Below are 72089 nucleotides of genomic sequence, written 5' to 3'. Positions count from 1 at the left end.
CTTCATTTTGGTTTGACTGCCCTAACTATAGCGGAATATTTCTGAGATGTTAATGAACAAGACGTACTTCTATTTATTGACAATATATTTCGTTTCGTCCAACCAGGATCCCTATTATCGGCCTTTGTCACGACCCAAAATCTAACCGTCGTGATGGCGCCTATCGTGGAACTAGGTAAGCCACAACTCAATATCTCAACACAAAAAAAATAATCTTTGAACATAAAGATGGAAGTAATTTAATAATTTAGGAAAGCCTTTCTGAAAACATAAATATCCAAAATACGATAAAATCTATCCCAAAATCGGGGTGTCACTGAGTACATGAGCGTCTAAATCAGAATATAGTCCACTACAGTGTCTAGAGAAATAAACTGAAAATACAACTAGTGATATAGAAGGAGAGTCAAGGCCTGGGAATGTCGTGCAGTTACCTTGGTAGTCTCCGAACTCTGAAGTTTCAATCAGCAATTGTCGCTGTGACCAAAAACACCTGGATCTGCACACGAGGTGCAGGGAATAACGTGAGTACATCCAACTCAGTAAGTAACAAGTCCAAACTTTGGACTGAAAGGTAGTGACGGACTCAACCGGTACAGATAAAATATAAATAAATATACAGAAACGTAGGCATGCTTTCAAATTAAATAGGCAACTCAAAACAATAAAGTGAAGCAGATCCGAACAGTGTAAAGAATATAACTCTGCTATCTCTACATGCCAATGCACATGTTATGTGTGATGCACCATGATGTCAGCCTCATGTGCTCACACTCTCGAATGCTCAACCACTCGGTACTGTATATGGCCCATACGGCCCAGGGAAGATCTACCCCGGAACATATACATCACTGACTATAAGTCACCCAGTACCGAGGAAGGCCAATCCAGCCCTATGGAGAAGATCCATCTCCAGGTATCAAGTACTTCGGACAAGATCCATGTCCAGAGAAGATCTATCCCTCAATAATATCAACCGCGCTCACTGGGGGTGTGTTACAGACTCCAAAGGGGCTCCTACAGCCCAAGCGCTATCATAAAATCAGTATAACCATTGCGGCGTGCAGCCCGATCCCATAACTATCACTCATAATCAGGCTCTCAGCCTCACTCAGTCATCAATCTCTCCAGTCTCACTCACGGGCTCACAATATCATGAAAACTAGCCCGAAACAATGATATGATGTATCAATAAATAACAACTGAGACGGAGATATGATATGAAATGCATGAACATGACTGAGTACATAATATCAATGAAATCAGTGAGATGACAGCAAGAAACGACCACTAGGGGTCCCAACAGTACCGGCATAAAGCCTAAACATGATATCTAGCATGATTGACAGCTCAATTACTTTATTACAAGATGAAAACACGGATATCAACAAAATAGAATCACTATACAGTGCCACAGAATCAACCAAGCCATATTTTTTCATGGTGCACGCTCGCACGCCGTCACTTGGCATGTGCGTCACCTCAATACCAATCGTATAGCATATAGTTCGAGGTTCCAAACCCTCAGAACCAAATTTGAAAGCGTTACTTACCTCAAACCAAGCAAATCCTACTCTAAAATTCCTTTGCCCCTCGAATCAGTCACCAAACGCCCCGAATCTAGCCACAAGCAGTACAGTATAATTAATATAGGCTAAAGGAATCAATTCCACAAGAAAAACATAAAATTATAAGCCAAAATCCGAAATAGGCTCGACCCGGCCCCCGGGCCCACGCCTAGAAATCTGACAAAAGTCACAAAACCCGAAAGCCCATTCACTCACGAGTCTAACCATACCAAATTTATCAGAATCCGACACCATTTGGTCATCCAAATCCCCAAAATCCACTCTCCAATTCTCAAGCCCTAAACCCCCAAATTTCACTTCAAAATCTTACTAATTAGGTGGGGAAATCAGTGGGGAAACAAGTTTTATGATCCAAAAGAGTACAAGAAGCTTACCTCAATAATCACCTCAAAAATCCTCTATAAAATCGCCTAAGTCCGAGTCCAAAATATTAAAATAAGACTAAAATCGCAAACCCTTGCTTTTAAACCTTCTGCCCAGACTTTTTGCATCTGCGGACCTATTGTCGCACCTGCGACACCGCATCTGCTATGAAAATGCTGCTTCTACAGAAGCCACTTGCACCTCCAGGGCCTGCACTTGCGCTCCAGGTTCCGCACCTGCGAACGCGCATCTGCGGCCCTGGCCTCGCTTCTGCGGAGTCACTCTCTCTTAGCTGCCCCCGCACCTGTGCCCACTTGTCTACATTTGCGCTACCGCAGGTGCAGGAAATTCTTCACACCTGTGACCCTTGTCCTTCATGGCCTTGCCTGCATCTGCGATTCATGCCACGTTTCTGCGTGCTCGCACCTGTGGTGCCCACTTCGTAGGTGCGGCTACACTAGTAGCAGCAGCTCTTCAGCTGTTTCATCAACTCAAAAATCAACTCCGTTAACCACCTGAAATCTACCCGAGACCCTCGTGACCTCAACCAAACATGCCAATAAGTCATATAATCCAATACAAACTTAGTCGAACCTTCGAATCACTCAAAACAACACTAAACACCGATTACACTCGGATTCAAGCCTAAAGAACTTCTAAACTTTCAAATTCTACAAACGATGTCGAATCATACCAAACCAAGCCCAATTGACCTCAAATTTTGCACACAAGTCATATTCAACATTACGGACCTACTTCAACTTCCGAAATCGGAATCCGACCCCGATATCAAAAAGTTAACCCCCCGATTAAACTTTCAAAAATTCGAATTTTACCATTTCAAGCCTAAATCAGCTACAGACCTCAAATTCACAGTTCGGGCACACTCCTAAGTCCAAAATCACCCAACGGAGCAAACGGAACCGACAGAACTCCATTCCGGAGTAGTCTTCACACCATTCCAACTACGGTAAAAATCCTAAGACTTAAGCTTCCGTTAGGGACTAAGTATCCCAAAACACTCCGAAACCAAAATAAGGCCTCCCGGCAAGTCACATAAGCAGAAACAGATACGGGGAATGCAATAAATAGAGGATCGGGTCTAATACGCTCAAAACGACCGGCCGGGTTGTTACATCCTCCCCAATTTAAACATATGTTCATCCTCGAACGTGCCAAGAGTTGTTTCCAAGCCACCAAATCACTATTCCATCTTACCACGCACGTACCCGGGGGTGATCGCACGCCACCCTATCCCATATAGGTCTGATAACACCACATAACTGAAATTTCTTCATTCTACCTAGCCCACAAGCCTTAGAATCCAATTTCCAACATCCGAAATTTATTAAAAGGTCAGAATCCCGCAACCTACATACTGTATAAGTCTGAACAAGCTGTACCAAAAGCCGTAACCATAACTCAAATTCTCAAAACTTAAAATACCACATAGCTCAAATGCTCAAAATAATGATTTCTAATCACCGTAGCTGTTAAAACCTTCGTACACCACCGATGATGAAAGAAACACGCCCTAACTATGGCGGAATATTTCTGAGATGTTAATGAACAAGATGTACTTCTATTTATTGACAATATCTTCCATTTCGTCCAAGAAGGATCCCAAGTATCGGCCTTTGTCACGACCCAAAATCTAACCGTCGTGATGGCACCTAACGTGGAACTAGGCAAGCCACAACTCAACATCTCAACACAAAAAAAATATCTTTGAACATAAAGACGGAAGTAATTTAATAATTTAAGAAAGCCTTTCTGAAAACATAAATATCCAAAATACGATACAATCTATCCCAAAACCGAGGTGTCACTGAGTACATGAGCGTCTAAATCAGAATATAGTCCACTACAGTGTCTAGAGAAATAAACTGAAAATACAACTAGTGATATAGAAGGAGAGTCAAGGCCTGGGAATGCCGTGCAGTTACCTTGGTAGTCTCCGAACTCTGAAGTTTCAATCAGCAACTGTCGTTGTGACCAAAAACACCTGGATCTGCACACGAGGTGCAGGGAATAACGTGAGTACATCCAACTCAGTAAGTAACAAGTCCAAACTTTGGACTGAAAGGTAGTGACGGACTCAACCGGTACAGATAAAATATAAATAAATGTACAGAAACGTAGGCATGCTTTCAAATTAAATAGGCAACTCAAAACAATACAGTGAAGCAGATTCGAACAGTGTAAAGAATATAACTCTACTATCTCTACATGCCAATGCACATGCTGTGTGTGTTGCACCATGTTGTCAGCCCCATGTGCTCACACTCTTGAATGTTCAATTACTCGGTACTGTATATGGACCATACGGCCCAGGGAAGATCCATCCCGGAACATATACATCACTGACTATAAGTCAACCAGTACCGAGGAAGGCCAATCTAGCCCTGTGGAGAAGATCCATCTCCAGGTATTATTTACTTCGGACAAGATCCATGTCTAGGGAAGATCCATCCCTCAATAATATCAACCGCGCTCATTGGGGGTGTGTTACAAAGTCCGGATGGGCTCCTACAGCCCAAGCGCTATCAGGGTTTTCATAATTCCCGTTGCGGCGTGTAGCCCGATCCCATAACTGTCACTCATAATCAGGCTCTCAGCCTCACTCAGTCATCAATCTCTCCAGTCTCACTCACGGGCTCACAATATCATGAAAACTAGCCCGAAACAATGATATGATGTATCAATAAATAACAACTGAGACAGAGATATGATATGAAATGCATGAACATGACTCAATACATAATATCAATGAAATCAGTGAGATGACAGCAAGAAACGACAACTAGGGGTCCCAACAGTACCGACATAAATCCTAAACATGATATCTAGCATGATTGACAACTCAATTACTTTATCACAAGATGAAAACACGGATATCAGCAAAATAGAGTCACTATACAGTGCCATGAAATCAACCAGGACACAACTCTCACGGTGCATGCTCGCACGCCCGTCACTTGGCATGTGCGTCACCTTAATACTAATCGTATAGCACATAGTTCGGGGTTTCAAACCCTCATAACCAAGTTTGAAAGCGTTACCTAGCTCAAACCGAGCAAATCCTACTCTGAAATGCCTTTGCCCCTCGAATCAATCTCCAAATGCTCCGAATCTAGCTACAAGCAGTACGGTATAATTAATATTGGCTAAAAGAATCAATTCTACAAGAAAAATATGAAATTATAAGCCAAAATCCGAAATATGCTCGACCCGGCCCCTGGGCCCACGCCTCGAAACCCGAAAAAAGTTAGCAAACCTGAAAGCCCATTCACTCACGAGTCTAACCATACCAAATTTATCAAAATCAGACACCATTTGGTCATCCAAATCCCCAAAATCCACTCTCCAATTCTCAAGCCCTAAACCCCCAAATTGCACTTCAAAATCTCACTAATTAGGTGCGGAAATCAGTGGGGAAACAAGTTTTATGATCCAAAACGAGTACAAGAAGCTTACCTCAATAATCACCTCGAAAATCTTCTCCAAAATCGCCTAAGTCCGAGTTCAAAATGTTGAAATAAGACTAAAATCATAAACCCTTGCTTTTAAACTTTCTGCCTAGACTTTTCGCATCTGCGGACCTATTGTCGCACTTGCGATGCCGCATTTGCGGTGAAAATATCGCTTCTGCAGAAGTCATTTGCACCTCTAGGGCCCGCACCTGCGCTCCAGGTTCCGCACCTGCGAACGCGCATCTGCGGCCCTGGCCTCGCTTCTACGGAGTCACTCTCTCCCAGCTGCCCCCGCACCTGCGCCCACTTGTCCACATCTGCGCCACCGCAGGTGCGGGAAATTCTTCGCACCTGTGACCCCTGTCCTTCATGTCCTTGCCCGCATCTACGATTCATGCCAGGCTTCTACGTGCTCACACCTGCGATGCCCACTCCACAGGTGTGGTTACACCAGTAGCAGCAGCTCTTCAGCTGCTTCATCAACTCAAAAATCAAGTCCGTTAACCACCCGAAATCTACCTGAGGCCCCCGGGACCTCAACCTAACATTCCAACAAGTCATATAACCTAATACAAACTTAGTCGAATCTTTGAATGACTCAAAACAACACCAAAACCCCGATTACACCCGGATTCAAGCCTAAAGAACTTCTAAACTTTTGAATTCTACAAACGATGTCGAATCATACCAAACCACGCCCGATTGACCTCAAATTTTGCACACAAGTCATATTTAACATTACGGACCTACTCCAATTTCCGAAATTAAAATCCGAACCCGATATCAAAAAGTCAACCCCCCAGTCAAACTTTCGAAAATTTGACTTTTGCCACTTCAAGCCTAAATCTGCTACAGACCTCAAATTCACAGTCCGGACACGCTCCTAAGTCCAAAATCACCCAACGGAGCTAACGAAACCGACGAAACTCTATCCGGAGTCATCTTCACACCATTCCGACTACGGTCAAAATCCTAAGACTTAATCTTCCGTTTTAGGGACTAAGTATCCCAAAACACTCTGAAACCACAACAAGACCTCCCGGAAAGTCACATAAGCAGAAATAGATACGGGGAATGCAGTAAATAGGGGATCGGGGCTAATATGCTCAAAATGAGGGTCGTTACAACCTTATTGGGTAGAAATGTAGTTCACGAATCATAAAATATTAAGACAGCTTTTGGTAGCTCAATCCTCACGGTAATAATTATGCCAATTTTGCCTAAAAATTCTCATACGGCTCGGGCCGAAGACCGGGGGAAGTTTAGAAGAGATGGAGAAACCTAGCAGCTACCGGTCGGGGCAGGGCCTTCATCTTTCTGAACCGAGACCCGGCCCAGCTCGTCCATGTCGGAGGCAGCGGGGTAGTCATTACACGTATGCCCGGAATTTCATTTGGATATTTCTAGAAGGTTTCAACACCAATCATCGAAAGTTAGAAATTTGAAGGTTTGAATGTTTGTATGTTTGACCGGAAGTTGACTTAACTTTAGATATCGAGTCCGTATTGTGATTCCAGAAATTTTAGCTTTGTTATGTCATTTATGACTTGTACGCAAAATTTGAGTTCATTCCGGATTGATTTGATATGTTTCGGCACGAGATTTGGAAGTTAAAAATTTAAAGTTCATTAAGTTTGAATTATGGTACGATTCGTCATTTCGATGCTATTATGTGTGATTTGAGGCCTCGAATAGGTCCATGTGATGTTATGGAACTTGTTGGTATATTCGGACGGGGTCCCGAGTGACTCGGGTAAGTTTTGGATGAGGTTCAGATAAGTTTTGGACTAAGTTAAATTTTGGTTGGGCCGTTGATTCTGGTGTTTCGCACGTGCGACTGGTATTGCATAGGTGCGATGGTCGCAGAAGCGAGCCAATTGAGCACATAAGCAAGAATGCACTGCTGGGCAAGAGTCCGCAAATACGGAGTATTTTGTGCAGAGGCGCAACCGCAGATGGGGTTCTGGGCATCGCAGAAGTGACCACTGCTGGGTCGAGGCTGTCTCGCATATACAGGCTTTTTCTGCATACTTGTCCGCAAATGCGAAAACACTGGACAGGATGCCTTATATTCGAGGGGTTCAACATTTTTACCCATTTTCGGATTTTCGAGCTCGATTTGAATTTCACCACACAACTGACTCACTTGTGATTATATTTCATGGATTAATCTTCGTTTTTGGCGTAAGATTATTGAAATCTCAAGAGAAATCGGAGGAATTTTCTATAATTCCACAAAATAAATTTTCAAGTTTTGAATACCGATTCAGAGTCAAATTTGAATGAAATTAGTATGGTTGGACTCGTAATTGAATGGGTTATCGCATTTTGTGAGTTTCGTCGGGTTCCGAGACGTAGGCCCCACTGACGACTTTTCGAGCAGAGTTAAAATTTTTTATAAATTGTTAAATTATAAGTATTGGAGTATATTTTAATTAATTTGCACGTTGTTTGACTAGTTTCAAATCGTTTGGCTTGGAATTGAGGAGATAGGAAGGCGTTCGAAAGTTGATACGCGTAGAGGAGAATTTCTGGAGCATTATTTAGCTTGCTCGGTATTGGATTCGGCTTGTTCGAGGTAAGTAACATTTCTAAACTTGGAGCTGAGGGAATGAACCCTGAATATACGTGTTATGTGATTTTTTTGGAAGTGACGCACATGCTAGGTGACGGGCATGTGGGCGTGCACCGAAGAAACTGTGACGTAATTGATTCCGTGGAATTTTGTAGTCAACAAAATCTTGGCATTATCCACATATCCTCTACGTGTTAGAGAAATTGAGCTGAGACTCGTATTAAAGATCATGTTTAGGCTACGTGTCGATATTTTGAGACCCATAAGGGTCATATTGTTATTGAATTAATTATTTTAAAAATATAAATTTCATACTCAGTCATGTTTATCCAGTTGTGAGGATATTTATGGGATCGAGCTGCATATATATATATATAATGGATCGGGGATGCACGTCGCAGCAGGCCTTATAGGCTTTATTATTATGGGATCGGGCTGCACGTCGCAGCAGGCCAGATTGGCTTACATTAGCGCTTGGGTAGGATCCGCCCCTCCGAAGTCTGACATACCAGCAGTGAGCGGAGGCACGATAGCATGCATATATATACACGTGCTTTGGTGAGGGGCTTATGAGCCAAGCACCCGTACAATGCTGAGTGATTTTTTGTGTGTGTGTGTGTGTGTGTGTGATGAAGTGGGCAGTTGAGGCAGACAGCTTGAGTATGTCGAGGGCGAGAGTGCCTGAGAATATCATCGTGAAATCATTTATTTGACATGCATACTTGGCATGTAGGCATAGAGATGTAGTCCTAATGCCATTTGTTAATGAAATTCTTTATTGTGGAAGAAAGCTTTTGGGGAAAAATCATAGTTTTCAAATTCACTCATATTTTGGTGATTTGGTGAAAAGAACTGAGTTTTACTGTCATCTTTGAAAAACAATGTCTATTTTTCCGAAAATTGTGAACGAACAAAGTATCATATCTTGAGTTATTACTTGTATTATTTTATTTATGTTGTTATAAACTGTTTCCTGACTGTTGATGATGGACTCTGACTTTTGTCCAATCTCGTCATTACTTTCAACCTAAGGTTATGTTTGTTACTTATTGAGTACATGGGGTCGGTAGTACTCATACTACACTTCTGCACCTTGCGTGCAGATTTCTGATACTGATGTTGCTGTGTATGGCGGGAGCTGGCATGAAAGATGTACCTGCAATCCGGTTATAGCTGCCTCTTGTTCATGGTAGCTTTAGAATTTTTAATCTGTTCATGTATATTTCAAACAGATGTTGTATTTTATTTTATACTAGCTTTGTAAATATTAATCTTAAAAGCTCATGATTTGTACTATCAGTCCTTGCAAAATGTATTAAAGTCGGTTATTTCGTCACTTATTTTATCAGTAAATTTCATTTGAATTGGATTCTCGTAAATTGGCTTACCTAACGGGTCAGGTTAGGTGTCATCATGATTAGTTGAATTTTGGATCGTGACAGACTATTAGATTTTAATAGTACATAGTGTTTGATCTAGAAATACAGGTAGTGTGTCTAAAACTGAGCAATATTATAAAAGTATTTAGCATAGTTAACCCTCAAATTAATAATATTTGTGTGCATGCGTATGACGAAATTAGTTGTGCAATACATGTGCATTCCGTATCAATTTTTAAAAAACTCTTCGCACGAAACAGCGGATTTATAAATGCTACAAATTTTGAAAATATTTTTAAGTAAAATGAAAATTGAAGTGAAAAGAATGAACAATTTCCTTAAACAATAAAGAGAGAGAGAGAGAGCATCCGTTGCTATCAACATTTCAGATTTTGCACATGCAACGAATTTAGAAATAGGAGACGGCTTGGTGTAATCCCAATATCTAGATCGCCCCTAATAATTATACCCTTCTCATAATTGGATTCTTTTCGAAACCCCATGTTTTGGCATAACCCCAAGAAGTTATAAGTAGGGGTGCAGGAAGAAAAAACTGATAAATCGTACTAAATCGATAATTTAAGTCAAATCAAAAAAAAAATTCGATGTGGTTTAATATTGGAAAATAAAATCCGATCATAATTGGTTGGTTTGGTTTGGTTTTAACTAAAAAAGTCAAACCGAAACCAAACTAACCTGATAGTACATTTATATAATTTTTAAAAATATTTTATACATATAAATATTTATTGTAATGTAATTTATAAATACTTCTTAAACTTTTTCACAATTTTATCTTTTAACGTATTATTTCAAGTTTAGACTTAACATTCTTGAATGGTAAATAAATTTTAAAGCCTATAAATGTAGTAACTCAAACAAAGTTCAATAAATACTAATGCTAAGAAGAAAAAAATTCAATTCAATACTAGGAATGACGATAGTGTTGGATAATTATTTTAGTTTTACATTAGTTTATAATGAAAATGCATAACTTAGTTTATTTTTTTCTTTAGTGCTTAGTTATGTAATTAATATTAGTACTTATTAGCTATACATATTTTAGCATGACCTATTAGTATTTTTAGATTATATTAATTTTTATTGTGGCTTATTAATTAGCAATATTTATTTTATATAATTTTATTATTTTATCTTTGTTATTGAATATTTTAGTATAATACTAAGACTTATCTCATATTATTGTATTAGTTTCTTGAAAATACATTATATAGTTGTATTTTATTAGGATTTAAGAAATATTTGGAGTACAAGTTGCATATTTTATGCTATGAAGACTTCACCAGGAAAAAAAATCGTAAAACCCGAAAAAAACCGAGATTGAGAAAACCGACTTTATTAGTTTGATTTAGTTTATAAATTTAAAAATTCGACACCATTAATTTGGTTTGATAATTAAAAAATTCGAATCAATCCGACTTATGTACACCCCTAGTTATAAGAGGATGTATTCTATGCAAAGCCAAAATCTTTTATAGCATTGCTAAGAGACAAATTCATCCTTCTTCTCCGGTTCTTTTACTTCCTCAGCTGGCAATTTGGTTGCAAAACCTGCTATAGCCACGTGATGATATGAGTGAATAATGTGTAATGGCTTAACCCTAGTGGCAACTTTTGGTTAAAAAAAAAAAAAGACTAGCTCAAAATGAAAATTTTATTTACCTATATTAATTTTGAAACTTATTTACCCTCACTATTGAGGTTTTAACTTAATTACAAGTTCATATATAAATTATCAATTTTATACAAAATAATGTATTAGACTCTAATCTTTCATTCTTTCTCTCCCTCTTTCACCCCAAAACTAAATTATAAATTAACATAAGAATGTTTGACCTCTTTCTCCTCAACTTCAGCCATACCTTTACGAGAACAAGGAGATTTGGCATCAAGCAATTCTATTATGTTTTCTTTTTTTTTTATTATTTTCTGTTTTTTATATATGTTAAACAATGAACGAATTATCACTTTTGAACGAGGGAAGATCGTTAGTTTCTTTTAGCTTTTTGGAATTAATAAGCAAAATAGTATTAATCAGAAGTGAGTAGATTGAATTGGAAACTATGGTAACTCATTAGAAAGCTTAGAAGCTTTGAATTAGAAAATCAAAATTTGCAAAATTATTTTTTGTTTGAATTGGGTGTTGTTGCAAATGATTGGGAATATCATTTGGAGTTTATATCTCAATTTTGATAGAATTTGGTGAAGATTCGAGGTGGTTTTGGCAGAAATTTCAGATTGAAATTCGAAAAAGGACAAATAAATTGTATATATTTTGTATGCCGAGTGTAGAAATGGTATATAAAATATCTACAACTGACATAATTGTATACAAGTTGTATATAAATTATATGTTAATGGTATTTTTTGACCGAATTCTGTACAAAAAATATGTATATAATTTGTAGATAAATTGTAGATTTTGACCAAATTTGTATATATTTTGTAAAAAAACTTTAGTTACTTTCTATAAATATGAAAACTTAGACAAAACCGAGTATATAAGTTTAAAATCTCATATATATATATATATATATATATATATATATATATATATATATATATATATATATATATATATATATATACACACACACACACACACACACACACACAGGCAGTAGGCACCTTTGTAAATGCCGTTATGCAAGTCATCTTAGGCATTTTCATTACTATAAACCTCTATAAGAATAAAAATATTCATAATTTGGATTTATGAGCCCGTGATTTATGAAATAGCAGTAAGTGACCCAGTGCTCTAATCCATTGGTCTGGTGAGCATATGTAAACCTTTTAGACGAAAGAAAGAAAAGAGAAACTTTGTGGCTCATAACTTTCTTTCTTCAATCACAAAGAAGAATTAACTCAGATAGCCGCTCACTTAATCTCTCAAACTAAAAATAATCGACAAATATAGTCGCAATATATATATATATATATATATATATATATAAAAATTTATTGTTGTTGATATTGATACGGTGAAATAAACGAGGATTCTGTATTTTTGTATAAAAAACGTCAATCAACTTTGTCAAATATCACTAAAAAACTATTTTTGATATGAAATATAGTTCAAAGTAAAAATATAGAACAAGAAAAACCAAGCTAAGAGATATAGAGAGAAAGATAAGAGGTTTTATTTCTTCTTCAGTTGTGTGTTCTTTCCATCTATTACAATGTCTTTATATAGGCATGAAAAATGAAGAAATATGTCATTGAATATGTTATTAAGCATTTGAGAGGAAGATCATGGAGGAAGATAGACATCCACCAAAATTTCTTATAACACTCCCCCGTGGATGTCCATAGATAATGTGCCTCGTTAAAACCTTATTAGAAAAAAAATTCTAGTGAAGGAAAAAGAGTACACATGTTTAGAAATATGCTTTTTGGTTGTCTCGTTAAAAACCTTGCAAGGAAAACCCAGTGGGACAAAACCTTGTAAGGAAAAAAGAGTACACCGTATATTAATTCCCCCTGATGAGAGTATCAATTCACATCTTTGAGCCTTCGCATCCCAATCTTGTACACTAGTTTCTTGAAGGTTGACGTCGGTAAACATTTGGTGAACAAATCAGCCATATTATCACTTGAACGGATCTGTTGCACTTTGATATCACCATTCTTTTGAAGATCATGTGTAAAAAATAACTTTGGTGAACTGTGCTTTGTCCCGTTTCCTTTTATGATTCATCCCTTCAATTGGGCTATGCATGCTGCATTATTTTCATACAAAATTGTGGGTAGTTTGTCACACTTCAAATCACATTTGTCTCGAATAAGGTGTATTATAGACCTCAACCATACACATTCTCGACTTGCTTCATGAATAGCAATTATTTCATCATGATTAGATGAAGTAGCCATGATTGATTGCTTAGTCGATCGCCAAGATATTGCAGTGCCTCTACATGTAAGCACATAGCCAGTTTGAGATCGAGCCTTATGTGGGTCAGATAAATATCCAGTATCGGCATAACCAACAAGATCGGAACTGCAATCATTGCCATAAAATAACTCCATATCGGTAATCCCTTTTAGATACCGCAATATATGTTTAATTCCATTCCAATGTCTCCTTATAGGAGCAGAGCTATATCTTGCTAAGACATTAACTAAAAAAGTTATGCCAGGCCTTGTAGTGTTAGCAAGATACATTAGTGCACTAATTGCATTAAGATATGGTACTTCATGACCAAGAAGTTCTTCATTCTTTTCTTGAGGTCGGAATGGGTCCTTATTCACATCAAGTGATCGAACAATCATCGGAGTACTTAATGGATGTACTTCATCCATGTAAAATCGTTTCAATACCTTTTCTATGTAGGCAGATTGATGAACAAAAGTCCCGTTTGCCAAATGTTCAATTTGCAAACCAAGACATAATTTTGTCTTTCCAAGATCTTTCATCTCTAATTCCTTCTTTAAATAACCAATTGCCTTTTGGAGTTCTGTAGGAGTTCCAATAAGGTTTATGTCATCAACATATATAACAAGTACAACAAACTCCGATGTTTTTTTTATTTATAAAAATACATGGACAAATGGCATCATTTATATACCTTCCTTTAATAAATACTCATTAAGGCTGTTATACCACATTCTTCGTGATTGCTTTAGACCATACAAAGATCTTTGCAATTTGATTGAAAATATTTTCCGGGACTTTGAATTATGTATTTTAGGCATTTTAATATAATAACTCAATCGGTCGTTTTGAGCATTGGCACTTCGCTCGGTAGTTTACGGGTATGAGTAGTTTCGTATGATGTATTGTGACTTATGTGAATCGTCTATTTTGGTTTTTAGGTTATTCGGAATCGAATTGGAAGAATGAATTTCATGGTTGAAGCTTTAAATTGGGAAAGTTGACCAAGTTTGACTTTTTATGAATTTGAACCCGGAATGGAGTTTTGATGGTTCCGTTAGCTCCGTTGGATGATTTTGGACTTAGAAGCGCGTCCGGATTGTGATTCGGAGGTCCGTAGTTGAATTAGGCTTGGAATGATTTGCTATGTTTCGGCACGAGTTATTGAATTTGAAAGTTTAAAGTTCATAGATTTCGATTTAAGATGCGATTCGTTATTGCGATGTTGTTATGCGTGATTTGAGGCCTTGAGTAGGTCCGTGTTATGTTATTGGACTTGTTGGTATATTCGTACGGGGTCCCGAGTGGCTCGGATGAGTTTTGGACGAGGTTCGGTTCATTTTCATTTCATGTTGCATTGCTGAAGATTTCTGATTCTGGTGTGATTGCACCTGCAGCTGGTTTTGCACAGTGTGATGGTCGCAGAAGAGACAAAGGTGTCGCAGGAGCGAAGGTGTTGTTGGGAGCAGGAGTCCGCAGAAGCGGAGGATCGCATCTGCGAAGGCGCAGATGCGGTGCGAGAGGCGCAAGAGCGAACTTAAGCGCAGGAGCGCAAATTGGACTCGCACCTGCGTGTGCGCAGCAGTTGAGTTTTTACCGCAGGTGCGAAGGCAGACCTCCAGTGCTTCACTGCAGAAGCGTATTTTTGGTCGCAAATGCGATGCCGCAGAAGCGGCTAATGTGCGGCAGGTGCGAAAGTGCTGGGCAGAATGATAAATACAAGGGTTTATGATTTTGGCTTCATTTTAACATTTCCAAGCTCGGATTGAGATGATTCTTGGAGCAATTTATATCTTGTGGACAGGGGTAAGTGTTCTCTACTCATTTTTTATCTTATATCACGAATCTACCTTCGTTTTTGGTAATTGGATTGTGAATTTTATAGAGGAAATTGGAGGTTTTGGCCTAAAATTTCATAATATGAATTTTTGACTTTTGAACATCGAATTGGAGTCGGATTTGAGTGAAACTAGTATGGTTGGACTCGTAATTGAATGGGTTGTTGGATTTTGTAAATTTTGTCGGGTTCTGAGGTGCGGGCCTAGGTTGGGATTTTGGCCGATTTTGGGCTTTTGATTCAAGATTTGATCTTTTTCGATCAGGATTGATTCCTTTAGCATTGTTTGATGTACTTGAGTTGTTTTTTGGTTAGTTTCGAGCTGTTCGGAGGTCGGAACGCGTGTGATGGCATCTTTGGAGCATCACTTGGCTTGCTCGGCATTGGTATTGGCTTGTTCGAGGTAAGTAACACTTCTAATCTTGGAGCTGAGGGTATGAACCCTGAATATACGTGTTATGTGTTTGGTTTTGAGGTAACGCACATGCTAGGTGACTGGCGTGTGGGCGAGCACCGTGTGAACTGTGATTTTCATTATTTATGTAGTACTGTGTAGTTACCTGAACTTTTCTGAAATCATGAAATCTCTATGTACTAGAGTTATCGAGCTGTGATTATGTTAGAAACCATGTCTTGGCTACATGCTTATCTTGTTGGGACCCACTGAGGTTATTTCTGTTGTTGAGTAATCTGCTTTCATTGCATTACATACTCAGTCATACGCATTAACATGCATATCATATCTCAGTCTCTGTTGTTATTTATTGATGCATCATATAATTATTTTCGGGCTGGTATCATGACATTGTGAGCCCAAGAGACTGGAGAGATTAATGACTGAGTGAGGCTGGGGGCCTGATTAGGAGGATGATTATGGGATCGGGCTGCACGCCGCAACGGGTCAGATCGGCTTAATATAGCATGTGAGTTGTCCGTGTAACACGTGAGTTGTTTGTGCAGCACGTGAGTTGTCCATACGATTCCAGATATTGATATTATGACACGTGAGTTATCCGTGCGGATTATAGCGCTTGGGCTGTAGGAGCCCTTCCGGAGTCTGCACACCCCCAGTGAGCGCAGGTACCTACTGAGTGTGAGTGCTGAGTGCCGAGTACCTAGTGCCGAGTGATGAGTGACTGGGAGGACTGAGTGGATTGATACTCTGAGAGTATGCATATGGTCTTTATCATTGATTTGCATTGCATTTGGAATGCATATTTGACATACAGGCATATAGATGCATTTTTCCTCATGCTGTATAGTATCACGTCATTTATGACTTCTCAGACATCTTGACATATGGTCATAGAGAGACATTTTACATTTGCTAGCTGAAAGGAAAAATGAAACATCTTATTTATTGTTGAAAGGATTTTTGGGAAAAATCACAGTTTTCAAACTTACTCATATTTTGGCTTTTTCGATAAAAGATTTGGTTTTTCACTGAGATACTTAAAAAGCATGCCAATTTTCTGGAACTGTGAACGAGCTGAGCATTTTAATTCTGAGATAATTCTTTTGTTACTTGTACTATGCTGTTATAAACTGTTGTGGAATATTGGTGTTAGACCCGACCTTTGTGTTAGCTCGTCACTACTTTCAACCTAAGGTTAGGTTGGTTACTTATTGAGTATATTGGGGTCGGTTGTACTCATACTACACTTTTACACCTTGCGTGCAGATGTTTGCTGCTGATGTTGCTGTGTTCGATGGGAGCTGGATTTGAAGATGTACCTGTGTCCGTTGTAGCTGCCTCTTATTCATGGTAGCCTTAGATCTATAAAACTCTGTTAATGTATTTTTCAAATAGATGATGTATTTACTTTATTTCAGCTTTGTAAACTCTATTCTTAGAAGCTCATGATTTGTACTACCAGTGTTTGGGGAATGTATAAGATTCAGATATTTCTTTATTTAATCGCTTTATTAATTATTATTTGAATTGGTTAGTGGTTAATTAGCTTACCTAGCGGGTTGGGTTAGGTGCCATCACGACTAGTGGATTTGGAGTCGTGACAAGGTGGTATCAGAGTTTTAGGTTCATAGGTTCTACCAGTCATGAGCAAGTGTCTGGTAGAGTCTTGCGGATCGGTATGATGACGTCCATACCTATCTTCGAGAGGCTACAGGGAATTTACGATAACCTTCCCATCTTTCTTTCCTTATCGTGCGACATTGATTCAACTTAAAGCGTAACGCTTTGAATTCCTTCCATGTATTCGTATGCGCACATGAGCGCTCAGTATCGGTTGTGCGTCGGCGACTTGTGATTCCATGGTTGAGGTGCGATATGTGACTTTGGCATGCTGATGATGGGCCAGTATGGAAGACTTGAGGCCATGTTTTGATGGTAGCTTGAGCACGGAGATTTCGATTTTGTGAGCACATGCTTTTCGAACTTATAAGTCTATTGGTGTCCCTATTAGTGGAATTTGTGATTGGATGACTATGTGGTGAGTATGATGAGACTGCGAGATGTGTTCAGATTGTTCGAATGTGACGAGAAGAGTTTACTTGAGATGTAGCAAGGACTATGAGGTGTCTAATTTCTGTCTTGATTTGGCGTATGGTCTCGAGTTATGGGTATGTTGAGGGATCTCTCATGTTGTTTAGTTGTGGAATGAAGTATATTCTCATGTCTTGTTGATGAGTTCAGAATCGAGAAGATTAAGTGATTACGTAGTAGTCGTGATTGTAGAAGGGTATAGAGAGATGTCAGTTTGAGGCAAAGCATGTGGGTTATCTCCTGCGAGGTGTCCTGAGGTTGTGTGATCCCTATTGTAGAGAGTTATCTTTTACCAGTGAATGATATATATTGCAATTTGAGTTTGGATCGCCTGTGGAAGTTGGCTTAACCATCACGAGGATGAACGCGAGATTTGCAGATGATTTGAGGTACTAGATGTTTTTGTGTTGCTTGAGCGGATAAAGGATTTAGTAAAATCTCACTATGGTATTATGGTAGTAATGGGGTATGGTTATTGTAAGTAGTCAGATGTTTTATTCCATGGCTTTGAGCCAAGTGGGAGAGTCTGCTATCGACGAGTTAATTGCACAGTTATGTGTTATATTGGTTTCGGTTCGGGGTATACTGGTGAATCAGTTATGACTTGGAGAGGTCGAGATCGAGGATGACTCGGGCAAAGATATTTCTAGATATAGGTTGTATTACACTCTATGGGTATATAGGAACCATAAAATAATTGAGCGGTTATTCGCGAAAGATGTAGTGTACACGGAGTAGGAATTTGCTCGGTTGCTTAGGAGTGTGGGTTACTCCTTTGGGTATTGGTGTGGTAATGGGGCACAGGTCGTTTGGTCCGTTTGGTCAGTTTAATTGAGATTTGAGTAGAGTGGATGACTCTCGAGAATGGTTCTAATGGATTCAAGATTTATATGTAGCGATTTGGGATTTTCAAGATTTGTATATAACTAGAAACTGAGAGTTACATTAGATGGTTTCGATACTTGTGGCATCTTTATACCATTGTGGATTATGCATTTCAGCATCAAGAAGGTGAAGAAAATAGTTTTAGGTTCACATAAGGCCTCTTTAGAGTGGGTGTCGTGGTTGTGGTACTTTGGGGGTGCTTAAGAGGGAAGTCAGCGGCTTATGGGCCTTAGGTCATTGTGGTTTTATACGAGGGTCTCTTGTGTGGTGAATTTGGGTTAAGGATCATGGTGTTCCAGCAAGGAGAAGTATCAATTTGAAGGCAATTCAGAAGAAACTCGGAGAAATAGGATAGTTTGATAGTAGGTTGGATCAGCACATTAATGGATATAATCAGTTCTTTGGGTACTTATGATGTGGCTAGTCTCCACAGGTGTTTCGTGGCAATGCTCTTGGATTTATTTGCATCATCTATTCTGCTTGTGACTCATTGTTGATTATGAGATTCTCGTACTTTTCATATGATGGCATGATCGATGTAGTATGTTGTGTGAGATCGAGATTTGCTTGTGCAAGGTCACGGGTCAGTTTTGAAGGGAAGAACATGAATTCTTAGGCAGCATGGACAGTTTCAGATGACTAGGTGAATGATATTACTACTTGGTATTGCTTGAGAATGGTGCGCATTTCAGAAGGTGTCTTGTGTTTTGACTTACGGATGCTTCATTGGTATTGCGATGCTCGCTGGGTTGATCTATTGTGGATATTCAAATTTTGCTATGTGGCACGGAAGAATTATAGAGGTATTCCTCGTGGGGTGATCATGTATGAGAGATGTGTTAGACATTCGGGCAGTGGAGTTGGGATCAGATATGGTGATTCGTGTGTTCTATGAATTTGAAGACCGGGAATTTTTAGAAGCAGATTGTTTTGTGGTTGTGGACTGTGAAGATGTGGCCAAAGCTATCCATATGATAGTATATGTTATGATTCAGTCATTGTGGACCTTCGGAGGGTTATTTATCTATTTGTGGATGACCCCAGAGTTGATTCGGGGACCATTGATATGCCCAATGAGGATGTGTGTTCTACACCGGGTCAGATTGGTTGACTCTGTACTGCTACTGTTGAGGGATGTGTTATTCTATTAGAGTTGAGCTCGTTCGTGTTTTGATATGTTCTATGAGTTACTCCTCTATGCCACGAAGAGTTGTGATCTGTTGGTCATATGCACACATGGTGCGGTTCCATTAGGGCTTTATAGCGGAATTTAAGTGAGATGGGTATTTGGGTGTTGCATGATTGATTGCGCATCGGTTATGTCCCTTCGGGCTTGTGTTGCATGTCAAATTGCGCGTGGTTATTGATTTTTAAGCATGGTGGCCTGAAGTATCTCATATGGACCAGTGTTTGGATGGGTTCACGTATTGAGGCATAGTTATGTTGAGATATGATCCTTTGTGTTAAATTCTTGTGTTATGGTTCTACGGTGTGTGATGGGCTTTTAGCATTGCGTTGTGGCAGTATTTGTTGAGCTTGTAGGACGATTCTCCCATTTGAGTCATTTTTCATATATGAGTACATTTGAATTATTGCGTATGGGTGCATGGATTGCACGGTTTGTGGCTCTGGGTAGTATTGGTGTGTCATGTCAGTAGAGTAGTTGGTATTTGATAAGATGAAGTCGTCAGATCTAGGATGGGTGCTATCGGATTTATTGGAAGTCGGCTTAGAAATTGCTATGGTCCTTGTCGATGGAGAGGGAGCTCCATGACTTGTTGACTTGATGAATGGTTATGAGTTCCTACGTGTTCTTTCATTATCGGCAGTGTACAAGGGTTTTAGGATGAGGTTTTGTCGATATGAGGTTCATTACCGCTGTCGAGTTGGTTATCGAGCAGCTATTACGTTCAGAAGTTACTGCTATGAGTATTTGAGTCATGTGGTATATCACGTGATTGCATCTTGGGCTATGGTTATGACTTGAAACAACTTGTTCAGACTTATACAGTGTGTGGATGCGAGATTTGGGTCTTATAGGAACTTCTGAATGTTGGAAAATTGGATTCTAAGGTCTATGAGCCAAGATTGAATTAATGATCTTCAATATGTTGTGTTGTCGGGCCTATATAGAATAGGGTGACGTGGGATCACCCCCGATTATGTGCATGGTAAGGTTACATGGTGATCTGACAGCTTAAGAACAACTATGGGCACATTCGAGGACGAACGTATGTTTAAGTGGGGGAGGATATAACGACCCAACCGGTCGTTTTGAGCATTTGCACTTCGCTCGGAAGTTTACGGGCATGAGTAGCTTTGTATGATGTATTATGACTTATGTGAATCGTCGGTTTTGGTTTTCAGGTTATTCTGAATCGAATTGGAAGAATGGATTTCATGGTTGAAGCTTTAAATTGGGAGTTTGACCAAGTTTGACTTTTATGAATTTGAACCCGGAATGGAGTTTTGATGGTTCCGTTAGCTCTGTTGGGTGATTTGGACTTAGGAGCACGTCTGGATTGTGATTCGGAGGTCCGTAGTTGAATTAGGCTTGAAATGGCAAAAATTGGGGTTTAGGAAGTTTGACCGGGAGTGGACTTTTGATATCGGATTCGGATTGTGATTCCGGGAATTGGAATAGCTTCGTTATGTTATTTGGGACTTGTGCGCAAAATTTGAAGTCATTCCGGATTGATTTGCTATGTTTCGACACGAGTTATTGAATTTGAAAGTTCAAAGTTCATAGATTTCGATTTGAGGTGTGATTCGTTATTTCGATGTTGTTATGCATTATTTGAGGCCTCGAGTAGGTCCGTGTTATGTTATTGGACTTGTTGGTATATTCGGACGGGGTCCCGAGTGGCTCGGATGAGTTTTGGACGAAGTTCGGATCATTTTCACTTCATGTTGCATTGCTGAAGATTTCTGGTTCTGGTGTGATCACACCTGCGCTATTTTTGCGCAAGTGCGATGGTCGCAGAAGCGACAAAGGTGTCGCAAGAGAGAAGGTGTTTCTGGGAGAAGGAGTCCGCAGAAGCGGAGGATTTATTTGCATCTGTGAAGGTGCAAATGCAGTGCAAGAGGTGCAGGAGCGAACTTAAGCGCAAGAGCGCAAATTGGACTCGCACCTATGTGTGCGCAGCAGCTGAGTTTTTACCACAGGTGCAAAGGCAGACCTCCAATGCTTCTCCGCAGAAGCGTGTTTTTGGTCGCAAATGTGACGCCGCAGAAGCGGCTAATGTGCCGCAGGTGCGAAAGTGCTGGGTAGAATGATAAATACAAGGGTTCACGATTTTGGCTTCATTTTAACATTTCCAAGCTCGGATTGAGGCGATTCTTGAAGCAATTTTCATCTTGTGGACTGGGGTAAGTGTTCTCTACTCATTTTTTTTTTATCTTATATCACGAATCTACCTTCGTTTTTGGTAATTGGATTGTGAATTTTATAGAGAAAATTGGAGGTTTTGGCCTAAAGTTTCATAATAAGAATTTTTGAGTTTTGAACATCGAATTGGAGTCGGATTTGAGTGAAACTAGTATGGTTGGACTCGTAATTGAATGGGTTGTTGGATTTTGTAAATTTTGTCGGGTTCCGAGGTGCGGGCCTGGGTTGGGCTTTTGGCCGATTTTGGGCTTTTGATTCAAGATTTAATCTTTTTCGATCGGGATTGGTTACTTTAGCATTGTTTGATGTACTTGAGTTATTTTTGGTTAGTTTCGAGCCGTTCGGAGGTCGGAACGGCGCGTGATGGCATCTTTGGAGCATCACTTGGCTTGCTTAGCATTGTTATTGACTTGTTCAAGGTAAGTAACTCCTCTAATCTTCGAGCTGAGGGTATGAACCCTGAATATACGTGTTATGTGTTTGGTTTTGAGGTGACACACATGCTAGGTGACGGGCGTGTGGGCGTGCACCGTGTGAACTGTGATTTTCGTTATTTATGTGGTATTGTGTAGTTACCTGAACTTGTCTGAAATCATGAAATCTCTACGTACTAGAGTTATCGAGCTGTGATTTTGTTAGAAACCATGTCTAGGCTACATGTTTTATCCTGTTTGGACCCACTGAGGTCATTTCTGTTGTTGAGTAATCTGTTTTCATTGCATTACATACTCACTCATACGCATTCACATGCACATCATATCTCGGTGTCTGTTATTATTTATTAATGCATCATATCATTTTTTCGGACTGGTATCATGACATTATGAGCCCGAGAGACTGGAGAGATTGATGACTGAGTAAGGCCGAGGGCCTGATTGGGAGGATGATTATGTGATCTGGTTGCACGCTGCAGCAGGTCAGATTGGCTTACTATAGCACGTGAGTTGTCCGTGCGATTCCAGATATTGATATTATGGCACGTGAGTTGTCCATGCAACACGTGAGTTATCCGTGCGGATTATAGCACTTGGGTTGTAGGAGCCCATCCGGAGTCTGCACACCCCCAATGAGCGCAAGTACCTATTGAGTGCGAGTGTCGAGTGCTGAGTGCCGAGTGCTGAGCGACTGGGAGGACTGAGTGGATTGATACTATGAGAGTATGCATATGGTCTTTATCACTGATTTGCATCGCATTTGGCATGCACACTTGACATACAGGCATAGAGATGTATTTTTCCTTATGTTGTATAGTATCACGTCATTTATGACTTCTCATACATCTTGACATATGGGCATAGAGAGACATTTTACATTTTCTATCTGAAAGGAAAAATGAAACATCTTATTTATTGTTGAAAGGATTTTTGGAAAATATCACAGTTTTCAAACTTACTCGTATTTTGGCTTTTTCGATAAAAGATTTGGTTTTTCATTGAGATACTTGAAAAGCATGCCTATTTTCTGGAGCTGTGAACGAGCTGAGTATTTTAATTTGGAGATAATTCTTTTATTACTTGTACTAGGCTATTATGAACTGTTATAGAATATTGGTGTTGGATCCGACCTTTGTGTTAGCTCGTCACTACTTTCAACCTAAGGTTAGGTTGGTTACTTATTGAGTACATGGGGTTGGTTGTACTCATACTACACTTCTACACCTTGCGTGCAGATGTTGGCTGCTGATGTTGCTGTGTTCGATGGGAGCTGGATTTGAAGATGTACCAGCATCCCGGTTGTAGCTGCCTCTTGTTCATGGTAGCCTTAGATCTATAAAACTCTGTTAATGTATTTTTCAAACAGATAATGTATTTACTTCATTTCAGCTTTGTAAACTCTATTCTTAGAAGCTCATGATTTATACTACCAATTCTTGGGGAATGTATAAGATTCAGATATTTCTTTAGTTAATCGCTTTATTAATTTTTATTGGAATTGGTTAGTGGTTAATTGGCTTACCTAGCGGATTGGGTTAGGTGTCATCACGACTAGTGGATTTGGGGTTGTGACATTTAAATCCCTCAGAAATTTTCATGTATATCTCATTATCAAGTGAGCCGTAAAAGTAGATTGTAACCACATCCATTAAATGCATGTCAAGCATTTCATGGACAACAAGACTAATGAGATAACAGAACGTTATAGCATCCATAACATGAGAATACGTCTCTTCATAATCGACATTAGGCCTTTGTGAAAATCCTTGTGCAACAAGGCGTGCCTTATATCTTTGTACCTCATTTTTCTCATTCCTTTTATGTACAAATACCCATTTATAACTAACAGGTTTAACACCATTAGGTGTTTGGACTACAAACCCAAAAACTTCACGTTTCGCAAGTGAATCCAACTCAGATTGGATTGCTTCTTGCCATTTTGGCCAATCATGTCTTTGTCAATATTCTCCAACGGATTGAGGTTCAAGATCCTCATTATCTTGCATAATGCTAGATGCAACATTGTATGCAAAGACATAATCCACAACTATATTCAATCGATTCAAATTTGTCTCAATATAAGACACCGTGAAATTTTTCCTAAAAACCAGGATTTCGTGATGCCGGGGTAGGCGTAGAGGTTAATAATAGTAGATCATTTGCCACTTCAAGGGTAGCTGGGATGATCATTTGCCACTCATAGAGTTTGCTTATAACAACAACTTTCACGCTAGTATTCAAATGGCACAATTTGAGGCATTATATGGTAGGAGATGTAGATCTCCCATTGGGTGGTTCGAGATTGGGGAAGCAGAGTTGATAGGGCCAGACCTCGTGCATCAGGCTATGGAAAAATTTAAGATAATTAAGGAGCGGTTGAAGACTGCTCAGAGTCATCAGAAGTCCTATTCAGATGTTCGTCGTAGGGATTTGGAGTTCAAAGAAGATGCTTGAGTATTCTTGAAAATTTCCCCCATGAAAGGGGTAATGCGATTCGGTAAGAAAGAAAAATTGATTTTGAGGTATGTCGGACCGTACAAAATCATTCAGAGGATCGGTGAGGTGGCGTACAAGCTTGAGCTACTACCTGAGATGTCATTAGTGCACCCGGTATTCCATGTGTCTATGTTGAAAAAGGTAGTTGGAGATCTGTTAGCTATTGTGCCGGTTGAGACCATTTAGGTTAATGAAGAATTGTCATATGAAGAAATTTCAGTTGTCATTCTTGATAGGCAAGTACGAAAGTTGAGGAATAAAGAAATTGCCTCTGTGAAGGTGTTGTGACGAAACCAGCAAGTTGAAGAGGCTACTTGGGAGGCCGAGGAAGAGATGAAAAGAAGTATCCTTACTTGTTTGTATAAACTATGTGACCTTTTTATAAAACTGTCGCCTATGGATTCTTGTATCACTTGTTCAGTTAATGTAAAGGTGCTTCTTTCTAAATATATTGTATGTGAGGCCACAGTTGGTTGTTATGAGTTATGTTACGTCATTGGTTTATGTATATGTTTTAAGGATGTGTTTTTGGGGCTCTCTGGCATGTGGATAGGCCTAGTTACAGGGAAAACTATGGTAAATATTTTGGTAATTTAGGGAGTAGTGGTGTACATGGACCAAGTTGGTTCGGTTTTTATCAAAACAAAACCAAATCAACTATATCGGTTTGGATTGGTTCGGTTTTGTCGGGTTTTTTTGTTACATGAATATTATTCGAATCTTACTTTGCTTAAGTTACAGATAAAGTTTTGATAAGTGAATATATGTTTAGTAAATATTGAAAAAATTGACAAACATATGATCTATTAAAATATTTCAATGGGAGAATTTTGTTAGTAACATATGATAGTTATTTTCTTAGTCGTCTATCAATCATTTTCCGTCAATGTACGCTTTCAAGGTTAACACATGAGAGGATCCCAAATATTTCTATATTTTTTAAATAAAATTCAATATGAAGTCTTAGAAATATATATAAAAATTATATATTTATATGTCGGTTTGATTCAATTTCTTTTTACTCAATACCAAACCAAGTCAAACCAAACCTAGTCGGGTTTCTTAATCGGTTTGGTTTGATTTTTCGGTTTGGTGCGATTTTTCGGTTCGGTTTGAACACCCCTATTAGGGAGTTAGTCAAATTTGGGGCTGATGGTGTGTGGTATGAAAACCAAGTTGCATAAGATGCTAATAGTGAACCTTGACCCTCATTCGAGGACGAATGGTCTTAAGTGGGGGAGGATGTAAGGCCCCGTGAAATATTTTCTAAAATTCGGGGTTCCGTGATGTCGGGGTAGGCGTAGAGGTTAATAATAGTAGAAATTCTTGTTCGGACTTTATGGATTGAACAGTGCGCTGGGGAGTTGAAGAAAAATATTTTGCAGGGTTGGGCATTTCTGCGGCCCATTATGCGGCCGCATAATCACTCTGCGGGCCACATAGTGAAGCAGCTGTTTGGGCCATTTTTTATGTCAATTTCGCGGCCAGTTATGCGACCGCACAACCATTTCGCCGGCCGCACTTTTGTCGCACAATCAGCCTTAGAGTTTTTGCAGAGGGAGATTCTGCGGCGCATTATGCGACCGCAGAACAGGTTTGCGAGCCGCATAGTACCCGGGCAATTTTTTTCCAGTTTTTGGCACCAAATTGTGCGGCCGATATGCGGACCGCATATCCATTCTTCGGTCGCATATGCGACCGTAGATCCTGTCCCGGGGCTTCAGTTTTGGGGTTTTTAAACCCGACCCTATTTCGTTACAACAACAACAACAACAACAACAACCTAGTATAATCCCACTAGTGGGGTCTGGGGAGGGTAGTGTGTACGCAGACCTTACCCCTACCCTGGGGTAGAGAGGCTGTTTCCGATAGACCCTCGGCTCCATCCCTCCAAGAACTCCCAACCTTGCTCTTGGGATGACTCGAACTCACAACCTCTTAGTTGGAAGTGAAGGGTGCTTGCCACTAGATCAACCCATTCTTATCCCTATTTCGTTAAAACATATGCCATAATCCATTTTTGAGTATATTTCTGATATTTTTAGAGTGAGAAAGAGTTCTTAGAGTGAGGAAGTAACCTTCAACCTAATATCCAACAATTCTTTCTCAATCCTTGAAGATTATCAAGAAAGTCCTCATCTTAAAGGTAAGAAACTATGCCCTAGCTCTTAATTTCAAAAATCTACTAGAAAGTGGATCATTAGAAAGACAATTATCGGGTGTGGGGGTTGTTATCTTGCATGCATGTGTTATCAAAGAATGTTGAAAGGTTGTGAGCTAAAAATGGTAGAGAATGGGTTGGGGAATGATGGAATCCTCCACAAAAGGGCCTTAAAATATTAATACACACCTAGTGTTTGATAATGTGCTCAAATGAGCTAGAATCATGACCATCTTTCTAATTTTGGTCCAACTTGTTATATTTCTAAAATAGATCAAAGTGCTAAGAATTCCGGAACGTTTTAAAATTTAAAGGAAGCTCAATTGAGGTATGTTGGCTAAACTCTTCTTTAAGAATTGGAACCCCAATATCCTTGTAAGTTCCAAGATATTTATTACAAGTAGAGTATTCCGAATACGTTTTGTGACAAAGACATATGTTTAATTTGTGTTTCAAATGCTCTCATAATATTGTATTATAAATTGAGAATGTGTTCCAAACTATGGATTGTGTATCTACGTGTTATGATTCCAAGTCATGATTTATGTGGAAAACTATTATGCCAAATTGTGTAGAGATTGTGATTGGGGTTACACCTCCACCTGCATATATTAGGGTGAGGCGGCAGGGCCGCTTTGTGTATGATTTTGGTATTGTTGTTGCACCACCACCCACCAATATATATTGGGGTGAGGTGGCATGGCCGCTTTGTGTAGGTATTGGTATCATTGATGCATTTCCACATATAAATATTGGGGTGAGGCGGCATGGCTGGTTTGTGTAGGTATTGGCATCGTTGATGCACATGCACCAGCATATATTGGGGTGAGCCGGCGGGGCCGCTTTGTATGAAAATGGGTATTGTGTTTACACCTCCACCCGCACACATTGGGGTGAGGCGGCAGGGAAGCTTGAGTAGTGTTTTGGTATTGTGCTTACACCTCCGCCCACATACATTGGGGTGAGGCGGTGGGGCCTCTTTGTGTGGAAATGGTTACAGAGGATCTCATCTTGAATTCTATAAATGTTAATGACTTCTCTTGATAAGCTTGATTTGGTTTAACCGGCTACCTATGCTATTCTATTGTCGCCCTGGTTCATCATGTTCATATTGTATTTCTGAGTTCTTAAATTGGTGTTTGGTTTTCATACTAGTACTATTCGACATATACTAACGTTCATTTTGGCGGGGGCATTGCATCTTTAATGGATGCAGGTGGATCCACATCGGAGGATACTGACCAGTGATAGCAGTGCTCATTCTTCCCAGCTGACTTGGTGAACCCCATCTCATTCCAGGGTTGTGCATTTTTTATTTCGTATGAGTTATCGCGTTTTGAGGTATAGTCGGAGCCTTGTTGTCAACACTATCATTGTACTCTTTGGTATTTCTAGAGGCTCCGTAGACTAAGTGTGGGTTGTATATGGGTATTGGGAATGTTAAACAAGTTGTGATGTTATTAAATCACTCGTTCCACCTTGAACCATGAAGGTGTGTTTTTTTTTTTTTTTTGAGAATTATTAAATAAGGTAACTAATGAAATGATTTAGTATTATGTACATGATCTTCCTACTGTTTAATTAACGAAAATATGTATTATCCTTCTTTAGGGATGAGTTTGGGTAGAAGAAAATCTAATAGGCTTGCTCGGCCGGGTTCACTCAGTTGAGCACCGGTCGCGCTCTCCGAGTTTGGGGCGTGACACTCAATATCGATTGGGTTTATTGATAGTTCCTTATTTTCTTGAGTCTCAGTGTCATTGATTTCCTCATGAATCTCAGGATTGGTTAAATCATGGGTTTTTTTATGAGACTCGTTCGTAGTGTCATCTTGATCATTTATTTTTCTTTTTTTAGGATTTCAATCCTTAAAACCCAATGGTATGCCACACTTTAGGCGTGCTTTTGACTCATTAGCTATGACACTAGAAGATTGTTCAGCAAGGACATCAATACAGATTGAAACTTTCTCTGCAGGGATATGTGATTTCATTATCCTTTTCAAATCCGTAAATGCGTCTGGCATTTGATTTGCTATTTTCTGCAAATAAATAATCTTTTGCACCTCTTTTTCACAAATAGAGGCACGTGGATCAAGATGAGACAATGATGGATTTTTTCATGAAATTTTCCGTTTGATTTCACCAATTTCTCCCCTTAATTTTGGGGAAAATGCCTCATCGAATCGACAATTTGCAAATCGAGCAGTGAAAAAATCTCTCGTTAATGTTTCGAGGAAGCGTATAATGGAGGGCGATTCAAACCCAACATATATTCCTAACCTTCTTTGGAGACCCATCTTGGTGCGATATGGCTGTGCTATAAGCACATATACTGCGCACCCAAAAATTCTTAAACGGGATATATTAGGTTCATGACCCAAAACTAATTGCAACGGGGATTATTTATGATAATTTGTCGGTCTACGACGAACTAGCGTTGCAGCATGCAAAATGGCATGACCCCAAACAGAAGTGGATAATCTTATTTTCATGAGTAACGGTCTTGCTATCAATTGCAGACGTTTAATCAAAGATTATGCAAGGCCATTTTGAGTGTGATCATGAGCTACATGATGTTCCACTTTTATCCCAATTGATAAACAATAATCATTAAATGCTTGGGATGAAAACTCAACAGCATTATCAAGTCGAATAGACTTAATTGGATTATCGGAAAACTGTGCCCGTAATCGAATTATTTGTGCCATTAATTTTGCAAACGCCAGGTTGCGATATGACAATAGGCACACATAAGACCATCTAGAAGAAGCATCTATTAAGACCATAAAATATTTAAACGACCCACTAGGTGGGTGAATAGGACCATAAATATCCCATTGTATACGTTTCAAAAATGCGGGGGACTCAATCCCAACCTTTGTTGGTGATGGTCTAATAATTAACTTACATTGATAACAAGAAGTGCAAGAAAATTTATAATTTAAAAGAATATTTAAATTCTTTAATGGATGCTCATTTGAGTTTTCTATAATTCGTCTCATCATAATTGATCCAGGATGTCCCAATCGACCATGCCAAAGTACAAAAGTACTTGAATCAGTAACCTTTTGGTTTACGATAGAATGTGCCTCAATTGCACTAATTCTTATCCAATACAGGCCACAAGATAAAGATGAAAACTTCTCAATAACCCTTTTCTGGCCAGAGACATTCTTGGTAATGATGAGATATTCGAAATTATTCTCATCTATTGTCTCAATATGAAATACATTTCGACGGATATCTTTAAAACTCAACAAGTTCCTCTTGGACTTGGAGGAGAACATTGCATTCTCTATGATAAGTATTGTTCCCTTAGGCAGAGTTATATTAGCTCTTTCAGAGCTTTCAATTAGATTACTACTACCAGAAATTGTAGTAACATCTACCTTACACATACTTAAATGAGAGAAAAATTTCTTCTCTTTGAATATTGTATGTGTCGTACATGAATCAATTAAGCAAATATTTTTTACAATTGAACTTTGATCCAAGTTTGCTTTGAGAGATATCCATATTTGCTTCCCATGGTTTGACATACAAAAAGAAGTATATGAATAAATATTAGTATTTTCAGAGAAAAAATAAATAAATAAAGTTAAACCAATGATTCAATAGTGACCTTTTAATGCAATTTCGAGCAAATTCTAATTATGATACAAATAATTACGTAGCAAAAATAATACAATTATAAGTACATTACACATATGACTAATACAACTACAACAAAATTATTTACATATATACGTTATTCACATTTTCCTACACATTGCATGAAAAATAATTGATCTGTGTAAGAAAAGAACATACTTAGTTGCTTCTCTTTTCCTTATTCCTAATATTTTATCCATGTACATGAAAAAATTGAGGTCCCGATGTACTAGATTTTTTTTCCAAAGGAAGATAGGAATTGAGGGTCAAGTAACAAAAGTTGTTCCAGGGTACTTGTAAACTTTTTCTTAAAGAGAATTAAAGTAACGAAAAGAAAAATAAAAAACGTTAAAAGATCATTTAGACTAGGATACTAATTAATTAGATATTACCCCTCGTTTGTAAGATTTATGAAACATTGAATCTTCATTTAATTATTTTTTTTGGAAATATATATATTTTTAAGAACTACATAAGCAGTATTATTAAGCGCAATAAAAATTACATGATGTTTATTCATTAACTACTACGAATGGGCAAAAATAAAAATCAAACTGCTCAATCATCTTTAACTACATATCCATCACCGATCAAGTGATTTATTTTTTTTCCATCAGGGTGCTCAAAGAAATCTGCCACATCCAAATGGGTGATGTCAAATTCATTGTCATAGACAAAATTAGCTTCATGGCCTTTATTCTTTAGAGATGCTTGATAAAGCTCAACCAAATATTTTGGTATGCGACAAATATTTGCCCAATGCCTTTTTCCACCGCAACGATAACATTCAGTTTTTGAACCCTTTGCCTTTGGCTTCTCATCTTTCCCTTTCCACTTTTGGAAGTTATTTTTCTTTGGGGAATGATTAACACTGGAAAAATTTCTTCCTTGGCCACGGCCACGAACAGGGCCACGACCTTTTCCACGCTTAGCATAATGTGAGTACACTTCATCCACTTTAGGCAATAATGTAGACCCAGTGGGTCGATTTTTGTGATTTCTCATAAGCAAGTCGTTGTTTCGTTCAGCCACAAGGAGAAGAGAAATCAACTCAGAGTACTTCTTAAAACCTTTCTCTCGGTACTGCTGTTGCAAGATCATATTGGAGGCATGAAACGTTGTGAACATTTTTTCAAGTATATCATAGTCACTGATACTATCTCTATAGAGTTTCAATTTATAAGTAATTCTGAACATCGCAGAATTATATTCAGAAACAGTCTTAAAGTCTTGGAGCCTCAGATGAGCCCAATCATATCGTGCTTGTAGAAGAGTGACCAACTTTAAGTTGCCATATATTTCCTTTAAGCCATTCCACAAAACAATTGGATCTTTGACTGTGAGATATTCTATTTTCAACCCTTCATCAAGGTGATGGCGCAATAAAATCAAGGTCTTAGCACAATCTTGGGTAGATGCTTTAATTCTATCTTTAATGGCGTCTCCAAGACCCATTGCATCTAAATGGATTTCAGCATCCAACACTCATGTCATATAGTTCTTACCCGAAATTTCAAGGGCAACGAACTTTTTTTTCATAATACCAGTCATAATTAAAAGAGGAGAAGAATTATATCTTAGTCTTCTCAAAGAACTTCTTGAGACGGTAGAGTCTCGTGCTGATAACATGTAATAAAATATAGCTCAAAGTAACAATATAGAACAAGGAAAACAAGCTAAGAGATATAGAGAGAAAGAGATGAGATTTTATTTCTTTTTCAATTGCGTGTTCTTTCCATCTATTATAATATCTTTATATATGCACGAAAAATGAAACAATATGTCATTGAATATGTCATTAAGCATTTGAGAAGAAGATCAGGGAGGAAGACAGACATCCACTATAATATCTTATAATAATTTTTTCTTTTTGACTTTGGTGCAATATTGATAAGTGTTAGGCTAAGCCTTTAGTTAGGTGATTGTTTGGATCACTTCTAGTAATGGTTAGGTAAGCCTACATCACTTCGCTTCCCTACGTGCGTGTTAAAAGTTTTCTATACCTATAAATTTCCAAGAAATGGAAAATTGCGAAATGTTGTAATAAGATCCTATTGATGTAATAAATAATTTTTGCACACAATAGGTGTTAGGAAGACTTACCTTAACCCAAATAATATTGTACGTGTTGCAATTAAGAGTTCACGCAAAACTACTTCGGATTCATATGAACTCAATAAGGTAGGTAATATGCCAAATTTAGTACTACGAAAAATTATGAATTTTGAAATAATTATTTATAATTGCATTGTGAAGTAGCTTCCATTAAGTAGTTGGATACTTACCATAATTTTTATAATCAGGATTCAAGAAAATTTCCTCCTAAACTCGTCTTCCTCCTAATCTACGTGAATGAATTTTAACCACTTAACGGGATCGTTTCGTATTAGTGATAATTAAGGTCTTCTTGACTTACAAATGTATTTTTAAATAAAAATTCAAAATGATTTTATTTTCAAATTAAGTCAAACGATCTCAAAATAAGGCTTGCCACAATTATTTTTAGATGATCTTCTATTGTTATGAATTATGTCTCTATAAATAATGAAATCAGAGTTTGAGTTATACGTACTAACCACGTTTGTCAATACAAATTATTCAGTTAATATTGATTATTAATATTTAACTTATATACTTGACTACTGCTTCTCACTTTTTTGGTTTCGAAAAACTTTTTAATTTGTCTATAGGTAAGTCAATAACATAAATTAAAATGAAAAATATCATTATATCAAAGAATAAAAATAAGAGATAAAAATTATAGAGGGTAAAATAAGCATTTTAAGAAGTCACATTTGATACGAGAATCAGAAGGATAATTGTTCGAAATTGAAGGATGAGTTTGATTTTTAAAGTAAATTTGGGTATATAAATGATTTTCACCTATATAAAAATATGTAACAATGTAAAATATAGTATTTGCGGAATTAGTCGCACTTTTATAATCTTAACTTTCCTTAATTATTGAGGAAACGTATTCCCTCCTTTTGGAAGTAGTAAACCCCATGTGGTTAATATAGTCACTGTTACTTATTTGAGGAATACAAATGGCGCGACTTTCAATCACATTCAGACAAATAAAAATCTACGTATAGTACGTGCGCGTGTTTTATACACAAGCTAGTTCGCAAAATTGCTATAAATAAATAACAAACGGTAAAGTCCAAGATTTGACTATCTGATTTTGTGAAAGGGGAGAAAAAATGGAGAGATTTGCAGAGCTGAAAAAAGCAGTAGAGACAGTGGAAATAGTAGATGCTCATGCCCATAACATTGTGGCACTGGACTCCACCTTCCCTTTTCTCAACTGCTTCTCTGAAGCCTCCGGCGACGCCTTATCCGACGTACCCCATACCATCAACTTCAAGGTCAACTCTTCTCCTACCCCCTTTAATTTCCTTACTTGCTTCACTCCACCCCCACCCCCCACCCCACCCAAAAAAAGAAAAAGAAATTATTTTTACAATCTATAGATACGGCTATACAAGAAATACATGTATGTGCTTTACTTGCGAGTTTGGGTGTGTGCACGCTGTCAAAAGATGGTATAAGCGAGAGTTATCCTGTACGTGTGTTGGTGGGAGTTCACTAATACCCATTGAAATAGTCGAGGCCCGATAGCTGCGCTGGTGGGAGATTGCAGGTACCCAGTGCGCTGGTGGGAGATTGCAGGTACCCAGTGAAACCGCGAAAGAGTAGTTGTGCTGGTGGGAGATAGTAGGTAACCAATGAAATAGTAGGTTAGGTGGCCTGGATACCAGCACCATAAAAAAGAAAAAGAAGAAGAAAAAGGGAAAAGGGGGTTCTACTTCATCTGTTTCACTTTCACAGATTATGAGAGGGAAAGGGACATCTGATAGTTAAAGCCAAATATGTACTATAACATACCAAAAGTACCCTGAGTAACTAGTAGTGACTGTCTTTATATGCTAAATATTACAGTTAAAGATCTGGAGGGAAGAATTCGTGTTGTGTAGAAAAGACTTAAACTTTCTTGTGTGAAGGCTTTCTTAAAAGCTTTCAACTCTTTTGAAAGGCACAAAATTTGAAACATGTTGTAAAGCATCAATGTATAATTTGAGACTTCTCAAACATAAGCCGTGCAATCAAGCATCACCAATTTATTAGAACCACAGATCATGAAGATAATATGTAGTGCTGGTGTATTGAATGCTTCTGGAAGTAGCATTCATTGGTTTTCTGAGGCAATGAGAGATAATTTGCCTTGTTCTCCATAACTGAGATGGGGTCATGCTCTTCAAGTTATGGTCATCTTATTTATTGTGATATGTTTGTACTGCAGTAAACTTTGTGGACCAAAGTTGCTCAGATTTGTTGCCATAAAGGGGGGATGGCGTAAAGGTAGAAACATATTTAGGAATTTGCTTATAAAATTTTCTATTTGGCCAATGAATTGAGCAGTGCAGCATATATCTAGACTCGCTTAAATTACTGTTGCAAAGCAACTTCAAATTTTTAAAGCTATAAGTAAAAAAAGACAACTGCACAAAGCATCCCGCATTCACGCAGGGTCCGGGGAAGGGCCGCACCCCTAGGGGTGTGATGTAGACAACCTACCCTAATGCAAGCATTAATGGCATTAGAAAGCTATAAGTAGTCTGTTATAATTAGAAAATCTTAATTTTCAACTAACTTCAGGATTCCAGAAGATTACCAAGACTATCCGTGGTACTGGAAAATTCCAGAAACCTATTAATTAACTGAAAACTATAAGCTAATAGAATAAGAGTGAAAGCCATAAATAAACTCGATTTTCTGATTACAAATCAAAATAAGCAAGTCTCCAAATTTAGCAGATTCTTTAAAGTTGTTTTTTCTTTGAGTATTTTACAGACTGCATAAAGATCATTCTGCGCTTGGGTAGGACAGAAATGCTCCATGGATGTTATTTTTCTTAATTCAGATTGTACAAGATAGTTATAACACAATGCTGCTAAGACCAATAAATGTGATATAAGTCTTGGCTTCCTGCCGTAATTTTGTTTTTATGTCCTTTCTTGGCAGCATGTTTGTGTCCCCATCCATTACGCTCAATGATTTGTCTCACTTTAGTACATTTGGGGTGAAAAGGTCTTACTTGAAAGTGTCAACTTAACAGTCGCTAATTATTTTGATATTGGAATTACTTCCTTTGTTTCTGGCCTAGAACATGCGCAAAAATGTTCCTGCCATTGCCTTTTTGTTTATTTATGTGGAGTCATGTTAGCTTTGTCATTCATGAATCTAGTTCCAGACATTTATCTTTTTTCTCTTTGCAATTCTTCTTAAATCATTGTATCTTCATTTAGAGAAGCCTAAAGGAAATTGCTCAACTGTATGGCACAAGCTTATCCTTACATGCTGTTCAAGAATCTCGGCAGCGCTTTGGGTTGGAGTCGAGCTCTGCTATTTGCTTCAAAGCTGCAAAAATCTCTGTATTACTTATTGATGATGGAATTGAGTTGGACAAAAAGCTTGACATCAAATGGCATGAAAGTTTTGTACCAACAGTTGGTAGAATACTACGAGTTGAGCGTGTTGCTGAAAAGATTCTTGAGAAGGTAATGACTAATAATTATTTTGCAGCATACTGCATTTATTGAATGTGTTTGTGGAATCATGCTGATGAACTAGAAGGGACTATAAATGTAGTGGAGGGACTAGGAGTTCTTGAATCATTCTGCATTGGTTTTTCTAAATGTTGATATCTCTGGCACAAAGGGAGTGTGCTCATTTTGTTGACATATTATCATCTGTAGAACACTCTTTCTTTGTTAACTCTTTCTACACCTGTTAGTTTTGTTAATGTCTTTCTCCTCTCCTGTGCTATTATATTCCAGGGTTCAAATGGAACAACATGGACTCTGGGATCATTCTTGGAGATTTTCACTGAGGAGTTGAAGTCATATCCTTTGATTATCTGTCAATATATTCCAGAATAGTGCGAAAACATTTTTTTTCTTGTTGCTAAGGAATTATGGTTCCAAAAGTTTTTCCTATTTTTATACAGTAGCATATAAAGTTCTTGCATTTAAAAGTATAGTAGCATATCGCAGCGGTCTTGCAATTAATACAGAAGTCACTGAAAAGGAGGCTGAGGAGGGCCTGAGTGCTGTTTTATCTGGTGAGTGTTGTGAGTTGTGGGGTTGTATTGGACCACAATTGAGCAGGTCATTCTGATAAATTCTGTGTTTCCAGCTGGGAATCCAGTCCGAATCTCAAACAAGAGCTTCATTGATTATATCTTCATGCATGCTTTGAAGGTTGCTCAAAGTTATGACTTGCCAATGCAAATACACACAGGGTAATGAAAAGATTGTCTTTGAAATATATAGCTTGGTCTCATTTTCCTTTCTGGATTTTCTAGATTTGATCAAGTCAACAGTTTTTGAGCCTTTTGTTGCTTGCATGATATTCGTCTTAGTTAAAATTACAAATCAAATGTGAGACGTATGCAGTTTGTTTTTCTTTTTGTAGTATCCTCCTAGTCCTTATCGACGACATTTTTTCATTTCTTGAGTTCAGTTTCGGGGACAAGGATTTGGATCTGAGGCTAGCTAATCCCCTTCATCTTCGAAATCTTCTTGAGGATAAGAGATTCTTGAAGAGTCGGTTAGTGCTTTTGCATGCGTCCTACCCGTTCTCAAAGGAAGCTTCATATCTGGCTTCTGTGTATCCCCAAGTGAGATTTTTTGTCCTCCATCTGAAGTTATCAACATGAAGATCTTGTGTATTAACACAGCTTTTACTTGGAATTTTTTATTACCTGCCGCGTAGGAGACATTTCAACATCTATTAATGACAATAAAGATTGTATTTTTTCCCTTGGTTCTCTCTAACAGGTCAATGTATGTTACAGGTCTATCTTGATTTTGGGTTGGCAATTCCTAAACTTAGCTTCCACGGGATGATATCCTCAGTGAAAGAACTACTGGAGCTTGCTCCAATGAATAAGGTTGTCCACGTACTTAAAGATACACTTGAATAGTACCTTACCTTACCAAATTATATACTAAAGTACCTAATAACGTATCTTTCTAGTTCAGGCTTTCTATATTTTTAGGCTGACTACTCTTTCAGAGCCTTAATAATTGCTCCGTATAAAGAGCGAACAATTTCCTATGTAATGTTTGGATATCAACAGGTTATGTTCAGCACTGATGGCATCGCATTTGCTGAAACCTTTTATTTAGGTTTGTCCTGGATTCTTTTTTTCATCTCGTATCATTAGAGCGTGACATGACAAGGAAATAATTGCTTCAGAAGCTGTAAGGAAAAAAATATTATTAAACAAATTATTGAATAGATTTAAAAGAAATGAGAATCTTGCTTGATGAGGTGCGGCAAAAGAAAAAAAAAACTTAGATGCACATGTATCACTTTGATCAATGAATAATTACTTCAAAAGCTGTAAGGGAAAAAAAAAGTTATTGTCAGACAATAATATCCAACTTGGGTAGCAAGTTAGCTAAGTGAGTTATTCCTATTTTATCTTCTTTCTAATCTGCAATTGGTGCAATCTGGACTCAATTACTTCTGCAGGTGCAAAGAAAGCACGTGAAGTAGTATTCTCTGTTCTACGTGATGCATGTGTTGATGGTGATCTCTCAATTCCAGAAGCTGTTGCAGCCGTTAAAGATCTTTTTGCAGAGAACGCAAAGCAATACTACAAGCTTGATATTTCTTCAAAGTATTCCGATGTAAAACCTCCTTTATCATCTGCCTTCCAGGAGGAAGAGTTAAATGGCTCATTGAAGGATGTCACCTTTGTTCGTATTATTTGGATTGATGCTTCTGGCCAGCATAGATGCCGTGTAAGCTTTGCCTTGTCCATTGATGTTACTGCTTTTCCCTTAAGATTATGAATTATTTAATGATGTGCTTTTCGATGCTTGCAACCACCCAAATCTTTGTCCCACTTTGAGAAAATGCAAGGGGTTTGTATAACAAACGGAATTGAGGGCTGGCTCCTAGTCTTTTAATTGTGTTACAGAATGTATATAGACTTTGTTCTTAGTTTGTACAAAGCCATATATAGGTAGCAGATTTGTAGGATTCCTTCTTTATTTCTTTCCTTAGTTAGCACCTAATGTACTGTATTTATACACTGCTTAGCTATTGGAACCAACATGCAAGTTATTCTCTCCCTCCTTGTACATGGTGTCTATTACCAAATATCCGTGATTGTATCTGATGTTTTATATAGGGCAAGTACAGGACGTTCAAGCCCTTTAGGCTTTTCAATTACCTTCAGTACATGATATTGGGAAATTGCTTGAGTTTCTATGCTCTTGTCAAAAGTGGATTGAATTTGTTCATGTCTTGTGCATCAATTACAGGTTGTTCCACAGCAACGCTTCTACAGTTCTGTGGGAAAGCACGGTGTAGGCTTAACTTGTGCATGTATGGGCATGAGTTCAACATCTGATGGTCCTGCAGTGGATACTAATCTCACCGCTTCAGGAGAAATCAGAATTGTTCCTGATTTATCTACTAAATGCAGACTCCCGTGGTACTGCTTAACGTCTATAAGTGCTTGAGAGATTCACTCTTTTCTTTATCCTTTTGAATTTTAGGTTTTAATTTTAGCCTCCATATGCTGTAGGTTGTCTTCATGGATTTTCTCTGACATGTCATATATGATATGATCAGAGAAGACCCTCTTTCATTCATTCAAATGCTTTGCTATGGGATTCTGTCATCTGTGTTCTTATTGCCTTCTTAAAAATAATACTGAACCTTCCCATCTTCATTGAATCTCTAGTTAACCGGGCAGAACTCCAATATCTGCACTTGCAAATAACCATATATGATATGGGGTCAGTTACCTGGTCACTAACAGCAGAAGCTCAATATAATGAAGTTAAATAGGATTTAAGTTAGCACTACTAATATATTCGAAAATTATCGGGGTAAGGTAAAAGGTAGAAAAAATAATCAAGAGAATATTTTGGATGTGAATCATCCGGACAAATCTTTTTCCAGAAATATTGATGCAATTTCTTCCATGATATCATGTGATAGTGAAACAGATAGAAGATAAAAGTACAGTGATTTTTCCAAAGTTGTACACACATTGAGTCCATTGTCCAACTATTTGTTCGTTCTTGTATATGACAAACGTATGGACTTGGAGTGGAAATTATTCAATCCAGTTTCCTTCTAACTTGGTTTGATTTTATTGTTTCCAGATCAAGTTTAATGTGCATCTTTTCATACAGGGCAAAACAACAAGAAATGGTTTTGGCTGACATGTTCATTGAGCCTGGTAAAATTTGGGAATATTGTCCAAGAGAAGCATTACGCAGAGTCTCTAAAATTTTAAAAGATGAATTCGACTTGGTATGTTTAATATCTTTTTGTGCAACATCTGAAAAATCATATATCTCTAATTTATATCTACGTGTTCAGGTCGTGAATGCAGGCTTTGAAAATGAATTTTTTCTTTTGAAGAGTGTATTGAGGTATGTCAGTCAAGCTTTCCCGTAATATTTTGTGTTTAGAGTCTCTTTTGTATTAGTGTGAGTTATGGTTTTCCTCAATAGTTTGAGTTTGGATTTTCTCTTCCATGATATATGTGTATGATTCTGGTCTGTAATGTGTTAGAGTAATCATATAATGAAATTATACAGGGATGGCAAAGAAGAACGGGCACCATTTGACCGAACTTCTTACTGCTCTACAGCAGCATTTGATGCTGCATCCCCAATACTCGAAGAGGTTTTCGCTTCTCTTCAATCATTGAATATTATTGTCGAACAGGTGAGTTTCCATTTATTTGACTTGCAATTTTGATCTTTCTCACATTGTTTGCGTACAGTGCTGCGGATATAAGGAAACATTTTAGCATGCTTTTCCTTTTTTTAGTTCGATGAAAAAGCTTGATGCCGTATAAGAGTAGAGCTCAACCAGAGGAATTTATCCGGTTCTTTAAATCTAACACCACTACTCAGCGGAGAAAAATAGCTACTTATGATTGTATTATTTCATGAAAATATGTATATCTCCTTGCCCAGAGAAGAAGCTGAGAAAGTGTTGGAATCTCTTTTTTTATTGACAGTGACGATAGATAGTCAATACCTAAAACAACAGTAACATGTTCGTTTTATGTCATGGTTTACATGGATAATTCGTTCACAAACAACATTAACTACCTTTGGCCCAGCTCCTCAAAAAGAAAGAGAAAAGAGAGGGAATATAAGGAAAAAGAACGATGTATTTCATGTTAATCAATCAACAAATCAACTATACCTCAATTTCGAATTAGTTAAGATTGGCCATATGTATCTGCTAAAACCATTTTGTTCTTTTCAGGTCCATCAAATTAGCAGTTCAGTCATATGGTCCACGTAACATGTTCTCTACAGTTTTATAGATATTATGGTGTCATGGCATAATATTCCTGCAATATAAACTACATTATTTTTTCTTTTTCCCTAAAAATAAGATGATAGAATACATATTTTGCTGTACTATTTTTCAATTCAATAAAGACTCCCCTTGCCCTGATGTTGTCTCCTTTAAATATACAGTTACATGCAGAGGCTGGGAAAGGTCAGTTTGAAATTGCTCTGAAATACACAGATTGTAGTAGAGCAGCTGACGGCTTAATTTTCACACGTGAAGTCATCAGAGCAGTTGCAAGGAAACATGGGTTGCTGGCAACTTTTGTGCCAAAGTAGGTAACACAAGTAAATGATGTTCCTTTTCCATTATTTTTCGAAGTTACTTTTCTGATTATAAATTTACTTTACTTTTGAAGTAGCTTCTCAACTGCAAGGCACTTATGCATATGGACCCCAATTTCTATAACTTGTACTGCATGAATTATTGCAAGGAGTCCTCTCATCAGTTTGTTACCTTGTGACACTTTTTTTCTAGGTATGCATTAGATGATATTGGCTCGGGATCGCATGTGCACATCAGTTTGTCCAGGAATGGAGAAAACATTTTTATGGCATCTGATGGATCAAGTCGGTATGGGATGTCAAAGATTGGGGAAGCATTCATGGCTGGGGTGTTAAATCATCTTCCTTCCATATTACCATTTACTGCACCACTTCCTAATAGGTCAGAGACTTTCTACAATTTTGAATGTCTGGCTTTCTTTACATCTATTGGTGATTGGTTTATGCTTTTTCTAGAAGGCTATTCCGTTATAAAGATATAGGATTTGTTTATTTCAACTATTCTGTTCTGAAAACAATCTCTTTTTCATTGTTGTTATACGTGGAAATCGTTTGTTTCTCGAACCTTAACAGTAGATTATATCTCAACTTTTCTGCGTTTATGGACTTAACTGCGGAAAGATTAATGAAAATCTTGTAATACTTCTTTCTACGTACAGTTATGACCGCATACAACCTAATACGTGGAGTGGAGCGTATCTCTGCTGGGGGAAAGAAAACAGAGAGGCACCATTAAGAGCTGCTAGTCCTCCTGGAGTTGCACATGGCTTTGTAAGCAATTTTGAAATTAAAGCATTTGATGGGTGTGCAAACCCATACCTCGGTCTTGCCTCCATAATTACTGCTGGAATTGATGGCTTGCGGAGAAACTTAAGCCTTCCAGAACCAGTAGGTAAGTTAGACGTCTTCTAGTAAAATCTTCTCGACTTCATCTTCCACGGTATATTAGCCTCTAAGGTCTTTTTTTTCGTCTTGAACTTCATGTTATATTATAAATGTTTATGTATAATCCTAATTTGAACTATAATGTATCAATATTTGTACCTAAACTTGGCATTTAAAATCTGAACAAGGTCCTTCCACGTTTCCCATTTAAGTCCATCTTCATTGCTACCCTTTTGGATCTTTGTTAGCTTAAGCTTGAGCTCTAGTTGTATAGAGCTGTACATATCTTCTAATTTGAACAGATGGAATCGGGAGCAGTAACCACGTAAATATACATCAACTCCTAGTATTAAGGTGTCATTGTTTCTCCTCTCTTTGATATGTCACACCAAAATATGTTTGTTAATTATTGACCTACTTTCATCCATAATATTGGACAATTTCCCTTATATTTACTTATACAACAACAACAACAAACCCAGTATTATCCACACCGTGGGGTTTGGGGAGGGTAGTGTGTACGCAGACCTTACCCCTACCTTGAGAGGACAGAGAGGTTATTTCCAATAGACCCTCGGCTCAGGAAAGCATAAGCACCCCATTAATGAAAATATAGACAAGAAGGGACAGTACCAAAAAGCCATCCCCTTATATTCACTTATCTGCCAAAAAAAAAAAAAAGAAGGGGGGGAAATAGAAAGAAGAAATTTATGACAAGGGATTCTCTTAGCTAAGTGCAGTGAGTATATTTGTAACAGCCATTGAGTTTGCTTAGTTTGGTTAGAAACAAATAATGTGAGGATTATTCTATTCGTCTATGAGTACTTTTACACATGGCTTGCAACTTCTGCCTTTGTATAAAAATCCTATTGCTAATGCTGACACTTACTGAAGTGAGTTATATAGATTTGATAACTCAATTTCCATGTTCACATGCGAGATGTTTTTTCTGTTATCCGTCATTCCATTTTTCTTTTCTTGTGAAACAGATGGAGATCCTGATATCCTTAAAGAGAATCTTCAAAGATTACCAGCGTCTCTCGCTGAATCTGTAGAAGCTTTAGAGAAAGATACGCTTTTCAGAGATATGATTGGTGAAAAGCTTTTGATTGCCATAATAGGAGTTCGCAAGGTACATTGCAAAGGATTCTTCATAATACATGGATATGTTTGACAGAATTCCTCTTTTCACTTAAGAACTGCTTCCCCTCATAAAAGTTGTCGGGTATAATGAAATAAAGAATGATTGCGGCTCATCAGCATTAGCTCAGATGTTTTACCTTTAGATAATAGCACCCTTATTTCCCTTCGATGCTACTCAATTATACAGTCAATAGGGTATGATTCAAATAGATCAGTTGGACGTTTAAAGGCGGTAGGACTTGGATGTGCAACTGTATTATGCCTTAATAGTCAAATTTATCGACATAAAGGATGCTCAATTCTCCTTTTTGCATAATTTTGATACTGTTCTATATGAACACAATTGCTAAAAGTAGTTAAATTGCATTTTTCCTTTGCAAAATCACGTGATTTATTACTAATAATATTGATTAACTGTATTTAAAATCCTTTCTATTCTCTAACATTTGCGGACATTGCTGAGAACGATTTCCCGTGTTTTGCAGGCTGAGGTGAAGTACTATTCTGAAAATAAGGAAGCATACAAGGACCTCATATACAAATATTAGTTTGATCATATCTACTGTGAGATCAGTACTATTTTCAATTATTATCAAGCATCAACTGATTTTGCTGTGTCCTATCTAATTTCTTTCATTTTATGCAATTGCTTAATAAAGCATTTTGGCAATTTTAGTTCCTTACTTTCGTATATAACTTTGAAAGGGAACCTTGGCGTAACTGGTAAAGTTGCTGCCATGTAACCAGGGGGTCACGGGTTTCCACCTCTTACATAAATACAGGGTAAGGCTGCGTACAATAGACCCTTGTGATCCAACCCTTCTCCGGACCTCACGCATAGCGGGAGCTTAGTACACCGGGCTGCCCTTTACTTTCGTATAACTTCCTATTATGCTTCTTGTTAGTAAAGATCAATAAGAGAACAATCTTTTGCATATATTAGGTGGGAATATAATCTGAAGTAATTCTAACTTTAAACTTTGAGATCAATTTAAATCTCATGATGCATTGAGTATGCTAAAAAGCAAGGATATAACCTGTATTCATAAATGACAAAGTCTGTAATATATAATTTTTTGTATCCGAGAAAAATAACTAATAACTTTTAAAGATGCTATACAAGAATATGCTCCTTTGTCATTACATATTTATACAACATAAGTAATGTATATCTTTAATAAGTTTCTGAAAATTCTTAGGATTTTTGCCTCTGACAGTGAAAAAGTGAATGATGATCCTCTATTAAGAAGCCATTGTTGTCCATCTATAAAAGATATGTCCATGTACTGAGCTGCCTCATTTTGCTTCAACTGTTTTGCATATGGTACTCTATATTCGTAGTTGGCTCCTGGTCCAGAACACTCGTATTCTCCAAATAATACTGTCCTACAAACAGACATTCAAATTATTACTCGCCAATGTCAAACTTGTAAAGAAGAAGACTGCTCACAATAGATCCGTGTGGTCCGACTCTTCCTCGAACCTCATGTATAACGGGAACTTAGTGCACCGGGCTGCCTTTTTTAATGTCAAACTTGTTAAGTTTTAAGGAAACGCCTCAAACAAAAGTAATCTCCTCTCTACTATGATTTCTTGTTTTTCTTTTTTTTTTTTTAAAGGGAAAAAAGTCAAAATTTGTTCATGTTGTATTCGAAATTGTTCAATTTTACCGTATGTTTCACTTTAGGTTCATTTATATCGTTGTTGTTGTTATTGTTGTTGTTGGCAAGTTGTCTCATATTTGCCCTTGCTGTTAATGGAGCTCCAACATGAAATAGGTGGACTCCCTCAACGTGTCCAAATTCTTCGATAATGAATGTCCATACTAGAGTTGTACATAGACCAGGTTGGTTCGGTTTTTATCAAAACCAAACCAAACCAAACCAACTATATCGGTTTGGATTGGTTGGGTTTTGTCAGATTTTTCGGGTTTTTTGTTACTTAAATATTATTTTAATCTTACTTTGTTAAATTTTTGATAAGTAAATATATGTTTAGTAAAAATATAAAAAATTGACAAACATATTATCTATTAAAATATTCTTATGAGAGAATTTTCTTAGTAACACATAATAGTTATTTTTTTAGTCGTCTGACAATAATTTTTCGTTGATGTACACTTTCAAGGTTAACCGAATTTAGTAATTAAACATAAAAATCAATATGATATCTAAATAATAATAATCACTTCACATTTGAAAAAGATATAAGAATTTAATAGATCTTAACATATGATATGAATATGGAAGAACAAAGAGATTGACGCATTTCAGTAACACTTGATGAGAAAGTGATCATACAATCCATTAATTAAGATTAATAAATGTGGAGCACTTCATATACTATTAAATATTATATCCAGCAAGAGAATTCAAATATTTTTAGATATTTTTTTAAAGAAAATTCTATATAAAATCTTAAAAGTATATATAAAAATTATATATTTATATTGCGGTTTGGTTCGGTTTTTTTTACTCAATACCAAACCAAATCAAACCAAACCTAGTCAGATTTTTTTAATCGGTTTGGTTTGACTTTTTGGTTTGGTTCGATTTTTCGGTTCGGTTTGTACACCCCTAGTACATACTTACCCCTCAACTTCTAAATATAATTTAAAATTACCTTAACGTTAGATGTTAAGGTAAACATCTAAGGGCAAAAACAAAACTTTATCTTAACGGTGGGGTAAGATTGGACCAAAGGTTCAACAACGGGGTAAGATAAAATTAGGGGAAGTATGCGGGTAGTCATTCTCAAGGATGATATTTAAAGATTAGCTATTATTTATTTTATTCTTAAATTTTAAACTAAAAAATTTAATTTCAAGATAATTCAGAACATTTGTCCTGAAAAATTGAATTTAATTTCTAAATAGCAACCCTTTATAGTGGCTATCTAGTATCATTCCTACGATAAAATTTCTCAATTACGGATAATACTAAAGCAAATTTAAACCTATCCTCCTTTTTTCAGCTATATAAAGTGTTTTGTATTCTCTATATTCTTAATTCTTAAAGAATTTTTATAATTTAATCAACAAATTCTGCAATAGAGAATATAAAAAAAATATATATAGATGTTAACTAGGATAGTTACTGACTGATCTCTAGTTGAATCTCTCCAATCATTCCAGCCATCTGAGGAAACCACATTTGACATATACGTTTTGGAAAATACGACAGTAGCATATGCTCCCCAAGCTCGGCCCAGCCATATTTTTCCACTGCCATTAATAGCACAATTCACAAACGAAAATCCAGAATTTTCATTTTGGGAATTTCTTCCTTGTGCTGTGATTGATCCTCCAATTCCACCTGTTTCTTCTTTTGCTATTGAATTTATCCTGCAATCCTGTCATATATACATGTCAATACCAAATGTCTCTATCACATTATTATACTCCGTAATTTGTGTCACAATTTTATGTGATATAGTTCACGTTTGAGGGTCAATCTTTTTTTATTTTTACCGTGAATTCAAACATAAAATCTTAATATATTCTGAAATAAAATTTATATATTTATAAATTACGTAAAAAAAATAATATAAATCATAGTAATTAATAATTCAAAATGTATAAAAATCATATGAAAAAATTACAGTCAAAGAAAAACTTATTTGATACTTGATATTCCAACACCGTCATATAAATTGGGACATAAAGAGTAATAATGATTAGCTTTTAAGTGATACTTTTAACTTATTATGGACAATGTGTACTCATCTTTTAGATGATCCACTCCATCCGTCCAAGTTTACTTGTCCACTATAGACTTGACACACCCAAAAGAAACAATAATAACTTGATAATGTTACTATATTACCCCTGTCTAACTCTATTATTTGTTGGAAAATGAATTGAAAATAAGTACTCCCTCTGTTTCAATTTAGATGATACATTTTCCTTATTAGTCCCTTCGAAAATTTTTACAATTGGAAATAATTCAACTTTAAACTCTTCATTTTATTCATTTTACCCTTAGTGAGAAGCTTTTATAACCACACAAATGTCATGACCCTATAAAGCTTTTAAGATCACAAGTTTCAAAAGTCTTTTTTTTTTCTTAAACTTCGTGCCGAATCAAAATACCTCATCTAAATTAAAACGGATAGAGTAGTACTTAATAAGAAGGGTAGAATAGATAATGGAAAATTATCCATTGATTTTTCAAATTGGACAAGTAAAAAGAACATCTATTTTTAGTATAATGAACAAGTAAACTTGGACGAAGGAAGTAATTATAGTAAATTTTTTGAGTTAATTACTCTAATTACCTCATAAAGTGATCTACCATTTCCAAAGATGAAGTCAATGGACCCTTGGATGAAACAATCTTTAAAATAATGTCGTCCTCTATCATCATTAAGAGTGTCTTGTGCTCCATAAAATCCACATCCATAAAATGCAACTTCATCTCCTGTTACTCTTAAAGCCACTGCCTGTGCTCCAACATCTCCTGGTGAAGCCGAAGGGGCTGTGTTCTTAAACAAAAACAAACATAAATCCATTAAAAAAGACCCATATTTAAGTTATATACGCTAACAATGTAAATATTTTCTACGTCTATTAGGCTATTTAACTAATAATAACAGGTTATTTTATCAACTTTTTGGTAGAGATTGTTTCCGATAGACCATCGACACAAGAAGATGAAAAGAGACAATAGAACAATATCAACAACATAGGCCAAAAAATAGTACAGATCAGAAAAATAAATAGAAAATGCAATAAAAATCAATATCAGTGATCAGCAACAATGGCAAGGTACTAGGAAACCTGAGCGAAAAAATAGTATGAACACAACACGTATGACTTGCATACGAAAACAAGGCACTAATAGACTAGACCTACACCCAGTACGGAATGGACAAACGCTCAACTACCTACTAACTAATTATATGTTTATATATATCATAGAAATTTTCATTGTCAGTGTATAGAATTTAAACTCAAAAAAAATTGTTAATACAGGAGAAAATTCAAATTATATGATTGATAATTAGTTTATGAAAAATGAAAGACAATCAGTGTACCTGGAAGCTGATATTATAGGCTATGAAATTGGGAGCATAAATAGCAACAGTAAAACTGTTGGCAGTTCCACCAGTAGAATTTGCAGTATCATTCCATGCTATAGCAGTATTAAGGTAACCTTGGCCTTGTATTATTAAATTTGTCTTGTTAGTGTTTATCACCACTTTCTCCCTGCCAGAATATCATGAAACTTCAATTAACGAAAATTTTTATTCAAAAAATCAAGAGTTTAACTTCTATATATATACTATGTTGGAAGCATTAAATAATAAAAAGTCAGATTTGTAACCTTGAAAATACGAAGGTTGCCGCTGTTACAACAGGTTAAAATACACTCATAATATAAAAGTCCTTTTACACTGTTAGTAATGACGGAGCAACATGCTATGAAGGGGATTACCTTCATCGATAAAGTTATACGACAAGTTGGTCTGTTGTAGTTTTTATTATATATATATATATATATATATATATATATATAATTTAATTTTGAATCCCTAAGAGAAATACAGTGTCAGCAAAACTTAAATAGTTAAATTTCGTTTCAAACTCATAATATAATAAGGAAAAAGAAAAGTAAAAGATTACTTGTATGTGCCTGAATCAACTAGAATAAGTGTTCTAGTAGGGTTATCATCAGGAACTGCATCCACTGCCTTTTGTATACTACTAAAATTTGCACAACCATTTAAATCCACTGTCAAAACATGTGAAACTCCATAAACTGATATAAGCTTAGAGTTCCATTTTGAATCGTCGCATTTAGAATTATGCAGCCTAGTAATTTCTTGAAAGATACAAAAGAAATCTTGTAAACCACTTTTCTCAACTACCCTTTTCAGCAAAGCAAGTGGAAAGCTAGTACTTTCAATTGCATTATTTGTGGGAGAGTTGTAATTGGAATAGAGAGGAAAAATGATGGAAAATAGTGCAATGGTAAAGGCAATGAACCAAAAGAAAATGGTCCTTCTAGTAGTATTCATAGTTTAGGTATTCTTGAAATTGTTGTTGTTTTGCTTACTGTTTTTTGGTGGCTTTAAAGAGTTAAGAATTGTCACGAACATGACATATTTAATATTGGAAGAATGGCCAGTTTTTTATTGACGTAGGAGGTAAGAGAAGTGTGGGCAAAGGGTCATTCATTACAATACATATTTTAGTAATGAAGAGAGATTGAAAAAAGGGGAAGATCATGGTTAAAGATATGGGCAGCTGAAAAAAAGTGGAGATTAGATAATGGACACGCCAAGAAATTATGTAAGGGAAAGGGATTTAATTTACTTTTAATCGAGTTTAAGTTCTATACGCTAGTAGTGTAAAAGCATTTACATCGTCAAATCATCTAAAAATATAATTATAAGTGAGATTAATAACTTGTAAAATAAGGAAATACTAAGCCTATTACAATATGTTAAAATATATGAATAATATAAAATTCTTTACATTGTTAATGTATATAAGTTAAATTCTTTTTAATTTGGGTGTGAAGTATTGATGAAAGCTTTACTTTGATGCATGCTTATCTCAGTACAATGGACAATAAAGAAAATGAAGATAATTTCTATATTATGTTGCTGGGACCCTCCAAAATATTGCCACACCCGTTTTGGATTGCACACTCGACGGTCCAAGCGACATAGTTTATATATATGGTTATATTTTTGTAAGATGCAACAAAATGATATAGATCTGCTACTATTTTTACATCAGATCAATGGCTATCTAAGTTGTTTAATTTCTTTCATTATTGTTATTATTATTATTATTTGTTTTTTTTTACCTCGTCTGGGAGATTTTAATGGAAAAGCAAAGAAGATTTATTGCAAAAGCATAACGTTGATAATAAGTTAGAAAGTTCAAGAAGCTTCTTCATTTGTCATTATAATAATAATCTGCTTCTAGTACAGCGGCGTTGCTTTTGCAGGAACAACGGAATATAAACTAAAGAGTGTAACAATATGAAATGATGACCTTTCTTTTCTTTCTTTTTCGCTTCTACATATTTTGTTCTTTTCATCTATGAAAATTATGTAAGGTTTCCGCTTCACATATTTCAAGGCTTTTGAGGAAGGGAGATCGAGTTGATCAGCATATAACATATATAAACATCAGTGTATGTGTGTAGTACTCTTTGTGTAACAATGGATGTCAAAGGGGATGCGTCTTAAGAAGCTGGATATTATGAGTTTATCATTACAATTTATTTATAAATACCGTCTGTCTTTTTTAAAAAAAGAAAAAATGGGGGAGGAAAAAGGGGAAATAGGGATGGGATTACAAATATGGAATCGAACCCTAAAAGTTTAGGTAGCCAGTCAACTGCAATACTACGATTCGAACACTCTCCGTCTAAAGTATTTTTATGCTATCAAAAACTAATTTATTTGTGTCTATTGGATAAAAATTTGAGTACTGAACTTTATTACAAGCACAGTAGAAAGTGGATTAGATGAACCTCATGACAGAGACAACAATATTTGAGAATGTTGTTGTGATTCTTTTGGTTATCACAACAGCAGCAGTGTGAGACGACGTAATATATGCTGACGAGTTGAATGACTATGCCTCAACTCCTTTTAATGAACGTATCGACATCATGCAACTAACAGTGGGGGAGAGGTTCACTTGGTTTCAACGACCAAGTCAATTGAATTTTTGTAGAAATTCGAATAGCTAACATAAAGCCCAAGGACCCTGTTCTTTACTTTGAATACTTGGAAATTGGAATCAACAAAAGTAGCAGATCATATATGACGTATGCCCTTCTCAGTTTTCATATAAAAGGTTTCACATAGAAAGAATAGAATCCAGAAAAAATTCCATCATTTTGTACTACTAGGTGTGCACGTTGAGTAGAAAGTTCTTTAAAGGTTGATAAAGGTTGATCTTTTGATATTCAGATGGCAATGTTCAGCTACTGATACTGAAACCTCGTTGATAGTTAAAAAGAGGAATAAACTCAACAGTAGTTTTAAAGGAAAATAATGACCCAAACCTTCATTGTTGATAAGGTTCACTGTAAAGCTTGTTACAGAATTGGACTCCATTAAATCGTCTCAAATTTGAGGTTAATATTAGATAATAAGATCCCACTCTAAGAGTGGTTAAGAAAGAGAATCGAACTCAAGATATGTTCGCAGTTATAGAACCTTTTTACACAATTCTGATCCGCTAAAGCTCATTCATAAAAGTTACTACTCACCATCTCTGCTCAAATAAGATATAATGTACATGTATTGAAAAGAAATGGCTCTACAAAATGGGATAAAACTAATATCATCTGTGTCAAACTATTCATCTGGAACATCATTTTCAGCTTCCCGCTGCTGAATGATTCTACATCTAGAGACCGACTTTTCCAGCATAGATGTGCCTTTAAAGCTAATCATTTGCCAACAGGTTCTTCGGTAGCTGACAAGCTGCAAAGAATACAACAGCTTAGCATTCAAAGGGCCAAATATGATGCAGCAGCACCAGCATGGAAACATGCTAAACAAACCTGATCTGGGGTTAACTCCTGGAATCCAAATTTCTCAGTCCATATTGACATAGCTTCAACAGCAGCTGGGAGTACAAAGCTTCTCACACCCAAAAATGAAAGCAATTTTTCTATGCAGGAGAACAGCAACTGAAAGTATCCCTGTAAACATTCAAATATCTTTCAAAAAATACACTTCTAGTTAACTAGACAGGCTGCCCCAACATGTAAACTAAGCAAGTACACCATATTTTGTATCATGAAACATCAGAGTTCACAAATATGCCAACTAACATTCACCTTTGTTACGTACGGATATGGTAAAGGGGGTGTTAACCTAAATGAATCTTAGCAGAGCATTTACATACTAGAATACACGAAATAGTTGATTCCTTTGTCAGAGCCTAAATTCTTATTCTATCGGTATCACTTTAAAGTTAAAAAAGGAAAAGGGATCATCTTTTAACATAAATACTAAAGAACATGCCAACAATCCAGCGAAAAGTGACATTCTGGCAGTGGCTGGCAACTGTTGGAGGTCAATATGTTCCAGCTGCATAAAAAAGGGCAGCCCGGTGCACTAAGCTCCCGCTATGCGCGGGGTCCGGGGAAAGGCCGGACCACAAGGGTCTTTAGTACGCAGCCTTACCCTGCATTTCTGCAAGAGGCTGTTTCCACGGCTCGAACCCATATCCTCCTGGTCACCTGGCAGCAACTTTACCAATTACGCCAAGGCTCCCCTTCATGTTCCATCTGCATATACCAGGTATTTAAGTTCTTCAAACATACATCACTGGTATAAATGACCAAGCAATAAATATTGTCTGCTTTCTATCGGACAGCTAATTTCTTTCCGTCGACTTATGCAACTCTTCTACCCAAAAGCCTAAACACATGTAAATATAAGGTAATGCCTTCTGAATTTGAACCGTGCTTAACTGGTCTTCCAAGATGTAATTCTAGCTAACGCAACTAAGTATTGCAAGAAATTTTCTAAGCAACAAAACGTAAAAAGACAGAAAAATAAAAGACTATCATAGAAGGAACAAGAGAGGTCTTATGAGAGCAGCTTCATTGCTATACCTTGCCTTGGCTACCAACACGGGTTGCCACAAGAGGGAGTTCTGCCCTATCCTGGCCAAAAATCCGGAGGATCCCTGCTGATACTACAGTTGAGCTGCATTGATTAGCCAAAGAGCTTCTTGAGCAGGTTAATCATAATAAGCTTAAACTACCAAGAGCTTTAAATAAACAGACTGTAGTACTTACTTTACAGTCAATATAGCGCAATACATGCCTCCAAAGTCTTGGCCCCTAATGTTCCTTCTGCAGGAGGCAAGATAAGGTGAGGAAGAGCGACTCTAAGATTGGAGCTATCACGAAACTACATGGAAAACCCAACTCCGGAAACAAAGGAGAACAAAGCCTACCCATAGACCATAGATGGAATGAAGTCACGTCCAGTTACTGAATCAACAATAGGATCGAAACAATCCTGAAAAGTCAATAATGAAAACATTGATGCTAACTTTTTTCCTCAAAGCTGACACATGCAATGAAAGATATACTAGAAATTCTTGAAAGACACATTCCTTTGATGAAAGCCATCTTATTAATGAGGGTAAAATGAAAAGAAATATCCATATCAGATCAATTAAATGGTAAATCATCTGAGACTCTGCTAACAAAAGGCTGGTATAAATGCCAGAACAGCAAGTTAAATGAAATAGAGAGTACCAGAACAGCAAGTTTAAATGATATACAGATGCTAACATCATAACAAGTCTGTTTTCCCGCATCAGCAATTCTGAATGCGCAAGAGCAATAATTTTAAATATGTTCATACCATTCATAAAAACGAGTCACAAAATGACAAAAGACACTGACACCAAAAAGAGCACGAGTAACTTATTTGCCGGCCTCCCCCACCCCATCAAGTAAAGTGGAGAGCAAGCTTTTGTTGTTCATAGTACCTTAAATATCATAGTCAATGTCGATTGATCAAGCTTTTGAAGAAATGATATCAGGGATAATGCTTACATGGAAGATAGAAACAGCTTCTGCCAGTAGCCTTCTGGTTTCACGAGAGGAAATTCTGCCACTTAAAAGTCTCCATCTAACATCAAGTTCACCAACAGCAGCCAAACGGTTTTCTTTTTCCTTCACCCTTATTGCATCCAAACAAGAATCTGGCAACCTCTCTTCTCCTGAGGTTAGCAAACTTTGCAGTGCAGAATAGATCTTGTTGCAATTCTTACTACAGAACCATTTTCCTTTAGGCAATTCCTGTGGTGCAAGAAGCATTAACTTTTAACCCCAAAACCCACCCCCAAAGAACAAAATCTCACCTGATAATAAAGGAAAAGGAATACAGGCACACAGGACTTAGAAAAGAACTACTCATGAAAGAGTCCTGAAATGCAAATGCACGCACCTTCAAATCTGCTATCTTGCTTCTCTTTAAGCAGCCAACATGATATTCTTTCTCACACTGAAAAGCAAATGGCGAGTAAAGTATTTCAGGTTTATATATTTAGTTGAATAAGACAGATATAAAAAATGATGAGGAAAAACCTGGTCACATAGGATGACAGTCCGTGGACCAAAACCAGACTTGCTAAAGTCATAACCTCTGTAGAAAGAAAAGACATGGCATGCTGGATCAAACAACCAAAGCTAGGGCTAGGCTCCAATGTGCTTTTCGCAAAAGAATTACCTGCATAAAACACATGCAATAAATTCTGCCTCTTCTGCATTCTTGACAATGCGAATGCAACGTTTTGTTATTTGCTCTATGGGATCAATGCCAGAGACCCTACCGGCTGCTAAGGCATTCGCACTGCGCTCCGCAAACTTCTCCCTCTGTAACATGCTTTCACAATACTTGCAGTACCATTTACCCCGAGGGATAGCCGGTAATGATGCACACACTGCAAGACCATTGAAATTACACATCAAAGCCTTGTAGATGAAATATGATACTATGACCAGCACCAGCAAGCAACATGCCAACATCAATTAAATGGTGTGAGAAGTAACAGCAAGTAGAGCAAAGCCAAAGTTTTAATTTACTTTACAAAGTATAGTGAAGGTCATAACTCATTGTTAGCTATATAAACCATTCATAACAAAATTGGTTAATTTTATGAAATCAGTCTATGAGAAACTTAACAGAAGCTAATGATCCTTCAGAACCATTTCATAGTGGTGCACAGCTTTAATAGAAGGTTCAAATTTTCTTGCAGAAACAGGAGAGCCAAGACACTATATACTCTAAGAGGTCGTTTGATTGGTGGGATAAAGGATAATAATCTCCGGATTAGATGCGAGATTTTCTTATTCAGTGTTTGGCTGAATTTTTGAATCTGGGATTAGCAATCCCGGGATTAATCCACGATTGTGGTATTTTTCTATCCCACATTGAGCCCGGCATTACTAATCCTGGGATAAAAAACTACAACAACAAAGATGCCCTTCTCCAAGGCTCTTTCCCAAAGTCATTCAAAAAATCCAAGGTTAAAATTAGAAATAAACCAAACACATGTTTTATATTATACCCAGTATATCCCATTTTTAGTCCAATGAAATGAACCAAACATCTACAAATAAAATTATATCCACTATTTAATCCCGGTATTATAATCCCAGGATAGCTTGTTCGCCAACCAAACGACCCCTAAAAGAACTAAGATTTAAAGACAAACAGATTTTATTGAGGGATGCTGAAAGAAAAAGAGCTCCACGCAGCTCCAATTTCTTGTGTTACCTGGAACACCAAGCCTGAGGAGGCATAGTCAACCTCTGCCTTACATGTATTCCTTTTTTAATATTTAATAACTTACACAACTGAACACAGCCCATAAGGAAAACCGGACTAAGCAAAGACGACGGATACAAGATTTTATGAAGTTCAAGTTAATCAACTGGGCGCTGGTTCAGCATGTTTCGAGATCTTCCTATTGTGATGACCCAAAAGGGTCATCTTATGTTTTAGAACTCGAATCTGCGTTCTTAAGCCTTTAAAATCTCATTTTTACCCTCCTCGATTTGCGTGCGCAGTCCGGGCAGGTTTCCGGAAAGCTTTTATGTTGAAAATTAATGAAAATATGAATTTTTGCCTTAAAAGTTGATTTTAGTTGATTTCGATCAACATTTTTGGTAAACGGGCCCGGATCCGTATTTTGACAGTCCTGGTAGGTCCGCATCGAATTATGGGACCTGGGCGTATGCCCGGGATTGAATTCGGACGTCCAGTTGAGAAAATAGAAATTTTAAATTGTTCTTGAGAATTTCATCTGATTTGGTACTAAATTCGTAGTTCTAGGTGTTATTTTGGCGATTTGATCGCGCGAGCAAATTCGTATGATGTTTTTAGACTTGCATGCATGTTTGGTTTGGAGCCCCGAGGGCTCGGGTGAGTTTCGGATAGGCTACGGAGTGAGATTTGGCTTGGAAAACACTGTTGGTGCATCTGATATTGCAGGCCTCTGATCTCGCAATCAGGCATCGCAATTGCGACCTCTGAGAGGTTCGCATTTGCGAGCTTCTCATCGCAAATGCGAAGAGAAGCCGGGCCAATAATTTTCGCATTTGCGAAGGGAGTCGGGGAAGGGCAGTGATCGCAAATGCGATCATTTAGTCGCCAAATGCGATCATTTAGTCGCATTTGCGAAGATTCAAGGTTCGCATTTGCGAACTTATCTTCGCATTTGCAAAGGCTAGCAGAAGTGTGAAGGGCTTCGCATTTGCGATGACTCCTTCGCATTTGCAAGCTCAGGTCGCAAATGCGACGTCTGCAGCCGAACAAAATGGCTTTTGGACGGGAATTTTCATTCATTTCCCAAATTTTAAGGACCTAAAAGACAAGAGGCGATTTTCCAAAGACCATCTCTTCCCCAAATCATAGGTAAGTGATTCTAAACTGGTTTCTTTCAATCTTTCACTATATTTTACAAGATTTCAACCTAAAATCTAAGGTTTTCATGGTAGAATTAGGGGTTTTGGGTAGAAAGTAGGGTTTTCGAAAATTTGGGAATTTTGAGGTCGAATTCCAAAACCTATTATATATTCGGGCTCGGGGGTGAATGGGTAAATGGAATTTGGTCCGAACCTCGGGTTTTGACCAAGCGGGCCCGGGGTCGATTTTTGACTTTTTGGAGGAAAATTTAGGAAATCTAAATTTATGCAATGCAATTGATTCCTTTAGCAAAATTTGATATTATTGAGTCATTTTTGAATAGATACGAGTGGTTTGGAGGTGAATTCCAAAGGAAAAGTTGTGGTTGAGAATTAAGTGGCTTTCGGAGCAAGGTAAGTGTTGTGTCTAACCCTGACTTGAGGGAATTAGGAACCTTAGATTACTTGCTAAGTGAAATTCATGTGAGCGCGAGGTGACGAGTACTTATGCGCCGCCAATTTACCTGTTTTCCATGTTTTCTCAGTTTTTCTTATATTGTCTCAATCCTATGCCTAATTGCGATGTATTATACTAGTGTTGTTCAATTTATCGTTCTTATCATGTTTACGGATTTTCTGGTTATAATTGAGTTTTTATTTCAAAGTTGAGACTGATGTTATGGAACCAAATGTTGAGGTAAAGTTTGTACTTGTTATTCTATCTCCCTGTTGATAGTTATGCATTGCATTATGGTAAGGGAGAGTGTTAATGCACGAAGGGTGATGTCGTGCCATATTGTGAGTGTTAATGCACGAAGGGTGATGCCGTGCCATGATATGAGAGTTAATGCACGAAGGGTGATGTCGTGCCGTTTCTATTGATTTTTATGGTGAGATTGAGAGTAAAAGCACGAAGGGTGATGCCGTGCATTTTTCCTTACTGTATTCACTATTCATGTTGATTCATGGTATATTGACTGCTCCGGTGATCATTCTGTTGTAGTTCTTTATCTTGTATTCCCCTCAGTATGTTCCCCTCCCGACATTTCCTGTTTAGTTCTTCATTTCTGTTATTTGAATATACACTGTTAAATGGTACAGGTTAATTTGTAGGTGCCTTGCCTTAGCCTCGTCACTACTTCGTCGAGGTTAGGCTCGACACTTACCAATACATGGGGTCGGTTGTACTGATACTACACTCTGCACTTTCTGTGCAGATTTTGATACCGGCTCGGGTTGATCGAGATTCTGCTATTGGTCCGTTGTCCGGAGACTCAAGGTAGATCTGTCGGCGTTCACAGACCTTGAAGTCCTCGTCTATCTTTTTTGTTCTACTGTTTCTTTCATTCAGACAATTGTATTTCTTTCTGACTATTACTTGTAGCAAATTCTAGAATGCTCATGAATTGTGACTCCAGATCCGGGTGGTAGTAATTAATACAGATTTATAATATTTCGCACTTATTATATTTCATCTTAGTTAATTATTGTTGATTACTGAATGTAAATAAGGAATTGGTTAATGATTCTCTAACGTTGGCTTGCCTAGCAAGTGAAATGTTAGGCGCCATCACGGTCCCGTCGGTGGGAAATTTCAGGTCGTGACACCTATTCAACAGGTTCAGAGACTGTAGTGGTTCTCATTTAAAGGCCCGGTCAAAATCAATAAATTGTTATGTACATGCTCACCGACAGTCAACTAAACTCAGCCCACTTTTTCTAATAATGGTGGTGTTGGGCTAGCTTGGACGCACCTCGATTATTCCACCGGATTCCTGCTACCTCCCACTAGCACAAGTACTAAGTAACTCTTCTCACCAAGGGTTAGACAGCTGGAAAGAGATCGCTTAACGTTTCCCATTTCTGCAGGAATTCGAACCTTGCTCTCCAAGATTTGCATCCACTTTATTAACCACTAGGACATACCCTTGAGTGTCACTTAACTAATCCTTAATACTGCACTGACTCACTAAACCCTCACCTAAAAGATAAGATAAGTGCGGAAAGACCGCCGGGGTTAAGGATGTGGAACATGATTAACGTCCCACCATACCTTAAGCCTGATACTGATTTTTTCCTTTGGGTGTGCTCTTTTTTCATTTTTAAATTGGTGGGGGTGAGAGGAGGCGTAGCTGCTCCGAAGTGAAGGTGATTGGTCATTCGAGGATTTCAGAGCTTTGACTAATTAATGAACTAACTCTGCATCAATTCCCAAGCTCTTATGCACTTGTATTCTCTAGAACTTCTTTAGTTAAGCTACACCTATTTTCAAGAAAATATAGCTATGGATGCAACCTCAATAATAAGCAAGTACAATATCCAAATTCAGTAGCTAGCAATCCCCATTAAAAATGCAATGGCCAACTGATAAAGAGCTATACCAAGTAGAAATTTCAGAGCGAAGATGCTATTTCTTAAATCTTAAACGGTATAGCAAGTCTACTGCAACTAGGGTAAGTGGGTATCTACATACAAATATATGAGCCTCAGAATAAAAATTAGCCACAAGAAGAATCCAGTTCTTATCAACGGAAACTTCATCACAGATAGAACCCCAACTTTTGAAACTTCTCAGTTAAGATGTGGCAGCCCACAGGCTTCACGTCACTAACAGTTTCATATAAGTGTATATAACAGATTGAAAATAGAATTACACACCGTTACAAATACCAATAGTCAATTAAACTGCAGTTAATAAATTCACAAATGATGAGCTATTTCCTGAACTCACCCAATGCCCCCATCCTGAAAATCAAGTTCTTATTCACTTAGAGTCCTATCTTACCTCCTGTCAGCACAACCACCCTCACATAGAAACCCCAAGAAAGGGTAGAAAGGAAAGCAACACAATGGATGGATAATCAACAGAACATGATGAACCCAATCATCAATCACCCGGGGGGGGGGGGGTGTAGGAGAGAAGAAGAAAGACTTGTAAAATATAATTTTTTAGAATAGGAAGTCTTGTAAAATATTGAGAATTGTCAATCAAGAAAAACATCCAACTTTCACCTTTATGGAAAGCCCTAGGACATCCATCACAAAGCACAAGTTTTCCACCATCTGCGCATATGATGCACAAGTCATCACTGTCTTTAACTGAAGACTTGCGGCCTTTTAATAGAGATATAGCAAATTCATGTAGAGATACTCCATTAGACGTGTAAATGTACCCATAACTGCAGCAGACATTGACAAAGATAAGTACCCAAGTTAGAATCGCGTCAGCAGAATTAGGTTCGCTTACTGTCACTAGTGATATAAATTCTTTGAACGACAGATAACAAGAACGATGAAGACTAACGGTTTCTTGCGTGATGCCCAACCTGCATGAGCTTCAAACTGAGATGGACTAACCTAACCATAAAAATGAAATGCCATCAGAATATCTTGCAGGACAATTGGGAAGACCTTAAGCAGTCTCCAAGAGTTGTACCTCAGTATTGCAGCAAGAGCAGAATATACCACATCCCTTCTTATAACCAACAAGTAATTTCTGCCAGTTATAAATAAGCAAATAACATTAAGAAAATAAAAAGAGCAAACATCCATTGTTTACAATGGATCAACAACTATATAAAACAGCCGTAAAGGAGATGCTCAGCAACCTTTCCACGAGAATAATAAGCTACTTCAGTCCCATCAGGCAGTCCACCTTCATCAAAAACCAATTTATGCATCTTTTGATCCCTGAACAAAGTGACATCACAGAACCAAGCACTATAAGTGACATCGCTATCAGAAGAATCCACAATTAACAAGAGTAATTCAAAAGAAAAATGCCAACCTTTTTGTCATTTTCCATTGGGTCCTAGAGTGTACTGAGACACCAGGCAAAACAATTTTTGAGTACTTCGAAACTGCAATTGATTTTGACAATCTGACTTGAACAATAAGAGGCACCATATGAGTTAGCAGTAGTTTCTCAGATAAAAGTTCTAATGACAAGTTGAGTAATATCCACCAACTTTTTTGAGATATTGTCCTGCATGTTGTTTCCGAATGAACTGCATACAGTAGCAGTTCCAGCCGACTTCGTAGCCACAACTGGCTGCGTTAACCTTGACGGTCCAAATAAAAAGAGGTCAGAAGAGAAAGATGACAAAAGGCTACATTTTCACTAACTTTGTTAAAGAAAAAAATTAAACAGAAAACATTAAGGGCAATAACACACTTATTTGGTGTCTTCCTCTTCTTTCTGGAGAGAGTATGCACTGAAGGAGAGACTCTACTTAAATGCATCACCATGGCCCTTAATATGCAAATAAAATAGCATTAGCACATGTTCATGAACCCACTTTACTCACATTGAACAAAAGTTCAACAAGCACCAAAAATAAGCAGAATCAATTAACTATATTGATACCTACTTTCTCTTTTTTCTTCCTCTAGTACTTTTTAGCGAAATAGGTGACACATTTGAAGTTCCGGAGGAGTTTAAGCTCAGAACCGGCTCACACGACCTAAATTTGTTACAAAAAAAAAAAGCAAGATTAAGAATGACCACTATAACAAAAAAGAAAGACTGAACTATGGGGAAAAAAACAATAAGTTTGTCAGACAACCATCTCTTCGAAAGGATACATGCATTACTAGTTAATTAAATAGAGAAACCAACAGTCAACCCATAGAAAGATCTCAACAATAACAGAACTGGACATGACATTCTCAAAAGAAAAATTAACAGAACAGGATAGGAGGCTAATCGAGTGTTGTCAAAGGCGCGCTTAAGCCCTGAAGCGAGGCCCAAAACATGTTGAGCGTGTTACCTCGCTTTGGGGCCGCTTCAGTATCGCATCAAGGCTCTAAGGCATACTTTTCCTTGCCAATGAATGTAATCTTGAAAAGACGACACTAAATAATTGATATTTCATTTTATCGTAATTCTTTTTCAATTTTTTTGTCTGCATATGTGTTATTCATGCTTATAATTATTGGTCTTGGATTACATATATATATTTTTACCTTTTCTGCAGTTGCGCCTTTTTCCATTAAAGCCCACGCTTTATTTGCGCTTAAGCCTCAATGGACCTTAGAGCTTTTGTGCGCTTTCGCCTTTGATAACACTGGGCTAATCAGATCCTCTGCTTAGTGTCATCATAGAAGGTTTAAATCCATGATAAGCATTGTGTCCTCAACCACTTACATCCTCTGTTTATTGCTAAAATTCTATCTGATCAACCTGTGACCAGCTGCCAGTATTATGGTTCTCTCTGTCACTTCCTTGAACAATCATGTGTCCTCCTTTTATCCCTTTTTAGGGATAACTGTGGAGTCCATGCCAGCTTGTGGCGCATATCGACTATCCCAACAGTGTGTTACCTCATGTCAATTTTCATTCCTTAAAAACTTGTCATAATTTTCAGCAATACACAATTTCATGTGTTGTTGAGGTGTGTGACCATCTCATCTAAAAGCTTAAGGAGGGAGTACACTTCTATTTGTTTAATTATGTTGTCAACACACCTCCTTACGTGGTGGGGCTTATTTTTTCAATGGGCAAAGCACAAAAATTCTTTTTGATAATGGGCAGCAGTTAGCCTTGAACCTAAAATCTCTGAATGTACCATGTTACATTTTCATAACATGGTATCAGCGTCGGATCAATCCATATTCTTGGTTACCAAATACAGGGCCTCCACATTCTATTGTTCACGCGCCAGATGTCGCGTGCAGGGGTGTTAAGCGTCCCATATTGGTAGAGGGAATAAGTTGTTGTCTCCTTATATGGTCTTGGCAATCCTCACTTATGAACTAGGTTTCAGAGTTGAGTTAGGCTTAATGTCCATTTCTTAACATCATGGATCTAGACCCTTCAATAGAAACAACAAACTATAGATTCTTTTACTATTTGATATAACCTATAAATAAGTGATGTCTTGATTTGTTGAGAGAATAAGGAATCATCTATTTGATACAACGTATAAGTAAGTGAGGCCTTGCTTCTTCAACACAATTTTTGGATACCCACTTGCTACAAACACTACAATTGATTGTTAGCTGGAGCCTCTGGGAAGTTGATAGATCCATCAAGAAGATCTGGCAAATGATCCCAGCATGTATTTTCTGGCATATCTGGACAGAGAGGAATCGTAGATGTTTTGATGGCATTTCAACTTCCAACTGTAACCTGAAGTCTAAATGTTTGATGAGTCTTTTCAGCTGGAGTAACCTTTCCCCAGTAAATGATATTATTCCCCTCTTAGATTTCATTAGCTCTCTCTCAATGGTTTAGTAGCCATTGCCTTTTGCTCTTGGTTAACTCCCTGCTCTAGAATAGTTTTTTGTATAAAGAGTTAACCAAGTTTTCTATTGTAGCCTATTGCATCTTCTTGATGCCTATAATGCAATACCTTACTTCATCAAAAAAAAAAAAAAACACTACAAGTGATTGTATATTCTTGTCTTATTGAACTGTTTGTCCATTGTTCTGATTACTTTGACTCAACCTATATCTTTTTCCTCTCTAAGTCTTACATAAAAAATTCTACCCGTTTAAGTTGATCCACTTTGTTATTCGAAAAAAACTGCTTGCCCGTTCTATTTTTTTTATATCAGGAATTGCTTACCCCTTCTATTATGCTCTTTTGTTTCATTTCATGTCAAATTTTATGTGGTTATACTGACAAAGAAATTTGGGAAGGAGGAACTATCAAAACAGTGAGCCATGCTAGGTATATAGCACAATAGTACTATAGTGACACATAGTAGATCTAACACATAATATCTTCCCGTTCCAACTTTTAAGCCTTTTGCCTGAATCCCGTAAAATCAGAAAAATCTAAATTGGTGCTCAACTAATCGTAAGAATCAGGCTCCACTAGTGGACAAAAGAAAAAAGGAGCAAACAAAAGTGATAAGATCATGAGGCGACTTTTAAAAAAAAACATACCCATTTTCAGTGTTTATCGACTGTGTTGGAGTGGCTTCTGATCTTAGAGAAATTATGCATGAATCACAAAGTGGTTCATCTTTTCCAGCTAGTGTTGCAACAAAAGACCCTAGCCACAACAGTAACCACATATCTTCTAATTACACTTGTAAAGAAACATGTAACTGTATTCAAGTTCACATGAGCAAGCTCACCCTTGCAATTCCGACAAATGAGATTTTTCTTCACAGGAACTGGACCAATGACACTCTGAATTGTTTCTTCTAATGTCTTCAAGGAACCTTTCTTACACTCTTTGACCACGTCGAGTAGGCTCTTGCCATTTTCCAGACAAATATACTCTGATGCACGTCTGTATGAATTACATGCATGGATCTCAAATTTGCTAGGAGGGACAACCTAACATTACAAAAGTGATACAGAATGTAGAGTATGCACTCAGTTAAGACAACTGTTTATAATGACAACTAAAGTGTGATAAAAGGGAAGCAAGAGAAATAGAAAAACTTCAATACTCACTCTAGTTCCATTGCACAGATCACAGGAACAAAGAATTCCGGTATCTTTAATTGTTCCTCGGAGTGGAATTCCCTAAAATTAAGACAATATTTATCATAAGATAAAGACAAAACCACTGAATTCATCAAAGCATTAAAAGGTCTTGCAGCAAGAAATGGACACAAGTCATAAGCACATTTAAGGAAAAGAAGCTGGAAGCGGATCAACAGCAATTTACACGATATAGTTTTAGCCCTACTGTCGTTAAAAAAATAATGGTTTTAAAAATTTAGCATGAATGTTGCTAGTAGAAATTTATGCATACACCCAGTCTCCCCCTTTGAGCACGGTGGGCTCTGGGAAAGTTGAAGTCAAACCCAATCAAAAAAAGAAGGGTATCCAAACGCATTTCTAGTAACTTTAGTCAAACTTACCTACCCCTAGGCTTTTGTGGTGTTAGGATATTTAAGTACTCGTCTTTCTAGGGGTGTTCGTCGGTCGATACGGTACGGTATTTAGACATTTCGGTTCGGTATTTTCGGTATTCGGTTTCTTAAAATGCAATACCAATACCGTACCTAATTAAATTCGGTATGGTTCGGTTTTTATCCTTTCGGTTTCGGTTTATTTGGTTTGGTAACTTCGGTTTATTCGGCTTGAATACTAACTAGTGCATACAGTCATAGCCTGTAATATTCTAAATTAAAGTACTCAAAAGTACAAAACTAAAAACATTTGCAACAAAAGTTTTGTCCAAAACTAGCAAATATCAACCCAGAGAGAGAAAACTGTACATAAAAGAATAAATTTGATCATTAAAAATGTTTTGTTACTTGCTTAGAGTTAATTGATAAACTTAGAGAATAAAGGAAAGTTAAAATTTTAGATTTTTATATTTATGTTATAATTAATAATATGCTTATTGTGTAATATAATATATATTTCGGTACGGTATCGGTATTTCGGTATTTCATTTTAAAATACCAAATAACATACCTAATACCAATATTTTTTAAAACTTAAACCAAATACCATACCGAATACCAAATTATAGAATACCAAATACCAAAATTTTCGATTTCGGTATGGTAATTCGGTATTTACCAAATTATGCACAGCTCTACGTCTGTCTTTCTGTAAGACCATAATGATTAACGCAATTTTTTTCTAGACATACATATTGAGATCGTACCCCCTTTTATTCTGCTTTAACATTTCGAACTGATTGGATTATTTTTCATAATCGACAGGTAACTCTTTTTTTTTTAACTAATAAGTATAGTATAATTGAGGGCAACTTTATCTACATAAAAAGAGATAACTGCCTCTAATGCTATTCTCCAATATCTTGCCCCGGGTTAATTTAAGAGATTTTAGGTTATATATAGTGTCAAGATTTTTTACACTATTAATGAATTTTAATCTGAGCAGGTTACGTACCATTTTGCCTAGATCACTAGTTAATGCACATCAGGAGATTACATATAATTATTTATTATTACCTAACAAGTAAACCGGTTTTTAAATATATTTGCACCGTAACAAGAACCTAATATTAAGGGAACAGGGGAATGTGGACGACATTGTGAGAGAATGATACCTTCTTCCCACCATTGTAAAAAACAGGATATCCTTCCAGCAAACCAGTCTCGAATAGCTCCCTAACCGTTGTAGGCCTTCCCGTTATCGAAATCTTCTTCGACATTTTCATTTCTAGTTTCTTCCCGGACGTGTTTACACCACAACTTCTCTCCTCAACTTCACCTTCAGATTTTCCATTTGGAATTTTCCCCATCTTCTTCAGTTCCAAAGCTGACCGTGTGAACCGCCTAATCCTTGACTCTTCCTTGACTTCAACTTCCATGACGTCACTGTCTAACGCATGAATTCCTGAATTACCCTCGGCTTCATCCATATTTACGACTTTGCCACTTGAATTGCCGTTTGTTGAATCTGCCGTCTTCTGCCTCTTGTTCCTCCTGTACACAACAATACCATTACTATCACTAGTCCTAACCTGAGCTTTCTCGAACCGAACGCCGGAAACCGAACCGGTCAATTCCGGTTTGCATTCATCCGGCCTATCGCGGTTCGGATCACCGGGTTCCGAGACCCGAGATTGAGACAGCGGTTCGGCCGCCGATGAAAAAATGTCAAATTCACGCTTTGTTTCTGCCGTCATTGGAGCTGATGTGTTTCGAGAGCTGTGAACACAACAGCGCAAAGAGGGAGAAATTGAACTATGGATCTGTAATAAAGAAGAGAGAATTGAGAAGCATGAATTGGAATTACTGGTGAGGAACAGTGTTAACCCTTCGGCGATAGCACGAGGAAGATGAAGGGAATTGAAGTTAGGAGGAGGGAGTGAGAAACTATATACAGTCGGAGTTCTTTTTATTTTCTTTTATGGAATACCGAAAAGACCCCTAATCAAATTGCGATAAATAAACTATATAGTCGTCGTGTCAGATTATAATAATATCAAAATTATTATGCAAAGTTTTTTTCCTCTGCGTGCACGTTTGAAAGTAATAGTACTCTATTTGTAGCTTCATATATGACTTTCTTACCGTTTATCTGCTCCGATTACAAGAAATAATGGGTTTGGTATATGTTTTACCCGAAAAACGGATAAAGTTAAATTTGTACGTAGTTTTAAGGATATGTGGTATAGCTTAATACAAACCGTAAGGATAAATAGAAATATCAAATATGGATTGCAAAGAGTACAAAGTAAACACGGTTGTAAAGTAGATGATTTTTAGAAATGAACTGGTTGAACCAATTTATGAAGCTTAGAAGAACAACTCTTCTCTATATGAGAATATGGTGCTTGAATTACAATGTAAACAAAAACTTGCCTTACAGAAATAATAACCATCCCTTTATAGTAGATGAACCTTACTTTAGATATAATTAAAAATACTTAGTGGGAGACCCATGATAAATCAACTTTTTCATAATTCCTCTCAGGATTCTCTCCTCTAGTGGAATTGCAACGGCTCTTGTCTGTAAGCTCGATATTGACTCGAGTTTTCGGTCTCGACTCGAGCTCTCGATCTTGACTTGAGCTCGATTCTGACTCGGATCCTTACATTGGTTCGGGGTCAGGATTGGTCGGTCTTCTGAATCATAAGCTCGATAACTTTACTTTGAATCATAACTCGATTTGTATTCGAGCTCGACATTGATCGGTCCATCGGGCTCGAAGGTTGTTTATACTATTTTCGGAACCCATTTTGAAGTCTTACTCCGATCTATTACGTTTTGACCTCGACCGATCGTACGAAAACCGAAATCTATTTCGACCGTATACAATATAGAGATTTTTTTTTTTAATGAAAATATACTTGAGGGTAAAAGGTGACTGAGGAGAGATTCTGAATTAGTACACTTTTGGGTATTTAGACGTAGATATTTCTTTTACAAGTACTAAAATTTACTAGTAGTTTGTAAAATAGACTTCCCACTCAAGAATAATAAGATTTATTATATTTTATAAAGTTAGTTTCATATTAAAGCCGGGGCGTATGTAGCTTCATATCAAAGCCGGGGACAATGAAGGAAATTAGCAGCAAGTGATTCGCAAAGCAAAAAGATCACTACGAAACATACAAACCAGTAACGTCAGGATTGCACACTGCCAGTAAGTTAGCAAGGATTTTGGTGCTTTTATATTAGCACGGTAATGTGTCCAACTTTCTAAGGAACATATTATTTTAGAAAAAGTATTTTTTCAAGCATTTTTTTAAAGTCGAAGGTATATCGAAAACAATCTCTCTACTTTTACAAGGTAGGGGTAAAATTTGCATACACATTACTCTCCCCATATCCCACTTGTGAATTACACTAAGTTTGTTGTTGTTGTTGTAGTATTTTTTTCAAGCATTTTTAGGCAACCAAACATTAGAAATTTAAAAATATTTTTAAAAATGTTATACCAAACACACTCTTGAATGGATGTTTAGTACATAGGAAATGTCTAGTTAGTCTTTTTTTTTTTTCAAAGAAAAAGGGTGGATTAGCAAGAAAATAAACATTTCATAATTCTCAAAATATGACGACTAGGACATTTGGTGTATAAAGAAATAAATAAACAGATGCCTTTGTAATACGCACAAGATCTATAGTTATTTGGTTAGAATGCTTGTCTTGGAAAAAAAGGCTAGACTTTAAAAATAGTTACTCTATCCTACGTCGAGTAAGAGTCTGCTTCTTTTCCCTAGCAGGATCAAAATTGACTAACATCTGTTCTCTAACTCATCTTATTTTTTGCTCCATTTTCGAGCTCCTGGATCAATAGGTCCGGTCAAGGAGCCATCATTATATAGTTGAGACGTAAATTTTGCATAATTTTTGTGATCATCTAAAAAGTGAAATTTTCAACCATGTTTAATAGTACAACCAAACATATCAATAATAATGCGAGACAAAACATATATATGATAGACAAAACCATGTTTAATTCGAATGGTTTATTTCATTTCATATATATACTTTTCGTGTAATTCTGGAGGATTCATACACTTAATTTTTAATAGAAGAGAACTTTCCATCAAAGGAAATAAGTTTCTTGAAATTGTTGGAACCAACGAAAACAACCGCAACATGGCCGCCAGAGATTGTATCCCATTCATTAACAGTGATAAATAACTCATAATTCGTACCACTAGTAAAAGTAACAGTTTCTACTCCATCCACTTGTTTAAGTATATAGTTATGTCCTGCTTTTTTGTTGAACTCGTTTATAGCAAAATTTGCAATTTCCACCACTTTAGGATCCTTTATTGTCAGACCAATAAAGAATTCACGTTTCAATCCACCTTTTGCTGAGGAAATATGGAAGAAAGTAGAAGCAATTACTAGAATTATGAATATTGTAAAGGGAAAGGAGGTGAATTTCAAAGCCATTTTTCTTTTATGAAGAAATTGATAGAAGAGTGATTTATACTAACTAGTGTAGGTCTTATTTATAGGAGAATTCAGTGGTCAAGGTAAAATTAGATAAGATTACAATTATTAGTTGTAATTAGAGAAGATTGCAATTATGGAGTTTTTTCTCATGGCAAATCTGAGCTATACATGTAGCTTATGAAAATTTTGTGAATTGTACATATCTTTTTCAATGTACCAAAAAAAAAAAAAGGAATTAATCTTAGGTAATATATATGAATTGACGAGAATTATATGTTTTACTAATTAAGAGAAATATGCGCGATTCTGATAAATATTTTTACTATTTCAGGTAATTTCATTTACATTTGATATAATTATTGATATCCAAAATTAACACTAGTCAGTAGTCAAGGTAAAACTAGATAAGATCATAATTATTAGTCGTAATTAGAGAAGATCAAATTATGGAGTTTCTTCTCCTGGCAGATTTGAGCTACGTAGCTTATGAAATTTTTTGTGAATTGTACATAGTACTTGACAAGAATTATATGTTTTAATTAAGGGAAATACGACGTGGATTATAATTAATATTTTTACTATTTCATGTAATTTCATGTACAATTGATATAATTACAAATATCCAAAATTAACACTAAATTTCCTATTATTTCATCGTATCTTAAAGAAAGCCTTAATTCTGATGCTACTCGGTAACGTAACACTCTCAATGTATGTTTACACATGCAAACGGATTATTATTGAGGAAGCAACTTGCAATCAAAAGTTTGGTTGGATGGATGTTAATTAATATTTCTTTTATCTTTACAAATTTTTTGAAGGCCAAACATTCTATATTTTGAAGTGCATTGTTGAAATTTATGTTATATAATTTTAAGAATTTAAGTTATATATATTGATTAATTGTCGCTAGAATATTTTTCATCCATAAATTACAACTCTTTTGTTTAAAAACACGTGTACCGAGGTATTTTATCTTGCTTTATTTATTTGATTTGTTATTCACCGGCCGGGCAGAGCTAGAATGCGTAATATGGGTTTGGTCGAACTCAGTAAATTTTGGTCCAAACTCAATATTTATCTTAATAAATTTATTGAATATGTAAAAATTATTAACTTAGAACCCAATAATTAATTTAAATAGACTGGCCTGAGCCCATAAGCTGTAAATTCTGACTCCACCTCTATCACGGATGATGTTTTGATTAAACTAATTTTATCAAATAAATTGTGGTGATTCTGAGTTCATGACGAAAGACATGAATTCACTCCTAACTAGTTTTTGAGACTTGAGATATTGCAAGAACCAATTGGAGAGATCATTGCATAAACAAATATGTCTTCAAAACGCCCTCGTAAGTTTTTATTTTTTTGGGTATGAAAAGAATTGTCTAGTAATGGCTACCTTATTTCATACATTAGCATAATTAGAATTATGAAAATGCATATATATGCAAAATGCGAAGTGTTTGATATGTTTCTGACACACGATGACATATATGTATATGTGCGTAAGAAAAGTAACGAGAGTGACTAAACGTAACAAAAAGCATCATAAGACACATGAAAAGATGTGCACTTGTAATCACGAGATAAATGAGTAGTTGCACATTCAATTTATATATGCAATGTGTTTAAAGCGATTAGGTAAGCAAATTGCGCGTGTATCCATATAATGAATATAAATTTTTTAAAATATTGTATCAATATTATTTTAAAAATTATTTTTTAGTGATAAAAATTTAAGAAAGAAGTATAAGTTCTTGATGTCTTATGATGATCCGTACTTTCGAGATGGCAAGAAAGTTATATACCTCGACTAAAAACTAAAGAAATCATACACAAAAATATTTGCTTGAACATAAAAGAAAAAGTGCTTTGTTGCATAGGCTCTGGTCTTTATAGCATACGTCATTAAATTCTCATTGGCACAAAGCGCATCCTCTAGCTTGTTGCAACACCAATTGATTATCCAAAGGCACCACCATATCGAAGAACTTATTAGATATGTTATCCGTATTGTCAAATAGTTTGCTAGGTGATGTGCCGTAGAAATGCGGCAATTTTGATTCTTACATAGAATTTAGCTCATCTTTTAAAGTATTATAAGTCATTTCTTATGTAGTTTGGGTGTTTTGCAGGAAACCAAACTTGAAGAGCCAAGAACATAAAAAATATGACAAAGACCCATGGAAAGGTAGAAATGCGGCGGGTCTGCGACCACAAAAGTGATGTGCGGACCGCGGACCCATCGCAGAATGAAGTAGAACATCCTAGTTTTTGAGAGTCAAGTCTGCGATCCATCGTGCGGTCGCATAATTCTTATGTGAACCGCATAGTGATCGCACAAATGCAAAAGGAGTTCCAGTGAAGATGACTTTGCGGTACGTTATGCGGTCACGAAACCAATATGTGGACCGCATAACCATAATGCGATAAAAAACTCGAAAACTTTGTGAGCAATTTTGCAGTGAAAAATGAAGATGTGCGGACCGTGAAAGCGTTCTACGACCCATTCTGCGGTCGCAGACATGATTTGCATGGTCATTTTTGTCACTTTTTTTACCACGACTTTTAAATCATTATAAAGAGAATGATTACAGTTTTTGTAGACCATCTTGTCTGAAAAAGAGGCTACACTTAGAGCATTGAATATACCATTATTTTGGAAGCTTTTGAGAGAGAATTAAAGACTTTATTCTCTTTGTAATCTTTATGACTTTATTTATTATTTTGTTCTTGTATTCTAGTATGAGTAGTTAATTTTAAATACTAAGGTTGTGGACCCTAAGTAAGTGGGTGTAATGTTAATGTTTGTTTACCAATGAATATACATATAATGGTTGGTTGATTTCTATTCATTTCTTATGCTTCATTTATGGTTGATGGTTGCAAACATTGACTAATGTCATTTGACACTATCTTTACTTGGAAAAGTGGGTTAGGGTTTGGTAGAATTTAATATCAAGAACTCAAGGCTTTAAACCTTGTTTAATAGAATCGCTTAGGTATAAGAGGATTCTACTTGG

The 72089-nt window shown here is 36.9% G+C and overlaps 3 protein-coding genes across 4 annotated transcripts; 1 reads left to right on the top strand and 2 right to left on the bottom strand.

Moving 5' to 3' along the window:
* The first annotated feature begins 33771 nt into the window (after window positions 1–33771).
* Window positions 33772–44026, top strand: LOC107797053 (protein fluG). Its single transcript, XM_075247294.1, has 18 exons — window positions 33772–33999; window positions 35941–36192; window positions 36472–36537; window positions 36641–36755; window positions 36830–36935; window positions 37157–37313; window positions 37491–37586; window positions 37776–37824; window positions 38174–38445; window positions 38971–39143; window positions 39853–39973; window positions 40043–40095; window positions 40264–40393; window positions 41164–41309; window positions 41513–41701; window positions 41979–42211; window positions 43194–43336; window positions 43833–44026. The coding sequence occupies exons 1-18, from the start codon at window positions 33835–33837 to the stop codon at window positions 43893–43895; spliced, it is 2529 nt and encodes an 842-aa protein (XP_075103395.1). The 5' UTR covers window positions 33772–33834; the 3' UTR covers window positions 43896–44026.
* A 133-nt stretch (window positions 44027–44159) lies between these two features.
* LOC107797054 (putative pectinesterase 14) lies at window positions 44160–49412 on the bottom strand. 2 transcript variants are annotated; one of them, XM_016619907.2, is made up of 5 exons: window positions 48971–49412; window positions 48382–48553; window positions 47623–47829; window positions 46448–46698; window positions 44160–44733 (listed from the first exon to the last, which is right to left on the bottom strand). In XM_016619907.2, the coding sequence occupies exons 1-5, from the start codon at window positions 49363–49365 to the stop codon at window positions 44496–44498; spliced, it is 1263 nt and encodes a 420-aa protein (XP_016475393.1). In that variant the 5' UTR covers window positions 49366–49412; the 3' UTR covers window positions 44160–44495. The 2 variants fall into 2 exon arrangements, with proteins under 2 accessions (XP_016475393.1, XP_016475394.1); XM_016619908.2 differs by having other exon boundaries at window positions 44552–44728.
* A 1995-nt stretch (window positions 49413–51407) lies between these two features.
* LOC107797055 (uncharacterized) lies at window positions 51408–66510 on the bottom strand. The gene is made up of 21 exons (XM_016619909.2): window positions 65747–66510; window positions 64168–64239; window positions 63843–64047; window positions 63649–63757; window positions 61127–61219; window positions 60931–61008; window positions 60725–60817; window positions 60544–60636; window positions 60365–60446; window positions 60193–60252; window positions 60061–60113; window positions 59769–59935; window positions 54577–54790; window positions 54435–54492; window positions 54295–54351; window positions 53901–54146; window positions 53291–53355; window positions 53130–53186; window positions 52944–53037; window positions 51882–52022; window positions 51408–51801 (listed from the first exon to the last, which is right to left on the bottom strand). Exons 1-21 carry the CDS (start codon window positions 66326–66328, stop codon window positions 51673–51675), a joined length of 2748 nt encoding a protein of 915 aa, XP_016475395.2. The 5' UTR covers window positions 66329–66510; the 3' UTR covers window positions 51408–51672.
* Between the last annotated feature and the right edge of the window lie 5579 nt (window positions 66511–72089).

Source organism: Nicotiana tabacum, chromosome 24, assembly GCF_000715075.1.
Source record: "Nicotiana tabacum cultivar K326 chromosome 24, ASM71507v2, whole genome shotgun sequence".
Classification (NCBI taxonomy): Eukaryota; Viridiplantae; Streptophyta; class Magnoliopsida; order Solanales; family Solanaceae; genus Nicotiana; species Nicotiana tabacum.
The sequence above is the reverse complement of the archived record's forward strand: the minus strand, read 5'-3'. Positions and strand labels throughout refer to the sequence as shown.

What these genes read in the sequence shown, in the direction of transcription:
- LOC107797054 (XM_016619907.2), bottom strand. Translation starts at nt 49,365, where the DNA reads ATGAATACTACTAGAAGGACCATTTTCTTTTGGTTCATTGCCTTTACC. An exon ending in CCTATAATATCAGCTTCCAG is followed by an intron (nt 47,830 to 48,381) that starts GTACACTGATTG and finishes TTTTTGTTTAAG; the next exon opens with AACACAGCCCCTTCGGCTTC. An exon ending in ATGGTAGATCACTTTATGAG is followed by an intron (nt 46,699 to 47,622) that starts GTAATTAGAGTA and finishes TATATATGACAG; the next exon opens with GATTGCAGGATAAATTCAAT.
- LOC107797055 (XM_016619909.2), bottom strand. Translation starts at nt 66,328, where the DNA reads ATGACGGCAGAAACAAAGCGTGAATTTGACATTTTTTCATCGGCGGCC. An exon ending in GCTCTTGCTGCAATACTGAG is followed by an intron (nt 60,114 to 60,192) that starts GTACAACTCTTG and finishes TTTTATGGTTAG; the next exon opens with GTTAGTCCATCTCAGTTTGA. An exon ending in ATTCCATCTATGGTCTATGG is followed by an intron (nt 53,187 to 53,290) that starts GTAGGCTTTGTT and finishes TGCCTCCTGCAG; the next exon opens with AAGGAACATTAGGGGCCAAG.
- LOC107797053 (XM_075247294.1), top strand. Translation starts at nt 33,835, where the DNA reads ATGGAGAGATTTGCAGAGCTGAAAAAAGCAGTAGAGACAGTGGAAATA. An exon ending in CCAATGCAAATACACACAGG is followed by an intron (nt 36,936 to 37,156) that starts GTAATGAAAAGA and finishes TCTTGAGTTCAG; the next exon opens with TTTCGGGGACAAGGATTTGG. An exon ending in CTGGCCAGCATAGATGCCGT is followed by an intron (nt 38,446 to 38,970) that starts GTAAGCTTTGCC and finishes CATCAATTACAG; the next exon opens with GTTGTTCCACAGCAACGCTT.